We start from the raw sequence: 61,215 nt of genomic DNA on the forward strand, positions 1-61,215 counted from the left end.
ATGCAAAAGCAGGCTGAATAATTAAAATTTTGCTAGGACTGTGTCACAAAGGGGATGTTGGGGGATGGCTGTCATAATTGCATGCCTTTGCATCTGCTAGGCTTGCCTATTCCTGAGCTGAGCTAGAAGTTTAAAGGTATAATTCTCTATTTCCAGAGGTAACCAGGCTGCTTGAGAATGTTTATAGCAATTAGTTTCTCTGTTCAGAATAGGCCAAAAAGACTCGTGTGCTTTGGATGAGCGTGCCTCTATTAGTATTTCATAAAATTCCTTCAACTTAATCTTTAAATTACCTTGTGCAAGCTTCTGTGAAGAGCAAAGTGTCAGGAAAGGGGCTTTTGATAGTTGTTAAATGCTCTGATGTTGTATTTGTCATCTGGCTTTGAAAAAACGTTAGCATAAGCAGCATAAAAAATGTTTACTATTTAAAACCTGATTACACTATGTGTGAAAGGTTTGAGTCCAGTTGGCCAGCTGTAGATCTGGGAGGGATTCTTTGGGTAAATAACCTTGTATATTTTCTGTTTCAGCTAAAAACAAGGCATTTCTTGACCTAGATGTGCAGTGGCTAAATTCAACAAAATTTTAAATGCTAGTTGAAGGAGGTGTTACGAGAAGTCTTGAAACACCACTATTTGCTGCCAAGAGAAAACTTTCATCAGAGCGAGAAGTTGTTCAGGATTGATTTTAAATTTTAATTGTTTTTGGTGTACAAGTAAAGAAGGGGAGAAAACTGTTCTATCCCATAGCTTACATTGATAAGTAGGGAATCCTTGCTTCATGCCCCTTGCATGAAGATGAGAAACCACAGAAATTATTCAGAACTCTCATGTTCTCTCTGATGTGTTTTTAGCAAGTGGTGATGGCTTGGTGATGGCCATTGCTTTCTTCCCTGTGGGACCTTCAGATGTTTAAAATACGGCGCCCACAGCCATCATGCTGCATCCCATTAATAGCAGCCTGGACCAGGGCCTCTAACCCCTAAGGGAGGTAAGTCATCCTGAGTAGAAAGTAGGTTTGTGGCTTCCCAGGCTGCCAGAGAGAGCATGTTGGTGGCAGCAGCTTGTCCCCATCAGCTGTAGTAGCTGCAACCCACTGCGTTGTGGGGGGGGGGGAAGCCACAGCTCTACCAAGCCCGGCAGAGGATAAGTGTCCTGCTTCCAGGGAGGGAAGGAGATGGGATGGCAGGATGTTCTGCTGCAAGGAGCAGTTGTCCAGCTGAACTGATCTCCCACAAGAAATCTAGGGCAAGTTTTAAAATCAACCTGGTTCAGTGTCTGCCAAAGGCAGACCCAGAAGCCTTGCTCTGTCCTGTGGGGCCTTGCTGAGACAGTCAAATTGATATCTAGGGGTATGCTGGAGAGGAGCTAAGCCCAACAGCACACAGCTGTTTTACCATCTTAGAAAGTCTAACTTACTTACAAAAAGGAATTTTTGCATGTTGATGCATACGATTTGCTTTGGAGAGGGACAGTCCTTTGGGTTCTCTGCTTTTTCACTCATCTGTTAAAAAGCTCCATTTTGGGACATCCCAGTTCTTCCAGCCAAGAAGAGCTGGACTCTGCTCCTGGCTTGCTCAGAAGTGGTTGCTCAAGAGCAAAATGAAGCATTCCTGTCAGGAGTTGGATGCACAGCATTCAGTGTGCTCCCAGGGTCAGAGAAAGAGGTCTTAAGCTCGAAAAGAAATCCTCCGCATGGCAGTACATTACGTCAGTACAGAATTGGACTGTCCAATTCTGCATTCCGGTATGAAACACAGCAGTCAGGTGCTATGTCCAGCAATATACAAGTTTAATAAACTTCCTGTTATACTTGCAGACAGAATTAATAGTTCCGTAGTGTCCGCTTAACAACGCCAACTTGCACACCTCTCTATATTGGAACTAGAACTGCTACAGTTAAGAGACTGTCAACATTTCCCATCTGGATGGATGATTTAGCTGCTGCGCTTCACATCAGGGCTAATCTTGCATTTGACTTACCAGTGCTGCTGCAAAATTTGTTTTTACCAAGCATAATTTGTGTCCACTTGACCATGTCATTCTTGGGCTTGAAAAAGTTTTGAGCAGCAGAAGTGGATCTTTTGCAAATACTTGGTGAATGAGAAGAAACTTAGAGGCAGATGCACACGTGGTCTGGAGGTGGCAAGCATTCCCTTTTCTTTGCTTTTAGTTTTAAATTACTCATTAGTGTCTGCACCCCCAGCTTTCTGTTCCATACCGGACGCACAGTGTTTGTGTAGAAAGCAGACTTATTGCGCTGTGTAATAAGATTTGAATGCAAACATTTAATTAACATTATCTGTTCAGAAGCATTACTTAAACAAAAGTGAACCTTTCTGTGCCAAGGCTGAATGGAACTTTGAAACTGAAGATTTTTTGTTGTTGTTGTTTCTCTGACCAGTGCTGATGTACTCAGACCAGATTGATGTACTGTTGATACAACCACTTTCTCAGATTTCATGTATGGAAGTCAATGATGGAGTAGTAACTTTATTAATTTGTCCCATACTGACTCGGTTGAATAATAATATTTTGACCTTATTCCCTAGGAAATATTCTTCCCTCTGCAAAAACTTGGAATGCATGGCCATCTCTGCAGTGTGAGCCATGTTTATGACAAGCTTTCAGAAAGATAATATTTCACATGTAAATGCATGTCTGTAAATGATGGTTCTTAACACATTTTATAGAATCAGAAAGAGGTATAGGCCGTCATTTTCCTATGTCTTCTAATATTCATTTTTTCCCTTCTTTTTTTTAGTGTACTGAGAATTATATTGCTGTGTGCACCATGAACCAAGAGCAACAGGATGTGAATCCTGTGCATGGCTGACCTCACCTGGGCTGACTCAGACTCTCAAACCTCGTTGCAGAGAACAATCATACCAACAAAGGTATTGAAACAACCAACTCCTTTGATACTTTTGTGTTCTAAAGCCTTGCAGTAGACCCACCAGCCTCCATTAAGAAGAGATATAGAAAGCTGGGCATCTGTTACATGTTGACTAACCACACATAGTCTAACTCAGTAACTGCTGAGCAGAATTCTGCCTGGTTATCTCAAGAAGGTGAAAGAAACTGGGCTAGGAGTTATGTTTTGCGAGAACACAATGCAAATTCCTGAACCAGTTTTCAGTCTGGAGAGCATGTTATTGTTGTACAGTTGATAGCACTTCATGGAAGCTTATTTTCTGTGCCTTAGGGGAAATACAATTAAGTGAATTTCTATTTTAAAACACAACTCTTTCCTGTCACTGATGAAGCAATAACAATTACAGAACATGGGATTTTTTGGGAGCACTGAGTGCTTGTTCTTATTGGTCTTAATTTTACTGCCTCTATTTGAGTCATATCTATAATATTCTCTGAGGTAGCCCACTAGAAACCTTATTGATTTTACTGGTGACTCCTGGCTGGTTTATACTTGCTGCTTATTAGGGCTGGACGACGGTCATATCCCTTAGCTGCAGGTGTCGGTATTGGAGGTGCTGTGGTCTTTCTGGACAGGGTTGTACATGATAGTAGCTAAAATTTAGAATCACAGAATCATTAAGGTTGGAAAAGACCAATAAGATCATCTAGTCCAAACATCAACCCACCACCAACATGCCTACTAACCCATGCCCCTAAACATCGCATCTACGTGTTTTTGGTATTTGTGTCATGTTCTAGCCATGGACTGCTGCTGGCATCCAGATGAGCTTGTTTCTCCGCACTGAGAACTGCTTCTGTCACTAACCAGCCCAGAGACCAAAAATGTTCACAAGTGGTGCAAGTCCATTGTCTAGTCCTTGCCTTTCCACACTCATCATGGCTCAGCAAATGCAGAGATTTGAATCTAGCATGATAAGAAGTGTCAGAATTGGGGGTTAATTCTGTGAAATAATTTCATTGATGGGATACTACCAGGAAGCTTGACTTTGTGTTCTTTGGACACCCCAGATTCCCATAAACTGCACAGAGAGGGTTGTGTGGGCAAGGAATGCAATACAAGCTTGTAATCGTTTCAGTTAGATAGAGATATCTTAGCACATAAGTGGGATGCTCTCAAAAGCCTGCTTGTGCCAAAAAGATGACCCTTCTAGGACTGGGACCATTTATAGAATGCTGATTTTTAGTGCAGAGCACGTTTTTATAGCTGACTTTTATAAATGTGAAATACCAGGCGAATTAAGCTTGACAGTGCTGACAGAGCCTTAATTAAATCAGTGTGAACAGTATCAGTCTTGCATAACTCTGTTTCCATCAAGAGCATCAGAAATTGAGATATTTTTTCTTTGTCTGTTGTAAGAGATGAAGTTCTGACAGCTTGTTCCCATTTCCAGTACTGCTGGTTCATTAATTCGCATCCATAACTCTAAGCCTTCTACTTCACTCCCCATCTCTCTTGGTTCTCTGTTTTGCTTCCTTAGCATTGACATCTTGGCTCGTTCCCTACAGTGCTATATACTGGCTACAGAGAGTTCAAATATGCCTTTCCTGTAACCCTTCTGTCCGTCAGTTTAACCACAGAGGGTACAAATCTGCAGTCCCTCACACGATCTTGCAAAATGCTAATTGCGCTTGTAGTTGGTGTTCAGTTTTTGGGGTTTTTTTTGGGGACCAGGTCTCTAGACAAAACTCTTTTGAGCACACTGAAAACTCAGCAAGCAGGTAGAGTGTTGGGACAGGGCTGCTCAAAAATGATAGCAATCCACATGACTTCCATGAAATGGGAGCAGGTTAATTGCTGGGTATGTTAAAGTTGAAGGTGATGAAATGTCTAGTCTTGCTGTCAGGAACTTGTCTTTTACCTGTCTGCCCACGCACAAGGGGGACTTCTGCATGCCAGCCTTTGAGTCATGCAGCAAGATGAGGGCAACCACGTGTGCAGTAACGCACAAGCTGGGGCACAGTCCTCTGGTTACTGAATGAGGGGCAAAAATTCTGGCAGCCCCCCTTGTAGTGGGTCACCTCTTTCTCTGGTTTTGAACTCCACCAAAGCAGCTGGAAACAAGGAGGCAAGAGCTATCTCTGTCATGGCCTTTATGTGAAGTTAGGGCTTGCTCACGCTCATGTGATTTGTGCAAATCCAGCCAGCCTGGCTTTTCCCCAGGGGACTGGATGTCAGTTGTCCTTGTGGCTTGACAGCCAGAGAGCACCCACTGTTGATGGAGAGCAGGCAGCATGAGTCTAGCTCTGTCTGGCCTGATGCCACTTGCAGGTCCCCCAGGGAAAGGAAATTCTCAGCTGCTACTAAAGACAGCTTGAAGTCCTCTTTTCTTCTGGAATGGTGCAAGGGGAACTTAACCTGGATGTGATATCTGGGATCTGGCCTGAAATCTCTTCTTCAGCTCAAGAAATAGGTTGCCTGTCTCTCTCTAAACATTTTTGGCTGACTCTCCTTAAAAGCTTTATATAGTTTCACAAAATGACTCACACATCCAGCACTGCAAAACAGATAAACAGGGGGAAGCTGAGAGTGCAGAAATGTGTAAGGCTTGTGACTGACTTGGTAGCACACAGGTGGTCACATGGGTTGACTTTACTTCTGCTCTCCCTTTCTCTCTTTTGCGTGCTTATCCCACTTATGTCCCTGATCTGAGTTAATTGTTCTATGATGAGTTAGGCTGGATCAGTGCTGTGAATTTTGCTACTGTTATCTGGGAACATACGAACCAAGCTTTAAGGTGTTCAAAGTGCCACAAGGTTCTAAAATCCCAGTGTCTCTTTGGCTGCTGTTAATCTCCTTGTCTTTTCTCCATTTAGTCCCCTTTTGATTTGTGTTCAGAATCAGACTGCATCATTTAGAATGCAAAGAAAGAGATTTTGTGGAAGACTATCAGAAGATTGTAATCTGCTCTTATCTCTCATCCTAGATATATCCTGAAATGACTTGTTCTTTCTTCTCTCTTTATTTTCACAGTGTAAGCATTTCACAGAGGAGGTGACATCTTCCAGTGCTGTAACATTTCATCTCCCAATGTCTTCACATTTTTTTCCACTTTCTCATCTGTGTGTTACAAACTTAATTGAACTGCACAATGACTTTAAAAATACAAATTCTAACAAAGACTAATGAGGATGTTTCTTGGCAGTTGGTCATTGTTTTGCCTTGGGCCCATAACTTTGCTTGCTGCACTCCACTGGGTGCTTAGTCCATGGTTATGTATAAAGATAACTACTTTGAGATGATTGTATCACAGTCGCTTTGTATGTTTTCAGAAGGATTTAACCTTGTATTATCTGCTCATTATAACCACATTTTCCAACAATAGCAGGCTGCAGAATACAGTACAACAGTGTCAGCATTCCTGATTCTGTTCATTCTTCTGTCATTGTATTTAGGTTCCAATGAGCCAGTTTGAGAGCACGCAGAAAAGAAACACAAGCTCAAAGCAACGGCTGTCAGTCCACAAGCAAAGATGGCAAAGGCAGTAAATGAGGTGTGTGATTTTTTTTTTTTTAATTTTTTTTCTGTCTGAAGCTGGCTGTGCGAATAGCATAAGCTTAGGTGAGACCCTTTTTATCTAATCATCCACATCAAGTAATTTTCTGATTTGGTTGGACCAGCCTTACGTGAAGGCATTGGAGAATCCTTGCAGCACCTATCATTTTTCTTTATGGGATTGCTGGCAGCTTTCCACAGCACCGTGCATCTTGCAAGTGTGAGCATGCAGAGTCTGTCTTTTGAAAGCAGAGGAAACTTCCCATTCTTCTAGTTGTCTTACGACCTGTTTTCCATGAGCAGTGCCACAATGCTTTTGTAGCAAAGCAATTTGTCATGATCTGCTTATTCCTTCTGCAAGTACAGTTAGCAGCTGAAGGAGTCACGTTCCACTCAAGATTAGAGTAGATGTAACTCAGCCTTAGTTTCCTGTCTGATTAATACTGTAAGCGATTTTTGTTGAGCAGTCGTGTTCCCTTGAAAGACTTTTTCCTTTGAGTTATTGTGGATGAACACCTTTATTCTCTGAGTGCCATGTGTCAGGGAAATCCTGAACGCATTGTGATACTGTGTTATTGCCACATAGGTGCATGGGTCAGATCTGTCTTCTGCAAGGGTAGAAAAGATCTCAATTTGCCTCAGAGTGAACTTCTGGTTCCTAGAAATACTCTTGTTAAAAGATAAGCAAAACAATGTAATCGTGGATGTCCGATGGGTATTCTGGATGGAGTTAAGTCCTCCTTGCCTACCATGGGAATGGTCATAGAAGAAAAATTCCAGATGGGCTGATCATAAGCAGTTGCTCAATGAGGTTTCAAGCTGGGGCATCTGGGAGAAGAACTATGGAGCAGAATGCTAAAAGGAAAGGCTGTGTTTATCCTGACTGGGGGAAGCTCATGCCTTGGAATTAGAAAAGTGTCCAGGGCCTCTTATGGAGGGGAAATGGCTTCTTCTTTTGGCCACTGTTAATTAATGAAAGAATTTCCCAGCCCGTCTACCTTTGGACTTGATGGCAAGTTTATGCAGTTTGTACTGTGTGAGAGAAGACCTATAGGGAAGCTGCATCCCTGGGGAAAGGCACTGTGGAAATCCCTTGTTGCCTGTGTGAGGCTTTGGTAATACTGAAATATATATAAATACTACTGTGCAGAGAATAGAGCCAATCTTGAGTTTGTTCCGTGTGCCATCTATAGAGACTTCTACCTCTGCTGAAGCTATCTTCCTGCTCTGCAGTTAATACAAACAAGTGTGCTTAGAAATGCATTGTCTGTGGCAGATCTGACATCACAACCAAATTCTTTAACATAACATATTTAGGAGGAATCATGTGTCAGCTGCCTAGCACTGAAATGTATGGAATGGAATTAAGCAAACCTTTTCTTAATTAAAAAATGAAAATGGATTCTGAACTTTATCTAAGGGTCACTTTGGGATGATTTCTAGACAGAAAAAATCTTGGCTTTCTGGCAGGACAGCTGTGAGGGAGTGTTCTATTCATTAGAACACAATTTGTCCAAGAAAATATGTTCCAAGTCCTAATCAATTTAGATGAAAACTTGCTGGACAGGGTTCAAGCAGGCCAGTTATGGAGTCTTATAAAGCCAAACCCACATGTCTCAGTGGGCAAGAGGCAAGATAATCTTAGCTTACAATGGAATGTTTAAATTTATACTCCTAAGACACTGACACAGGCTCGAGGGTTGTTGGGTTGGGGGGGGGGGGGAGGATTGTGTGTTTCTGTTGTTGTTATTGTGGATTTTTTGGTGGTTGTTGTTTTGTCTTTTTTAAACAAGAAACATGTGAAGAAGTAGAAGTTTTAAAGTAAGAGAGGGAGTGTCCCTTTAAGACATAATCCCTCATAGAGAATGGATTGCAGCCAGGTTTGTCCTCACTTTAGCATCTAAAGAAAGTATTTTGAAAAAGGTTAGCTTCCAAAGCACTTGAAATGTAGGTGTGCCTCCAAATGAAGGTCGTTGGCATCACAGGCTTTTGCAGAGTTTTATAATTCCTAGCTGTATAAGGATTTTTTGTTTATTTATTTATTTTAATGAACTGCACCAGTGGTGAAATACAGCAGTTTGGAGAAACCACTGTACAGTTGGCCCTTGGGAAAGTGATGCCATGCACAGCATTGTTCTTCCATTCTACGCTTTCTATGACAACACAAAACCACAGGGTAACACCTTCCCCTCTCCCTCCTCGAAACCTTCCTGATGTTAATGACAACTGTTTCAGGGTTTGTTCTTCTGTCACCCAGTTTCCCCACTATTGCAGCTAACATTTCAGGCTGCAAGAGGGTACTTAAGTTACTCTGAAGCCATGCATTTTCAGAGCTATGCTAAAAATTCCCATAGGGATGAGCTATAACCGGAGCAATCTTTAACTTGGGGAATATTTAATTTCTTCACTTGAAGTGGTTTTTCTAAGTTATAGAGTCTTTGCCAAGGTTGATCTCCTCTACAACCATGAATCAAATGTGTTTTTAGCAGTAACTAATGTTGCTTAGTAAAAAAGCCATGCAAGTTGGTCTCTGTCCTGCCAGCTTACATCCATCTCTGTTCTGGTGGATCCTCTGCTCTCCTGGATCCATCACTGGGAAGTGACACATTCACCATGTCTCCCATCTCATCATTCTCTTCTGGCATTAAAGGCCTTCAAGATTTTTTTCTTGTTAGATGTGACTATCCCTGTGTATGCTGCAGAGCAATCCCTCAGTCCTTAACTTGTTACTCACCAGTTAAGGGCCTGACTTTAGAGCTGTCTTTTCTCATTGTGACCCCTGTAACTTAAAGAGGCTGTGAAATACACCCTCTGCAGCTCCTCCTCTTACCACCAGCACCATCCCAAACAAACATTACCCATGCACCTGCAGCCACCCTTTTCTCAAGAGGGATTTACCCCCGTGATGGGCTGGAGGGAAATAAAGGGAATGTACAGTATTGTTAAGCAATTTGTGGTTAAAGTCACAAATTCTGCACAATCCTTGACTACTGTAAACGCCAGTGGTTCGTTGTCCCACAGCCTCTTCCTTCCTTCACGCCCTGCTCTGCCAAGTCAGCCACCTGAGACCATGCTCACTGCTCTTGTTTTCCCTGGCTCTTCTCACTTGTTTACTTAAATTCTCTTTTCCTCTTCTGCCCTTCATTTGAATTTCTTCTGGGAGGGTCTTATGAGGACATCTACTTTTCGCAAGAAAGCTTTAATCAAAATTTCCTGTGAGATAATAGACAGCTTTTTTTTGTTGTCGTTGTTAATATTTTGAAATAGAAATGTGGTCATTGTTTAAATGTCTCTTCCATGAGGTCTGCTTTAGAATAAACCCTTCTGTTGCAGAAAGGAATGGTTTTAAACCAGTTTAAAAGATGAACTGTACAGAGGAGAATGGGTGCTTTGGACGCAGCAGGACAGCCAGTCACCCAAGGGAAAATAACCAGTGTTTTGCTGAATCTGACCGCATATTTTCATTTCCAAAATGCAGTCAAGACTAAAACCACCTGTGAGAGAGTTTAGCCTCTTGGGCTGGTTGAGGAGGGCCTAGTGTGTGGAGCATCCTGTCAGACGGCACACTTATTTTCACTAAGCAAATCAATCAGTTTTTGTGGCAGGGCTACAGCTCATTGAGATGAACTCATTAAAACTTTGTACTACAAACCACAAGTGAGAGGTGCAATATTTCATTGTTCAAACACAGAGAATAGACAGACGTCCTATGGAAAAGTGAGTCATATTCTCTGTAGTACATTCTGTTCATTCTGCTATAATAAACATGAGTGTTTGTTTTCTGAGAACATTAGCATCCAACTATAAACTTGATTAGGGGGACGAGTTCCTCGGCCTGCTTCTGAGTTAGCTTGTGCTCTGCCATTGGGTTGCTCAGTTGTGTAACGGCACCAGTCGTGTCAGACTGCTATTCCAAAAGGAAATAACAACACTTTGCTCATTTCTTTCAAATCTATCCCAAATTTCTATTAAAGACATCAAAGCGATCACTCTAATACTTTCCATTCTTTCTGAACGACTCATCTTTTAGAGAAGTTGCTGGGAGGCAAGGAACCAGCAAGGTTCCTTAATTTCAGGGCTTTAGACTTTTAAGAAATCTCCTGGAAAGAAAGTCAAAACAAGCCACAAATTCATTTTGTCATGAAATTATTCTCCATGTTTTGTGTGTTTGCATTAATTTCAGTGCTACTAGTTTGAGCTGGGTTTACACGCTGCAAGAAATACCAGGGAAGGAAACAGGCCCTTATTCTAGTTGTTGTCTTCAGGATCTTATTTTTGTGATTGCAGAAGCTAAGTTATCAGCACAAATACATTTATTGTTGTTTTTGTTGGAAGATGGTGGCCAAGAGAATGGCTTTTAAATAGGATGATGGCTGGCTGCATCTAGAACTAGTACTGAAATACAGGATTGTCTGTTGGAAACAAAGGAAATTCTGGGAAGGAAGTTTCTGTGCAGCATAAATAGTGTTTTGGAAATCTGACTCTTGCCCAATTGTAAGAATGGGAAAGGTCTCCAGATTTTTAAATGCTTGCTGCATTTCTAGGGACTCTAGATGTGATGGGAGGTATTTCTGCTGACTTCAGTGGAAAGAGAATTGGAGATTAGCCGTGGATTAGACACTCTGGCTATAGCTGCAGTCAGTTCTGTTCAAGCGTTTCATCTCTTTCCATAGAATCACTTTCTCATTATAATTATTTGTCTAACTCAGAGCTCCTGGAAGTGGGGTCACTGTCCTGCAGCATCTGAAAGGAATAGCTGAGAATGATCAATATCTGTTATCTGGCTCTGAAATGCAGGTGTTCCCCAGCTCTTGAGGTGCTTGATGGTATACTAAGGCTTCTCATTTTTAACTGTCTTTTTTTTTCTTCCACCTTCTGTCCAGGTATCAGAGGGGCAGTGGCAGGTGGCTTCAGACTCTGCATGGTGTGAGACGGAGCATTCACTGGAAAGCTGTGAAGTGACAGCATGAGACTGCAGGTGAAATGGCAACTTCACTCCTCGAGCTAAACATACATTGGGACATTCAGATAGGAAGTAAGTAGCCTTTCCTTTTTTATGTAATATTTGAAAGCATTGGAGTGTTTCAAGTTCTACTGATCATACCATAGGAAATATTTGGTGAGCATTATTTCGCTACATAGTGAGAAAATGATATATATCTTTAAACCTTGAATGGAGCCAGGGTGTCTCAGAGCTTTCCCTGGAAAGAACACATGGTTGGTGTAGCTATTTTCTAGGTAAAATTTAGGAAGTTTATCTATTAACAGAGCCTGTGAAATCCAGAGCAGCCTCAAGTCTCATAACACTCCCTGCACAAACATGCCTGTGTTACAGGTGAAAACACTGCTGTTAGAAAATGGAGAATGACACAACTTCTTCTATTTTCCTTCTCCTTTCCCCAGTGGCACGCTGTCTTCTCATCATAGCAACTGCCACCCCGTGGCCACCTGACTAAAGAGTTCTTATGTTTTTTTAATCTGCTTTCTCTGGTGAGAGGGATGCTCTACATGCAGCAGCTGTCAGGAGCTGCAGAAGTCTTTGCTGTGATGGCTCCTGGTGAGGCTCGGGCCTGCAAGGCTGTTTGGTACTTGCTGCTGCAGGCAATGTGTGTGCAAGCATCACATGGTATCTGTAGGGCAGGAGCATCTCTGCCAGTATTCTATTGTTTGATTGGCTGATTCTCACACTTTTGTGAAGAAATGTGTAGTTGTTTCCTGCGTCAGTTTATCTGTAGAACAGAAATTGGGAGATTCCCAGGTTACCCAGAGCTAAATGTTCAATGACTCATAGCTCTTATGCACCCTGGAGCAGAACATGAGCTTTGAAGCTGCATTCCATTGTTTCTGTGATTTAAATATCAGAGGAGCCCCTGTTCTGACGATAGTGTTGTGTTCTCCTGGTTATGTTTGGTGGCACTGCTGAGGTCAGCCCTTGGCATGAAGAGTTGCAGCATGTAGACCCCATGCTGTTCCATGTGAAGATTCAGGTTTTGCTTTCTCTAAGCTGTGTGCTGCTGGGGACCTGAGGAGCTGGAAAGGTGCTTGTTGTGTGTGCTGTGCTTTGGAGGTGCAGAAAGCAGCATTTACCAGACCCATACTCTGCAGTCAGTAGGTGCAGCCTCTGTGTGCACAAAGTGGAGGCCTGCTCCCAGCATCAGCACTGCCCCAACCTGACCCACAGCTGTGCTCTGTCGGGTGTGGGGCTGCAGGCGCACACAGCATCTCCCAGCTGGGCTGGAGGTCAGCTCACCCTTCCCTTGGGAGCAGGCCCTGATGCTTTACCAGCAGCTCCTAGGAGGCTGCAACAGTTGAGCTTATGCTGGCTGCCCCAGCACACAGAGGTCAAACAAATTGAATTGCTCTTCAAATTAGCTGGATTCCGCTTTGATCACTGTCCATTTGAGACGTGTGTTTGAACTGGAAAAATGCATGCCACGTTCCAGCCACCTCCTGCAGCCAGGAGAGCAGTGATGCCACTGGCAAATGTGTATTCTCACTGAGCCTAACTTAGCTTGGAAAGCAGTCACTGAAGCGTGTCCTCTATCTAGAATGATCTCAGCTTTGCTAGGCCTATCTCTTACAGATGTTAATTCCTAACTATTATCTTTACAAATTTCAATAGAATAGTAAGCTGCAGTAAGGAGGGGATATGTTCAATTTAAACACTGAGATTACCGTGCTCCAAATGAAGCCTCTTTTATTAATAATTACCTCTCTGCCGTGACTCTAAATTCCAACAGCTGGACAGACTCTGCTCTTTATTAATTTCCTTGGATCCTTTGGCACAGAGCCCTCAATTCCTGTGATGTAATGGTATAAAAAGTTGGCTCCTGCATGAGCTTCCACCCACAAGTTCTAAATTTGGAGCATGGCAAATTTCTGCAGATTCCAGAGACAGGCTATGCTCAAGACGTGCTGATGCCTTCAGTCCCATCCCATTGCACCAAACAACAAGACTGTGTGCTTTTTATAACTAGGATAATAAATATGACTCAGATGCACATGTTGTCTATGTAAGCACTTGGGGTTGGCTATCACTTTATGGCACTGGGAAGAAGCCAAGCCAAATAAAAATTGTTTTGAGTAAATATTACATTTCTAGAGCATGAATAACTTTTCTCTCCAGCCAACATGTCACTGATGGGAATAAGGAAGAAGACGGGGTGGGAGGAAAGCAGTAACTAAATCATCCCACTGAACACAGACAGTCTGCAGCAAGACCTGTTGTTTCGACCCATCTGGGGCGTAATGTCCCAGATAACTCATAGCGGGTTTCAGCAAGGCCACAGGTGATGGAAATAAAAGCAGCTAGATCGCTCAGCACCATGCTGCTGCACGGCTCTCTCCTGGGTGGGATCTCTGCCCGTGGTATGAAAAGCAGGCAGCCGAAGAACCCGGTGTCCTGCTCTCCCTTGCTCCCACATCGAGCCTGTGGATTGCTCCGTGGAGATCAGCGTTGCTACTCACGTGGTCAGCGCTAAGCATGTGCATATGTCCGTTCAGCATCTGGGCCAGGAGGAAGGATGAGTTTTTTTTATCCTGCAACTTTGGGACATTTGGGGGATGTCTGCATTGTGCAGCTCGGGGAAACAGAAAACAAGCCTGAGTGCAGCTTGGTGCTACTGCACCAGAAAGGGAGGTGCTGTCCTGCCACCAGCATGCACCACTGCAGGGATGGTCAGCAGAGCTGCTGGCTCTGTTCCGAGGCTTCCAGCAAGTTGTTATGTCTGTTTCTCTCCCCTCCCTACCCACGAAAAGAAACCACTATCAAACACAGTTACCCCTTGAGTGCCCTTGAGCACTGCTCAGCGAACAGCTTACGAAGTACTTAATGTACCTGAACTATAAAGGGATAAGAGCAATGCTTTGTGTTCCTATGGCATAGGGGAGAAAAGTTTATGTTAATGTGTGCTGTGGGGTGGGGGAAAAAATTATCTGGAAACATTCCCTCATAACAGGAATCTTCCTGGCTCCCAGGACACGATAGCCAGATAGAAATGATGGGAGAGAGTCTAGCTTTGAAAATCATTGGTGGCTTTCCTATTTTCCTAATGACCATGTAACCCTGAGCACTGCACGTTCCGTCCTGTTGCACCTATGAGCTTTTTCACATCAAATAAGTGAACTTTGCTGTCTTTTTGGTTTTGTTTTTTTTTTTTTTTTACAGACTATTTTGGCACGGGAGGAAGAAAACCTGGCTTTAGAAGAGGAGTTCAGAGAGGAAGCAGCAATATTCCAGGAAAATTTCTGAGCTGAACAGGAGAGGAAGTGGCTTCTCTAAGAGCGTATTGCAGAGGTTCCCTAAAACATGCAGCTGCACAGCTGGAGCAGGTGAGTGGGAATGCGTAAAGGGCACGCGATGTTCTTGTGTCCCAGCTGTCCCTTTCAGAAGCACTAGAGAGGAGCTATTCTATGCTGCAGGCTGGACCACAGCTCACAAGTAACGCATTTCAAGGGTTGTGAGCCCTGCAATAATGACAGCCTTGACGTCAGCAGACCTGCACCTCTAGAGACCGGGCTGAGAAGTCAGTGCCTGTTTGCCTAGCTAAGGCAGCTTTGACTGTGCTTCCAGTATCTGGGCAATAAGTCTTTTTCCATGCCTTGCAAAGCTGCCAGTGGTCATTTTCTGCCAGCAGATCTGCCCTAGCAATGTATGAGGAAGCTAACCCCATCCCCTTTGTAATGCATTTTGCACTTCAGATGGACTTCTGTAACACAAGAAAGTATTTTTACATAGTAGAGCTTCTAAATTGTTAGAACAGTTGGAAAATCCTAAATTGCTTTTAGCAGACAAGAAAAAAAAACAACCCACGAAGACGTTGCGGGTTGCAGCATTTACTGAAGTGAGAGCTGATGTCAGTTTCCAAGACTGAAAACATACTTAGGGACGGCTGTTGCACTTGCAAGTTGAACACAAGTACTTCAGCCTTCAGCAAGGTATTTGTACCCACCTGCAAAACTTGTTGCTCTGGTTTGCATAGCTTAAGCTCTGGAAGCTGCCCAGAGAGTCAAGGTCAGTCCCGGTTGGGCTTACCAGGATGTTCCTGGACTCCAAGTGCCCAAGGGAGGGGGAGATCTTACCTGGGATTGAGTCAGCAGCCTGAATTAGGGATGATGAAAGAGGGCTTGGCTTAAATGCAGTGACTTTATGACCGTTGCCATGCTTTTTTCTGACACTTGAGGGCTGGCTACGTGGCAGTTTAGCTCTAGGTCATTAGAAATCTAAAGGCTGCTTCGATTTGTGGTTGTAACCCAAGAGCTTAGGGGAGATTTTCAGGCCACAAGGAATTAGGCATGAAGGACGGAGGGGCTAAAAGTTTCCTGGTGGCTGGAAGGTGGGGTGCCAGGAGGCTCTGCCCATGCCGAGTTGCTCTGATCTGAATGGCCTTCCCTTGACGGCTCACACAGGTACCTGCAATTTGCGCCTTGTGGGCACGATTTCAGCTTACCATGGCATTGCTGTGTCTCTTTGCAGGAACAGCAGTGTTTTGCAGGCACTTTGATAAACTATTACCTATTAGAGCTTGCATGTTTTAACAGATAAATATCCATCACATTTCATCAGCAAGCAGCTGAGGCATAAGGAGGTTAAGGGACCTGACAAAGGTGATAGCAAGTCAGATGGCTTGGAATTTTGTAGCTCTGAAAGATCATCTTTCTAAAACAGGAAACCCTCTCAAGAGTAGTAGGTTTTCATTAAAACAACAGTTCAAACCTGTCGATCTTGATATATCAGGAAAACAAGGAATGTAGAAAATGTGAATGTTAGCCTGGTCCCTCTTAAACTAAACCACCAGGTCTGCGTTCCTACAGAGAAACAAATACCCTGCAGGCATCGTGGTGTCTTTGATTTATTTTTGGAAGCTGAACCTCCCCCTCTTTTGGTGTCTGAACGAAGAAAAAACAAGGATTTGGGGCCAAGAGAAGGTTTCTGGAGAAAAAAAACCCTCCAGTCTCCCTGCTGGATAGTTTGTGACATGAGCAGTTAAAGCCGTGTGATCCAACTTAGCCTCCTCTAGGTTTCAAAATTAGATTAAAGTTCGTAAGTCGTTGAGGGAAAACGTTACCCAACAGAGCGGCTGTCTGACTCTCAAAGTAAACAATGGGCCTTTGCAGGGGAGGGCACAGACCTGCTCACAGTCACCTGAGTAACTCAGGGTAGTGGCTGTGCACAGGGGTGAGGCTCGGTGCTGCTGGGCGGATGGCTGGCAGAACCAGCTACCTTGTTGGTCAGCCCTGCTGGTTCTTGCTTGTGTTGCCATTGTGCGGTAAGGGAAGGTAGGTCACATGAACACTGAGGAGAGCTTTGGGTTCACTGTTCTGCGTGCTTTCCTCGCAATGGAAGACTGGTTTTTCCTCGTGCCCTAGCAGTGTTTAGCTGCACGTACACAAGTGACACAGCTCAAAGTAAGCTACCAGCTCAGCTGTAAATAACTCGTGTAGCACCGCGTCTGTGCGAATCTGCCTTTCAAAACAGGATCTGCAGATGTGATTAATTAGGAGTGTGAGAGGAGCCGCTTTGCTCCCGGAGCTGTTTCCAGCATGCCTGTGCGGCGGTGTCCGGCTGCCATCTGGCGTTGAGTGCCCGATGGGGGACACAGCAGGGCAGGGCCCCCAAAGTGTCCCCCCGCCAGCCCAGCCTGCCAACAGGGCTGCTCGAGTGGCAACTTCTGGGCGACAGCCAAGCCATGAGCAAATCCTGCCCAGACTCACCAGGGCCCCCCGCCACGGTATCTCCTGCATTCCTGCGGCACATTTGGTATTTCTTATTGTTTTCTCCGTCTCTGGGGGAGCTGCTGCAACTGCCTGGCCGGCCTGCCAGGGCAGGAGCTGGAAGAGCCCCGTGCGCGGGTCCCACAACTAGCTGGGGGCTTTGGAAAATCTGTGTCAGACTTCTCACCCTGCATCGGCACGCAGGGAGCTGGGGCTGAGCAGGAGGGGTGAGATAAAAGTGAGGAAAGAATGGAAAGCTTGAAGAGTCCAGAAGGGCTGCGCTGCACCAGCAGCATGGGAACAGCATGTGCTTGGTGTGCACTGCCCAGCACCACTCCAGAAGCTCTGCTGAAATCCCTGCACTGGTTTGCAGCAGCAGAGCTGCTCACATGTGCCAGCAGTGAGTGCCCCTGAGTGGCGTACAGTCAGCTGGATGGTAACTGGGAGTCGGGACAGCAGCAGGAGTGAGTGCTCTTAGTTGGGTGAGGAGAGGAAATGGAGACAGAGCTGTCTTTGGACTCTGCAGCATGGCGTCGTTGGTCTCTGCAGAAATACCAGGTAGCAGCCCAGCGCAGTGAGGGCAGGGCTGTTTTATAAGCAGGGCCACATACAGCTGGTATTACAAGATCAGCAGCCATGCATTGTGATCTGTGCCTCGCTGCCTCTGCGTTGCACATATAGAGACAGAGGAAGTGTGGTGAGGCTTTTGCTGAGTCATGGTGGGACCGGGAGAACTGCACAGATCAGCACGAGGGAGCAGCAGCTCCCAGCTGGGTACCACGACTGTAGGAAGCAGCCCTGTTCATTTCCTAAGTGTACAAAGCAGGTACTAGGGTGCTCATAGGTATCATTGCATTTCCCTTTCATTTTTCAGGAGGTTTTTAACTTTTGTTTTATATCATATTGTTCCAGGTTTAATATCTTCTGGAAGTGAGAAGCTGCTGCTGTGTTCCAGGTCTTCTCATTTCAAGCGTTAAAATGACCCCTGGCACTGCCCTTCTTTGAAGGAGTACCGACTTTTGGCACACATCATGCTCTTCTGCATTTTTGGTTCTCTGGCATTGCCAAATATGCCCACAATGAGATTCCTTATTTACAGGCAGGTAACCCATACACGTTTCTCATTGACCCAGCCCTGCTCTCTTTAGAAAAGCTCAATTTATCTTAAGCTAATGGTAACACTCTTACTTTACAGACCTTTTTTCCTAGGCTCTCAGTTGCCTCTGGGATCACGTAGACTGAGCTGAGATGACTGGAGAACCATGAAATTGAGGATGGTGGCCTGCACTGACGATGGCAGCAAGGTAATTGTGATACAGGTTGTGTTATGCTTATGCTTGTTCATCCTTCGTACGTCGTTGTTTTGTGTTCTTGTATATGTCTACGGAGTTGTTGAAGGGAAGAGAGGCAGAAGGGTGCTTTTCGTTGTCTCCAGACACTCAGCATGGGTAAAACTCCCGTTAATCAATCAGGGTTCCCTGGAGAAGTTGAGCTGCTTAAGGACCAAACCACCACCAGATGGCAGCTGAAGTCCAAGGATGAGATGGGCCCAGCAGGGGACTGCCAGAGGGGAACTCTGCAGTGCCCGAATTGGGAAGCTTTAAAAAAAAGACAGTTATGGTTACTGAGTAATTGGCATAGTGCAGGCAGTGCTGGAAAGTCCCTAACGGATGGGTGAGTGGGGGAACTAACTTAGTCTTAGTGCTGCACGACTTCCTTCATTCTATCAGGCAACTTTTTAGCACGCTTTTCTTTCCTTCACATGACAAGCAGCAGATTACTGCTTTGTCCCAAGTGGCTGAAATACTCTGTGTGTGCCTCTTATCCTGGCCACGCACCAATGCTCACAAATGTTAACTTAAAATGCCTTATTTAATTGAGATAAAATCCAGAGCAGACATTTTCAGTTCACTTTTACTGAAATAGATGCTGTGGTGATGATGTTTTCTCCAGAAGAAACTGCAAGACTGAATACTTGCGTGCCTTTTTGGTTTTGCTTTGTTTTTATATCTATCTCCCCACCCCAGTCCCACCTCCGCAGCTCCCCTGGATACAAAGATTGCCGTAGCACAGCATTGCTTCCTCAGGTAGGCTTTGCCTTTATGGCTGGGAAGTTCAACTCAAGTAACCCAAGTTGCTGGAAACCTGCCTGTTACAGCTGGAGAATGAATGCATAAGGCTGCTAAAGTCTCATAAGTCAGCTCTATAAAGTGGTTACAGGAAAAAATCTTGTCTTAAGTGAAACCAAGAATGATACTGTGCTATTGGTTTGCAGGATTGTTCTCCCAGCAGCAGAAGGAAAGCCTGAACAGGGTAGAGAGAGGATAAAGCCCGTCCATCTGAGGCACCACAAGCAGCTTCCAACTGCCCTGGCACATATAAGATGGTGTGTACACTCAGCACTAGCTTTTGAAAGGTATGTGCCACAGATGGAACTGACTTGCATCGTGTCACATCTCACTGAGGATGAGTTTGGTCCATCTCCTCCTGTGGCTGTGACTAAGAAGCACATGGGTGACGTGTTGAACAAGGGCTGTTTTGGCTGCAGCGCATGCGCACCAACTCCGCATCTCCATGAGAACGGTAGGTCATCCCTGGGCCAGTAAATGCGGTGGGGCATCCGAAGCAATCCTGTATCAATTCATTTGACATCTGGAACACTCTGTGGTTCAGAGACCACGGTTGCACTCTCAAAGTACTGTTACTCAGCACTGCTTTCTGTTAACACCTGAGTATCACTGCACTCCATTAATGCACCGAATATGGACATGTAAAAGTGTCGCTGCTAAAGACAGATTTTATTATCTATATGACTACTGCCTTAATTATTATTTCTACTCATAAGAGCCAGATGGGAAATGAACTTGAGAGTAACACTTCCACAGTGCAGTTATTGGCTTTCACCATCTTCTGCAGTCCCACAACTCAAGAGTAACCCATAGGAAAAGCCAGCTCTATGTTCTGATTTGTGATTTCCTGATCTTTTGATAGTTTGCTTTGCATCCCAAAAAATCATTCTGTGTATCTGTTATAGGAAAAGGTCTTTTCTCATGCTGGAAGACTAAGGCTCGTGAATCCTATTGTATGAGATGACAGAAGTATTTCATGTTGAAGTATGTGAAAGCAATGCCCTACCATAGTTTAATGTATGCAATGCAATGTTTGGAGCCAATTTATAGTTAGGAAGATGAACAGTTATGAGATATGTTGTGTACCGTTGGCATCATGGAATATAGAATACAAATTACAGAATTGTTAGGGGTGGAAGGTGCCTCTAGAGGCTGCCTGGTCCAAACTCCCTGCTCAAGCATGAACACCCAGAATAAGCTGCCTGGGAACTGTGTCCAAGTGGATTTTTAACATCTCCCTGGGCAGTCTGTGCTAGTGCTCTGTCACCTGCACAGTAAATAAATGCTTCTTGGCAGAATAGTTTTTTTCTAGTTCGTGCCCATTAATTCTGGTCCCAGCACTGGACATCACTAGAAAGAAACAAAACCCGTCTCAATATTTGGGTTAAACAATGATGTTTGAGCTCCTAACAAAATCTTCAAATGAATCCTCTTAACCACTTCATTTTGGTTAAATTTAAAAACCAACCAAACAAAAAACCGTGCTGCCACCAGAAACAAAACAAACAAACAAAAAATCTTTCAATGTTAGGTACTACTAGTATTGTTTTTAATAGTTATGTCAATACATTCATTTGAAGTCTTGAAAGGGAGAGACACTCTGATCTCACTTAGAATCATAAGATTAATTTCAGGGCTGAAAGCTTTATGGTTTTCCTGCTGAATACAGAACATTTCTAGTAAACCTACAATATATTTTCTAAAACAAATAATATGGCTTATCAGTGAAGTGGGTCTCTCTTTTGAAATGTTTATGTATTACTTAAACAACATTACAACACTTATTTCTTGAATGCAGGTTACAGTTCTCCTCATAGTTCCAAGAAAATGTCAGTTCTCCTTCCCTGAATAATGACATCAGGGATTTTTTTTCTGTGCTATTTGTGTGGAGATTTCTTGTGTCTGAAAACAAGTAGTGTTTTAAATCTGCAGAGCAGAGTACAGGCAGACTTCTTGAAAATATTCTAACTCTGTGGTTTTCAAATGTTTATGCATTACAAACACTTGTAGGCTGTCAGGTAGGTGCTGTCGCCTTTTTCTCTTCTATTTTTGCTTGCATTCAGTTGAACTACTGCTGTTTTCTTTCTGATGTAGGTCTTGTTATGTCTATGTTATATTTTTTTCTCTGTGGAATATGGTTCTAATGCACTACTTAGAAACAGTGTGATAAAGTACCAAAGAGGAGAAAGCCCTTGCAAGACTTTTTCAAGAAGGACATACTAGAGAAACCACTCCTCTGAATTTTTTTTAAAGAAGTCCTGTGCAAAAGTCTAAACAAGTATTTGTGTATCATTTACAAAAATAGGCTGTAGTGCTTTAACAGCACAAAGACTAAATGTAGACAAAGTATTGGACCTCTCATTAGATCATCAGTGTGTGTATTAGGTTGGCTACTTGGAAAAGAATTTGTTGGAGACAGTACTTCATGCATATTGTATTATTGTCTCTTCAAATGCACTTGAAAATGCTCCTCTCCATACAGGAGTTTCTAATTGCTTAATGAGAGAGAAAGTGGATTTTAATGCACCCTGTTAGACAATTTGTTGGTGAGTTTCTCCCAGTGGAAGTCATATTTGAATGTATAGGCTGTTTCAAATTACCAGTTTGCAGAACACATTTAAAAACAAAACCAAAAAAAAAAACAACCCCAAAATCAAAACAAAATCAAAACCCCTAAACTGAAATGCTATTTTCTTTCACTTCATGCAGGGAAACTGTCAGCACTGTTTGCGAAGCTCCCTGAGTACCTGTGGGAGTGAGGTGAGCAGCGCTGGCCCTAAGTTACCACGTTGCCAGTGCAGAATGGTTATTAGCAGAAATGTGATGTTAGTTACTCCTAGTAGCAGCTGTAAAGACAAAGAAACAACCACCTGGCTGCCCTCTGAATAGAGCTATTGGCTGTTGCTCTTGCAGTTTCTAAGAGACGTGGAGTTACTGGTTTTCTAAGGTGCTACAAGATGACAGTTAGAATGCAGCAATAAAAAGAATCTACGGTATAATTAGGAATATATATTCTTTTTACTAGTCAAACTATTTTAGATGCACATTTCTGAGCTTTTGCCTTTGGAACTTAAAATGAAATAATAAATATCCAGAAGGCTGGGTTAGCTCATTTTCTCAGGGACCAGAGATTAAACATTCTATTTTTCCAAGTCCTTGCAAAAATCTGTCAGTTGCCTTAAAATGGACTTCATCTCCCATGCACTTTGTGAATCTGGCACTTCACTTCCTCCATACTGTGTGTGTGGTAAGGCCTTTGTTAAAAACAAGACAAGGCCGAATGATCTGAGAATCCTTTCTGCCATTTGAGAAAGTTTAATCTATTATAAATCATTCCATGTTTTCCTGTAAGATGTAAGATCCAGAGAGCAACAGTTTCTTACCTGTGTGTGTGCCACAGACACTTCTCCACCAAAGCTGCTTCTCATCTCTCCCTGATCTGAAGTAGGAGGAATATGCGTCTACAGCCATTACTGTGCATTATTTTTCTTTCTGATCTGTAGCAAATCATTCTGGCCAGAGCAGCTACTGCAGGAGCATTCCCTTGTTTGTGTTAGAGTCACTGGGAGCAATGAATCTCTGAGAAGCCTTACATGACAACATGAATAAAACTTCAGACCCTGCTCATTTTTATTATCTCATAGCTAAAGAAATAAGGAACATATTTTGACCTCAGTGCCAGTAGTGCCAAAGTGGGCTATTACTGATCACTGAAACCTGCGTAGAAGATGAAAATGAATTCAAACCATCTGTGAAGTGTAAGAAGTGAGTTACCAATAAGCTGATGGATGTTATCTCTGCTTCTGCAGAACCAAATCTCATTTTCTGAAAAGCTCTTCATATTATACGTATATATAGAAAGAGATTAATTAGAGTTGTTATCATACTGAACAATGAGAAGCACTCTGCTTTTATTCTTGCAAATCTAAAATATGTGCTCAAGGGTAATGGCTTTAAAAGAACTCAGCCCTTGAGAAACATCCACTTACCAATAATAAATATACTGTTTCTCTTTGAATGAAGGAAAAAAATGTATTCTTGAAAACAAATGCAGTTAAAAGCAGTTGTTATGGTAACTATAGCAGTATCTTTACCTGTATTTCTGCTGTACTGTTTGGCAGGGATAAAAATCTCTTGCTCTGCTGCATGTGACAGTGGGAATGTAAAACTGGGACCGCCCCATTGCCCAGTAAATTGATGTGGAATCTGGTAATGTGTTTTAAGTTAATGTTAATACCCCTTCCCCAGGGAATAGAGTGAATTTTGTGACTCAAGATGCCGAGAACTGGTGGATATTGGTTCAGTTCCATTTCAGATATACGTAAGGGCAGTCCGTGAGTAGTTTGTATTTTAGAGAGATCTAATAGAGTGGTTTGTTCTGTTTTGTGAGCAGGTGTTCCACCTGGGCTCTGTATCGTGCACTGGCCGTGGAGATGTGGAGTACAAGTGGAAAAAACCTTACAGTCTCTAGCAAGAATAAAAACAGGAGAGAATCTGTGACGGGTGAGAAGGGCAAAATGCACTTTGAAGCAGGGACGCCCTGCTGGCACTGCCTATCACTGCTGCTGTGTTCTTTATCTCTCCTCTTGGTGGTTTGCCATCTCATAGTTGTCAATAAGTAATAATACATTAGCTTATAAATGTCAATTTACAGAATTGTATAAAATAAATGCTTGAATGAGTGTGTATATATCGACTCAAAAAATTATGGCCTTACATGTAACCTTATGTTTAGTGTGTTATCAGTTGAGGTTTTGATTGAGTTTTGACGATTGTGCTACTAATATAATTAGTGCTCTTATTTTATAGTGTGGTGATTGTTTGCTAATAAACAAAAAAGGGGGGAAAGTTGTAAGGAAGGATGGAAAGCTAAAAAAGGAAACTTGTGAATGTATGTTAGTTTTTATGAAATGATTTGGATCCAAACAAGAACCCAGCTCTGGACTAAGAGTGCAGGAAGGAAGTTCATACTGCATAGAAACTGAACTGAAGATCATGCTAGAAGAAGTGCTACGCTGCAAAAAGCAACCCTGTGTGCAGACATGCCTTTCTATGGAGGAAGGAACGGGCCCAAGATGGGTGGAATATATTTGGAGGTCTTTTTAGAGGTTTTGTGGGATGGATATAAAATCTGCTAAAATTAGGGTTAGTTTGTCTTATTACTTTGTGTTTTGGTTTGTATTCCATGTTTGTTGCTGTGTACAGAAAAAAAGATACAGGATGCTATGAACTGTGCTTTTTCTATTAATAAAGAAGGGGGAGATGTGGGGGTAGATGTAACGGTGAGCAAGTCACCAAAGAGCTTATCAGACTCTTTGATAGATCCTATCACTGTGAAACCCTGGAAGACCAGAGTGTGAGACAAGAGACAAGCAGTGTCTGTTTGCATCTAAGGGTAGACAGGAGCTTCCATTGATGTGCATTGTTAATCCTGTTACTCTTAAGAAACTTTTCATCGTTTATCACTGTGGTTTGGGAGAAGCTGGACCAATTAACTGATTAGAAGAACTGTTAGAGGAACAGTTCAAGATCAATAACCAGGAAGAATCTAGAACAGACATCAGACGCTGTGAAATCCGGCCACTTCACTGGGTAAGTATTTGTTGGTTGTCAATAAAACTGCAGAAGGCATTAGAGGCTTGACCGATCTCTTGCATGTCTGTAGTGGACATTGCTGAGACCTTCTGCAGTTTTTGGAGAGCCTGTCTGGATGTATGAAACTAGGAAGACTGGGTTGGACTAGAACAAATAATTTCTTTGTAAATAACAGCGATGTAGAATATTAACATGCTCAATATGAAAAAGGCTCTCTGTGTTCATGAAAAAACATAGTATGTGTTAGCTTTCTTTGAAATTAATTCAGCCCAAGTATCTTTGGAGCTTAAAATGTAGTCCTCAGGAGTAAATACTGCATCATGCGATACACTGGAAAAGACTTGAAATGCAACTACTAAAAGATCCTTTTAATGTTGGCATAACAAAAACTTTGTGCTGGCAAGTTATACAGCTAATGTGTAAAGGCTACATTTTGCTGCTGGAAAATTACTAGAAAATAAAAGGCTAAACATAAAGAAAAAACAACAAAAAACTTTGCTGTTAACTGCCCTTGAGTCTCTATGTGTGTGAGTGCGTGGAAATTAATTAGTCACCAGGTGTGTGAGTGTGTGCCAGTTCGACACTATGTGTGTGAGTGCGTGGAAAATCCAACACTGTGTGTGTGAGTGCGTGGAAATTAATTAGTCATCAGCTGTGTGTGTATATTCGACACTATGTGTGTGAGTGCGTGGAAAATTCGACACTATGTGTGTGAGTGCGTGGAAATTAATTAGTCAACAGCTGTGTATGTATATTCGACACTATGTGTGTGAGTGCGTGGAAAATCCGACACTATGTGTGTGAGTGCGTGGATATTAATTAGTCAACAGCTGTGTATGTGTATTCGACACTATGTGTGTGAGTGCGTAAAAATTCGACACCATGTGTGTGAGTGCGTGGAAATTAATTAGTCATCAGCTGTGTATGTATATTCGACACTATGTGTGTGAGTGCGTGAAGTCCGACACTATGTGTGTGAGTGCGTGGAAATTAATTAGTCACCAGCTGTGTATGTATATTCGACACTATATGTGTGAGTGCGTAAATATCCGACACTATGTCTGTGAGTGCATTGAAATTAATTACTCACCTTGTGTGTGCATGAAAATTAATAATCCAGCTCTATGTTCTGAGCTGTCACTGATGTTTATTACTTTATTAAATAGCTCATTCTAAAGAACAGTAAAAAATCTGAAAACGTGCATCTTTTGGTGTTCTTAAAAAAAAAAAAAAAAAAAAAAACAGAGAAAAAAAACCAAAAACACCACATTTATCCAAAACAAAGACTGCTATGAAAATTACCAAGTTTGGCCCCAGAAGATGACTCCTATCTTCTGCTCCCCACGAGAGGCACAGAGCAGTTTATAGATCATGTTCCTTTTTATCTCGCAAATTTTAACATTAGTATTTCCATTACAGCTTTTTTTCACATTTTTTCTATAAACAAGATCAATATAAAACTGCCTTGTTAGCAAACTTAAGAAACTACTGCTTTTCTGTACAGTAAATACAAATAGGACAATCCTGGATTTGCCTTCCATTTTACCATTTACCATAGCATCCCATTTACCAAAACATTGAAAGATTTCAATTAGTACAAAAAAATATAATCAAAGAGTAAATGTCTGCAAAGATTTCAGTATTTGAGTGAGTCCTAGTTAACAGACAATGAAAATGCTGTCGAGTTCTTAATCTGAAGCTCCGCCTGTACAGCGTCTGAGAGCTGAGCAGCGCCGTGCTGTGTCCAAAGGCACTGGTTACTCACCTAATACGTTCACATCTTATTTCCTAAAGGTAATTTAACATCGAGCTGAATGAAAAACTGTTATGTTTGGTGTGTGTGCAAAAGTCAAAGCTGATTAACAAACCACAGCAGTGGGCACCTGCTCTTCACAAGGCAGGACTTCTCAGAATGCCAGTCAAACTTCAGCTAGACCTCAGTCTGGTGAGCGAGCTACGGGGCAACATCACACACTTGTTCCTTCCCCGCAGAAACAGAAATCGCTCTCTGGTTCTCTACAGAGAAGTTTAAGACTCCATGGAAAATCCTGGTTACCGGTAATGCTGGAATGGATGGACAGGAATTACTTTGTTGTGTAACAGTACTGCTACTGACTCATCATTCTCATATCAAATACAAATGCCAACTTTAGTTTTCATCTCCCATTTTTCTAATCAGGCCCTTAATGAAGAATAAGACAAAACAGAGTGCTACAACTATAGGACTGGTCATTGCATCAACAAACATCTTACATAAACATAGGTTTGATGTAGATATTTCATCTCTGTGCCGTCACGTTCCATTTATGCACTCCAGAACAATCTGAGAGACAAAAGTGAGCATCTGTTAAACCACAAACAGTGTGTTGTGGTTTTCTGAGTTCTTAAACGTTTTTGAAGCCAGCCTCAGGTATGAAGCAGTGACAAGATCAATCTTGCATGACTGCTTTGCCTAAATTTTCTGCAACAGCATTTTGCACATGCCTCTTTCCAATGCTTTTATGTGCATTCCTGCAGAGGACACACAGATCACAGGAGCCAGGAAACAGAGACTGTGGGTACCCAGGGATGAAGCCAGCGACATGAAGAGCAACAGGCAGACAGAGGAAAAAGCAAAAGGAGCCTAAAAGGAAAGAAAGGTAATGCTCTGGACAGAGGCCACAAGACTGACTTCTCCCAGGTTTACATTATACTAAGTATAGCAATTGCTTCCCTTGCTTTTTGAAATGAGAAGGATGGTGCCTGATGGGTTAGATGCTACCTGTTTGTTACAGGCTAATATAGAAACCACTGTGTCACAGGCTACACTTAAATAAAAATCTTCAGTAGAAAAGTCTTGCATAAAGGAACAGGATATCTGTTAAGGTGAAGGAAAACAGCAAGTACTGCCAGACAGCACACAGTGGTATAGTTACTGAGCTCTTAGTAGACACTTCTGCATGGTAAACAGCATTTCCTTTGTAGAAAGGCCATCCTGCTGAGTAAACTAGCATCTTCAAAAGAGCAACAAGCTGTTCTGTGCAAAGCAGAGTGAACAAGGGTAGACTTCTGTTCACAGTGTGTCAGCTATCATCATTACTCAGAAGAGGCTTTTTTCCCTTTCCAGCTCTTCTGTCTTTGCTCCAGTTCAGCTTCAGTGAAGGCTGCCGGACCCCAGTTTGTGATGAGGTGTGGATTCTTGGAGCCTGGAAGACAGAGAGCATTGAAACAAACGTTTCTGACAGTCCCACCACTCCCACAGCAGCAGGACAGACTTGGGATGGTTTGGTCAGCATTCATGAATGCTGACCACCCAGAGCTGGGAGCTGTCTCAAAAGGCAGCGCAAGGAACCACCTCACTGCAGCAGGAGGGACACCGGGGACACAGCAAAGGTGCTTCAAGGGAGAGGTTCCCAGCTAAACATCTAGTAAGTGGTGAAGGGATCTTTCCTTTGTGCTTTTGGCAGACCACATTTAGGCTGACTAACACTCATACGTGCCACCTTCCAGTTGATCCTTGCTTTGTTTAAATATATATAGTAACACAATGCAATACTATAATAATGTAAATACTAGAGACAGAATGATATACTGCAGAATGTTGTATCTTGATATCAGTACAATATTATGATGCAAAGTAGCAATATAATGTAACAGTAATTGCATCATGTCATAACATATGCTATATTATGAAATAACACTAAAAAGAAATAGTTTTAGCAAAGCCACTAGAGGGGGTAAAGATGTGAAAAGGTTCTGATGTTTAATTTTGCACAGGTTTAACACTCCAGGTAGGTGGATTTCATAATGCCCCTTTTGAGAGCAAGAGCCTTTATCTACTGCTAAGTTAATAATACTCATTTATTTCAAGTAAAACCAAATCCTCAGGGAGCAGCAGGTCTCATCAGTCGAGATCCTTCAGTACTTACACTGCACACAGGCAACAAGTTTTAAGTCCTGTATTGACAGTATTTTTTGTAATACACTGTATGTAGTGCAGAGTTGCAACTTCTCTTTCTTCTGAACCATGTAGGTTCTGAATGCAGAACAATCCTACCACTCAGAGGGAAGATCCTACTTTGAGCAGCAGTTCTGACAGTGTAGTGTTTATTGGCTGTAGAGAAACCAGTAAGTTACAAGGAAAGGTGGCCTTAAATACACAGCTGGCTGATGCACATACATGAGCACTCTGCCTTTGTGATTTTCATGTTAATTACTTACTTACCTGGCTCTATTAGTCGAATCAATCCCTCATGGTGAGCTACTTTGTCTTTCCAGCTCCTGGTGTTATTAGCTGCCGTTTCCAACTTCTTTTTAACCTCCTGAAATAAAATACAGCCCCATTTAGACTGGAAGATAACTGTATTGTATTTATACACAAATAAAACACTTTAAAATCCAACAACAACAAAGTGCTGCTGCTAAGCCACAAGCAAGAAAGAGATTCTTCTGCATAAACAGGGCTTTCAATCAGTTCTAAATTGAATGATCAATTATTTGTAGAATAATGTCAACTCCTCCACTCCACCACTTCAGTTTCACACTCTGTTTTTTAATTCTCATATAGTCAGCCATTGGTGCAGAGCAGTAAATGATGCTGCATACACAAAAAAGCTGAGTATTATCTGAAAGCAACGCTCACAATCAGTTACATGCAGCTCCCACCCGGTAAGTCATAAAATGGCCAGAAATATTCCATCTTGGAATCACTGCAGTATGTCCTGTGCCAGTCCAGGCTGCTCCGTAGCACCTGTGAAGCACAGGCTAACTCCAGGGACACGGTGACAGCATCAATACACTCCCGATTAAACAGAAATCTCACTGTTTTGTTTTCCTGACCTAAACAGTCGGGGTCAACACCTCTCCAGCCCTACAGAGTACACACGAATCCAATATCTGTACTCAAGTGATTCTGAGAAATACTTCACATTTCTTCCACAAGTTCAAGCTGCTGGCCTGCACACTCAGAGGAGCAGAGAACATGCCTGGCATTTGGGAGACCAGGCACTGCTCCACATTAAGGGACCTAGACTCATTCCTTGCCATCAATTCCAGTGCTTAAGTACTTCTAAAGGAACAAGGGCTTACAGGTGCACGTCAGGATTTCATCTGTAGAAGACACTGCCCCAAATCATCAAGACACTGCAAGAGTAACTAATTTAGAAGCATCCCATTAAGATAGCAATGGGACTGCATATAGTCTACAGCAGCAGACAGGTACATGAAGTATTTTAGGCTATTGCTGAGCTGGCTTGAGTAGGAATTAGGATAAAAGAATAAAGGAGCGGTATATTTGAAACCTGTCCTCTTCTTCAAATGTAGCGGTCTGTGGCAAAAATAAAAATAAAGTCACTTAACTACCCTCCCTGTCCTTATAATTCTTATGCTTTGCTAATCCTTTTACCAGGTGTGACACTGGTGAACTTCAGTTCAAATACTGCATACCTGGCTAACAGGAGAGGCTGATAAACAGAACAACTCACCTCATATTGTTCAAGGGCCTCTTTCCTTTCCAGTTCAAGCTGTTCCAATTGCTGCATAGCAACCTGAAGGGCCTGTTCCTTTATCATCCTCTGGTTTTCTAGCTCCTGCTTCTCAGCTTCTGTCATCTGAATGGTCTGTTGCTGCTGCAAGTGCCATTTTTCCAGTTCAGCTCTCTTTGCTGACTCCTCTTCCAGTAACCTGCAATGGGGATTATGGTGTCAGCTGCACTTCACAGTAAGCTGTAGCCATTACATAGCATACAGAGGAGAGCCAAGTTAATTATTTTCTTTCTTGGAAATTTTAATTAAAAATAAAGTCAAATATTGGGAAGCAGAGAAAAAGTCACTGCTGCTTGGCTTGTCTTCAGTGTGGCATTGAAAGTCAGGCCAGCAGCAGCAGGCTCACTGCTACAGGGGCTGCTCAGAAAATTCAGTCAGTGATGCAAACGCAAAACATTAAAAACCAGAGAAGAAACAAACATGATTTGTCTTAACTGTCTGGAGAGGAGTAACTCCATGAGGAAACAAAGCACAGAAAGCAAAGCCCATACCTGCAGCAGATTTAACCCTTTGTCATCAGTTAAAATACAACAACAAGCTGCATTCACAGCTGCTGCTTTACAAAACACACAACTGAAAGTTTATACAGAGCAATGACTGTTTTTAGTGTGGACAGGCACAGTGCATGGTGAAAACTAAGTGAGCCTGCACTCCTGAAACGGCTGAGCACTGTCTCTGGTAGGGCTAATAAAAACAAAAAACCAAGAATGCCAACTGAGGCCTCCATAACTTAACAAAAGAAAATCTCCCATCTTTGCACTTGAAGTTATTCCCCCTTCCCATCGCAGCGTGCCAGATGCAAACAGTCGATAAAAGTACAGCACAGTTGGTTATTAGTGCAGGGGAGGGGGAACAGACATCACCGCTGGGTAACATACATACCTGGCTTGAAGTTTCCTTACAGTCTCTTCATCCTGACGTGCTTGTTTCTCAACCTCCAAAGCTTCCTGCAGCTGCTTGTACATCTCTTCCAGTTCACGTACTCTCTGTAAATACTGTTCCAGTTCAGACGATTTCTGAGCGACTTGCTCTTCCATTTTTTGTCTCACCTAGCAGCACAAATTGAGGGTGTGTGTGAGTTACCATTCAGTTCAGGTTTCCAAGGATAAAGGAAGGTTTCTCTCAGATGGCATTTTCAGAGACATTTTCCTGCAGCCTGCAGAGCAACACCAATCAAAGAGGGCCTAGAATTGTCCCTATGGAATGGTCAGTTACATCTTCTCACTGCACAGGACTTTTACAGTGCTTTAAGCCTATCTTCAGTCAGTTTGATCATGAGGCTTAGTGTACAGATACACACTAAACAGAAGGAAGGAAAAGCTTGCAGACTGCCTGGACACAAAGGTATGTGTACCTTAATTACGCTGTTTCAGTTCCTTTACTGTGGCAAGCCCTCCTCTAGCAGCAGCAGATTTCACACGCAACTAGATGACGGCGCTGCAGTGTGTGTAACAGCAAAGTGTGGATAAAGGGCTGGAAATCAGCCGGGGAGGTTGGCTGAGCTAAGAGCGACTACTGTAACCAAAAATTGAAGGTAAGGACTAGAGAAAAGAGAAGGAGAAGATGCGTATCCACAGACATCCTGCCTCATCCACCTTCCCCATCACTGACCTGAGCAGAAAATGAGGGCTACTGCAGGACTTGAACCATCCTGCTCAGCTCACACTGGGGACAACAGCAACCAGCTACCATTAAACTGAGAGGAGAAAGCAGCCAAACCGCAGCAATTAGTAATGCATAACAACGCTTCACAGAAGGTAAAGTGTCAGCAAGAAAAGCTTGCTTTCTACTGTGACAGGACAGCGTGTCCTGCTCCACTGCTGCTCTCCCTGGGCTGACCTCAATCCCACTGACCCAGAAAGCCACAGTGTCCAGCCATGCACACTCAGCCCATAACACAGCACTACACACACGTTGCCCTGAGGCGTTGTGCATAATTGCACTGACACAACTATTTCTTTTCCTGCAGCTGACAGAAGAGCCTGTTAATGCCTCACTAATTCCCTGAAGACAGAAAGATTAGTTGTGGAAATCCTTGTCCTGGATCATAAGAACAGCATTTTAACGCTGCAGGTTTCCCTTTAATTGTGCTTGTGTGTGGCTAATACAGAAGAACCAGCAGTATGGAAAAGGAACCGCTAGGGGAATAAACTCAGAAAAATCCTAAAATGCATTTTAAACTGTGTCTTTCTTTGTTCATTATCTACACAATGTGTGCACTCCATCTGTGAAAATAAGGAAGGATACATTCAGTCTGCATTTACTTTGCCCACCATTCATTCTACTTGTGATTTCCCAGCAATACTGAAGCTCGCTGTGCAAATCATGGAGCTGTTTCAGGATTTTTAATTCCCTTGTAAAATCCTTTTATCCTTCCATCTCTACCAAACACAATTATACAGGCTGCATTCTCCAACCTCCTGCAAGTTGTGCTGGAAGCTTTCAGTGACTGTGTGTGAGGGACAGCCCTGCTGAGTGCGCTGCCCACAGCCTGGAATCGCAGCAAAAACCTGCAGGCACCACTCACCATTTTCTCTCTCTCCAGCTCCAGACTGAAACGATCCTGTAACTCAACTTGGGTCTGAAGCCTTTTCTTCTCCTCCTCAGCAGCACGGGCAGCCGCTGCTTCCAGTTGCTGGAAGGGAAAGAGAGAAGGAAAAAATAACTCATCAAATTCCAAATTGTTTGGGGAAATTGAATTCAACCTATTTATTTATTTTAAAGAAACCATTAAAAGCAGTTGAGGCTTCAGCTGTTGTCTGTTTTTGTACTTGATGTCTGAGCCCGTTCTCATTCTCTGGGTCTCACTTTCAGTGTTACTATTGCAAGACAGTTCTAAATTGATAAATAATTCTTTTTTATCTTTTAATTGACTACCAGATTTCCTCCATATTTCCCTTGAGATCTCCATGGCAAAACCAACAGGGAAGGAAATACGGCCACGTCTGTTTTGTATGGGGTAGAAAACTACTTCAGAAAACCCCATTCCAGGCAGGAGTGCACAGGAGTTCAGCAACAGTGAAAAGATGCCAGCATGCACAGAGTTCATATGGAAAGAGGGAAGCATTGAATTGCCATGGCAAAGCAGAAGCATCACAACATTTGACTATAGGAAGTGATTGTGCTATCATGAATCACATCCCTTTAACATGCCATAAATTGCCATCTAAGGTAAAAAGAATTATAGACAATAATCACCACTTGAAACTGTGAGGAAAAAATTCTCCTTATCAAAGCTAAAGAGAAACAGCTGCTGGGACCTTCACAACTCCTTACAACTTATTTAACAGGGTTGGGTTGTTTTTTCTTTTTGTATCTTAGTTCCACAAATAAAGATTGCCATTGCATTTATTCCTTTCATCTTACTTCAATAGCACCTACATTCAGAGCGCTGGGAGGGCTGGAAATGTACAAGCACCAGTCAAAACATTAACAGCACTGGAAACAAAATAACTCTTTCACAGCATTTTCTAAAGAAACTTATCTGATTCATGGGAGAGAACAGAAAACAAGCGCCCTTTTTTAACATGCTGGACTGGGGAGTTCATTGCCACAGACCTTCAGTGAGAGAGGGACGCCCATCTTTAGATGGGCAGAAGGGAAGGCTCCCAGTTTCTCTTATTAAGCTTTAGAACACAGTATAGAAATGCTCTCCTTTGAAAGGCTAAAATTACTCTACCAGTCTTAGGGGAGTATTATCCCTCCTCTGTCAGAACATCAGTAACATACAATGACGGTCAAACCCAAGCTGTTATTTAAGTGAAGTTTCCTTCCTCACGTTCTAATCAAACACTGCCAGTAGTGAACAGAGAGAGCAAACACGTGCCAGGCTTTTGCCACAGCTCAACAAGCCGCTCCTAGCAGCAGCTCCCTGCTTTCCTTGCAGAAACCTGCATGGTGCCTGGCCCGTAACATTACCTGGGTATCACAGCAACTGTGGGCTTTAGGGAGAAGCCCCACAGTGTGAGGACAGGAAGGGCAAGAAGAACACACTACTCCATGGATCCCATTCAAGACCCCAGACTGAAATAGAAAGGGTGCACAAGGCTTTTGCACATTCTCTTGGTAAGAAAACTTACGACAATCTATTCAGCATGTGCATCTCAAAACTCCATTTCACATTACGAAAAAAGGTCTGTTTTACACAAAGGCACCTCTATTCTTCTGATATTTTTTAGAGCAGAAGCTATCAAAACAAAAACCGGTCTGAGTGTGCACTTTGGCAGCTGCTGTGTAGGGCTGGCTCCCAGCCACCTGCAGCAAACCAACCTCAGAGCCTGCCAGAACAATTCCTCTCCCTGAACCACTTACAAAGACTTTTTCTTGAAGAGTTTTGGTGTTGTGTTGTTTTTTTAACTAATCAGTTTATATTCTTCCAGCATAGCAGCTCCCAGATAATTCCACTTAGTCAAAGCGCAGTAGACCAAGTTCTTTTCCTGGAGAAGTCACTTCAATCCCACCCACTTTAAAAGATGATCCTTTACCTCAGCTCCTGTTGGTTTACCCCTTGTGACTGCAGAGAGACAGCCTGGAGCCTGCCAGCATCCTGCTGCTCCCTCAAGAATGCTCTCCTATAGTCGTCCCCCACTGTCTGTCCATGAAGTCCATTGCACACAGAAATCCATCCCTGTGTTCTCTGTTAACAGGTACATTTTTAACCACTAAATCTGTAACACAGGCTACCCTGTGAAGCACATTTGGCTTTACAACTTGGTTACACGTGGTGTATAGGGGGAAACTTAGAAAAATGGTTTTCCACTGTCAGATTTTCCTTTAAAACAAAAGGAATGCATATATCCTCAATGGGAACACAGACAGTCAATTTAGGAAGAGAGTGAACAAAAGACTCTCTAGACTAAGCATGGAGTAAAGATCTCCGCTGCCCCAGCAGCAGGCACTCAGCAGCCAGGCATTGGTGAGCACTTCAATGGCTCTCTACCCTAATTCCAGGGCACATACTTCTTTAAAAGGCATCACGGCAATTAAACACATCTGTAGCTCTCCCTGCAAGTCCTTACAAGTAAAATACAGGAAGAGAATCTGAATTCCAATCAGTGTCTCTGCAGAGAACTATCACACACACTCTGGTTCCAACGATCCATCAGCACGTTCAGCCCCACTGCTGCTGTGCAGACACAGCACAGGCACTTCCAGCCACTGGATTTAGACTAGAAGCGTCTGTGAGGAAATCAGTTCACTCAGAAAAACTTCTGCTAATGCTCAGAAATTCTTAGAGCAATTCTAAGGCTTTCAAAAGACAATCCAACATTCCCAAGGAACAAGCATTTAACCTACATCTGAACAGTACATTTCTCACCTCCATAAATCTCCCTCACGCTGCTACAATATAATTAAACTTCTACATATACACAAAATCAATTTGCAACTTTGGAACCTCTGTAAATTAAATCTCTAGAAATTAAGTCTGTGTGAGGAGGAGTGTTCTGCCCCAGATAGAACAGCACTAGAAAAATTGCCTAGGAAATTCAGTGGGAAGCCCCCTGTTGGGCAGGTATTTCCAACAGGGAAAAACCCAAACCAACAACCAAAAGTAACTGAAAATGCAGGAGTGCCCAGGCACAAAGCTGGGGTTTTCCTTCACAAACTTCAATAACATTCATATGCACAGAGTACGGGGCCACAGCACACGGGTTACCCTGAGCCCACAGATCCCTGAACTGGCTGCAGGCAGTGCCCAGGCGTCCCTGTGGGCTGCAGCAATCCACTGACCGGGGCACTCCATCTGGCACAAACTCCCCTCCTCCACCAGAGTCTACTTAATGTGCCTCAACACCAGAACAGCCAAATGGTCTTCCAAAGCCCATCTAAACCATGCAGGCTGAGCCTAAAGCATGCAGTGCTGCTCAGCAGCTCGCACTCCCACCTTTCTCACAGTCTCCAGCTCTTTCTGTTTGTTCTCGTTGGCCGTCTGCAGTTCCTTCATCTGCCGCTCCAGCTCCTCCTGCTCAGCCAGCAGCTTCTGGCGCAGCTCTTTCCGTTTCTGACGTGCCTCTTTGTGTGGCGGAGGGCTCCCCGCTCGCAGCAGGCTCACGGTGGTCTGTATGGCTGGGAAGGAGCGTGCAAAACACAGGGAGAGAGAGAGTAGGAGAACATCACCGAAGGGAAACACCCAACTTTCCAGACAGCCCAGGGAAATGAATAGCTCTGCTGGGGATTTTTCTTGTTTTAATGCATGTTTAAATCACAAACACAACCCTCTAGTAAAAGGAACTTGGCTTTGAATAGGCTGTGCGCCACAGGAAGGTCCGGCCATTCCAAGGCATTCTGTCAGTTCTGATACTGATGTCCAACACGCAGTGGACAAACCAATTATTTGTATATTCATATCACTACACAAACAACTCCCACACTTCTCACTGCCTGGGTTCAGCAAATCTGATCAACAGGTCTGAAATGTTACCTGACATACATGTTCACCAACGGTCCCAGAACTGAGCTTACACCATTTTTAGACTCACTGGAAAAGCAGCCTCCCAGTAAGCAAGCAGTTCTCGTTTATATTCAGATAAGGAAATAACAGGCATTAAAGCTAAGGAGAAGTAGATGCTTTTGATATATATCAATACATGCTTTTTATTGGTCACAACCATGAAAACAGATCTCATTTAGGAACCAAGTAATTCTTTGTACATTAGACTTTGGTGCAAAGTACGTGTTTCAGGTAGAAAGGAGGTGTGAAAGAGCTCCAAATAGAAGCAGTGTAAATATTAAAATGCTGCACATGCTTAAATATTGCTGGCAACTGTGGATTTGCAACAGCCTCAGCCTTGTCCTGCTAAAGATGCACATGATGTCACACTGTGCATTACCTGGGAAGGCCTCAGAAGGTGTTAACTTCTTTGTGGTAATAGAAAAGGAAGTCTCAATTCACAGCCTTACCCTCAGCTCAGCAAGCCAAGCTACCTCAAGCAAAACCATGAAAACAGAGCCCATTTATGATGCTGAAAGAAACAAGCTTCCCCATTCTCCTCAAATACAACAATTTCTTGTGCATTTCCTGCCCTTCTCACCTGTAGAAGAGCAGCCATATAGAAAAAGCAAATAGTAACAATTTAATTTGGGCTGCTTGAACTGAACGAAAGAAGTCAATTCCCTCCCTATGGACCCTTAAAAGGTCACAAAATGGAACCCCCGAAAACTGCAAGATCAAGCCATTTCATAAGGCTTCAGCTTACTTTAAAGCCCTGGATGCTGGGCATCCTGATCTAGCAGATGGAAGCCCTGCCCAGGGCAGGGGCTTGAAACCTGGCCATCTTTAAGGTGTCTCCTTACACTTAAGCCATTCTGTCATTCCATAAGAATAAGTTCAACATTTTTGAAGCCTTACCTTGAATCCACTCTTGTTTCTTCTTTTTATCAGAGGCACTGATCTCAAAGCTTTTATCAAGGCACTTTATGAGAAAAAGGCATTTCTTTCCATCTTTGTCAGGCAAGGCCTAGAATGGATAACAAAGGGTTGTTCTGCAGACATCATTAAGCTATGTTGTCAAGCCCCATTTCTACCCTTTTACATATCTACAAATAATAATATGAGTAATGTTTATACAAAGAACACATACAGACTGCTTCATAGAAAGTAAAAAAATATTCTATGAATAAAAGCTGTCAGAAGTCCCATCCTCCCTCCCCCCCCCCCCCAAAAAAAAGATAAATTCTTCTTCAGACATAGTCACTATTGGTTTTCTGTTAATCTCTTCCTTTTACCTCTACACAACAGTTGCCATCCAGTATGATGTCTCCCTTCTTGTCCTTTAGATCTTCACTTACATAGTAGGAAATAATATTGGGTTTTAGTACAAACCATCGTTCTGTCCAGTTTTTCCTTTTGTGACCTTTTTTCAGCATATAACCCTGCAAAAAAACAGCAGCACAGCTGAAAGGCCTGGCCTGTGCTTAACATCTCAGCCTTCTGCTTATGTGGCTTAAGAATCTTTAGCAGAGTACACAGAAAAATTAGCCCAAGACCCTACAGACAGCCCCTATACATTCCCATCCCTAAAACCAGCATGCTTTTAATTGTCTGCCCCATGGGAAACAGCTCCCTGATCCTCCGTCCTACTTTCAGTACAAAGCAAGAGAAGTCCTACCCTGGGATCAGCTCCACACAGACACACACTCATTTTCATTTCATTGAGCCCTGTTAAAGCAGCAATCCACATACACTGCTTCTGTGAGTGTGCTGCGGGAACTGATAGCAGAACCATCCTCCTGGCACCTGTCTGATAGGATACAGCAACACTCGCTGGTGAAACCTGCATTTTGCCTTCACAGAACAGAGCTGTGTCTGGATTTAAATAACACCAAGATCTCTCTGCCAGTATTTTATTTCCTGAAGATGATTGACTCCACTTTCTTATCAAGAAAAACGTTTGTAAGCTTGTCCTGAACGCTGCTACTGAAGAGTATTTCAAAAGGAAGAGAAGCCCACACATTGTTTCTGATGTCCATAGAAATAAAATAATAAAAATCACAGCAACCTAATGATAATAACTGGGTATCATGAGCAAATCCCCCAAGTTTCTCCCTACTGAGTATTAACGTATCTGAACCAACAGCAGCAATGTATGCGCAGGCATGCTAGTGATCCTGCTCTACTTGCTCCACTATGGGGATGGCAATTCAAAACCCATCTCATGGATAGAAACCAATCACTCTTCCAGGCATTTGATTTTTTGTGTCCTTATGCAGGGGCACTGCTGGGAGCTGGTTACGCTACAGTCCGTTATTGCTCTACAGTTTCAAAGTCAGCTGGTAGTTCAGCTGCCATTTCTGGAATGATATTTCAGGTTGAGATAATGGTAAAGTTAAGAGACAAACGTTCATGGTTTCCTTTCTATGTCTTTCAGCCACAGCACACTGGAAATAAGCAAACAAACACGCTCTGACAAAACCAAAGCCGTCTCTCTCTACAGGTCTGGGGCAAAGAAATCAGGACATTCACAGGAGCCTGCTTGTTTCTAGAAAACAAAACCACACACACAGAGCTTGGCTGCACTCAGCTCCTCCAGCCGGAGCCCAGCCGTGCCTATTCCCTCGCCATCCCACCCCTTGGCCAGGACAGGAACATGCAGGAATGCTCTGCCTCCCCCGCACACAGCTGGAGGTCCAAGTGGTTGCAAGGGCATGTGAAGGACTCCTGCAGCTTTGCTATTCCTTCCTCACAAGATCCTGTCCATAACCAGGTGTCTTTCTCTCCCTTATACACTGACAGAATTGGCTTTCAAAGCCAGGCCAGAATGATATTTTCCCCACAAAACTGCTGCAAAATCTGCATCTATTATTTTCTTGCTCCTGGAGTTATTTCACACCAACTATCACAGAAGCAAAGGACGCTTCTTTCAGAAAGCTAAAATACAATAAAATTTAGTTGTCATTGCAACCCTGCTCAGTCTTAAAGAGCCAGAATAAGTGTGCAACAACAGCAACACGGGTGCTAAATGATGTGTCATTCATAGCTTGAAGCAATAAACCAGACCACTCTGCCAGCCAAGAGCTACCAGGGAGCACGCTGTGCCTGAAGCAGACAGGGTCAGCCACAGAGGAGCTCCATTCTCCCTTAGGCCAGTGACTGTCAGTGGTGGTGGGCCACACCTCACTACAAACTATTTTTAAGCATTGAGGAACCACTCACAGGCACTCAGACATCCTCGAGAATGAGGCTGAGCCTCTCAGAGAGGAAAGAAAGGAGACAGTCAAGGGGAATTAAAAAAATAAAAGAAGAGGAAGAGACAACGCCATATAGAAACCGAAAGAAATCAGATTTCCTCACGGGTTACAAGTGGAAGGCCTGATAGGACACCAGCTATTTTATCTTCATGTTATTAAAGTGCAGAATGGTTTTGCACTCATCTGACTCAGAATGTGCATCTGCCCCATCCCTCACCTCCAATAAGCAACCAGGAGTTAACAAAAATAGACCTCGACATTTTCATGTGGCTGTTCTAGAAGCAGCTCCTGTGCCAAAACACTCTGATGATTTCTGCAGGATGGTTTTGCACAGCCTGCCAAGAAAGCCTCTGCTTTCATCCTCACCAAGAAATCAAATAAAAAAAAAAATCCCTATCAGGTAAAAGTCAGTGTAACACAGCTCTGCGGGTAAGCTCAGCTGGGAGCCCGCACACCCCAAAATAGTTCTCAGTTTGTAAAGCCGCTCCTGAACAGATCATCTGGAAATGTGCAGAACCTAAAGGCTGACAGGAGCTTGCTGTGGGGTCAGTGTGATGTGTCTGAATACAAGCGAGCCCTGAGCTGCATTGACTGCTAAGCACAAGAAAGGAGAAAGCTCTGGAGATCCCCTACATATTCCCTAATGAAGTAGGGCAACTTAGAAGCAAATGCTTCAGCCCAGCACTCCTTTGTCCAGACCCTGATGAATACACAAGTTGTGACAACACAATTTCTATTGCTACAGTGTTTATTTGCATCTGGAATAAACATTTCCAGAGACTGAAGAATTGTCATAAATTAAGAACTGACAGCTGTAGCTACTCTGTCAGCTAGAAGGAACTGATAATACCATGAAAAGCTGTATTTCAGTCAGAACACACTTCCTTTTTAAATGGAAATCCTCCCAGCAAGCAGCTCATTCGCCTTACTGCAATAATTATATCAATCTGAACACTTCCAGTTTCTCTCTGACAAAAATTAGGTCATATTGAAGAACCCTGATAAGTAATTCATCTAATTCTCCCCCTTCTCTTTATCCATCAGCCAAAGAAATTCCATCACAAGTTTAACATTTTCTACTGATACGGTCACTGGCTCTGTTGTGAAACATCAGTTCTCTGTGGTCCTTACCTGTTTGAGTACATCTAATATGAGCTCATTAAAGACTTCATTAACTGCCATGGACACAGTCTGCCGGTCCATGCCTTTACTGAACTGCCCGCTCCCAATGAGTTCGATCAGCTCCCACGCAGACAGACCCTCCCGGCTGGTGTTGAGGGCAATCTTGTAGAGGTCAAACTGCTCCTGCTGCCAACCCGCTCCCATTGCTTCCGTCAGCTTTTTAAGTAAGTATTCAATCTGTAAGGAAATATAAGCAGAAATTAATCCCTTTCAGCAGATGTAGAAATCAAGAGTCTCCAGAGAAGCACAGTTTAATAGTGCTGAAACTCCTTACAGCTGTGTTCCCATTTAGGCACCAACATGAGCACAGCTCAATTTGCAAAGACTGCAGGAGCCAGCAGCCTTCTGCCTCAGCTGAACTCCTGGCAGCCAGCCCCACCTGCAGTTTCCCTCTTCATCACAAAGAAACACATCATTGACCTGCCAGCCTCTTCTACATTCAATTTCCTACAGGACACGGACCTTCCCTACTGCACCCTCCAACCCAGCACCACTGAGGTGTGAGAAAGCAGGAAGTTTCAGAAAGCGCTTGTGGAAGAGGAAAAGCAAACAAATTACAGGCAATAAGAAGAGTAAGCGAAATGCAGAACCGCTGGTGTATGGCCACGTCTCAGCCTTCACCTGCCCCTCCACCACTGCACACCAGCTTGGCAGAGGCAGCAAAAATATAGATACTTATATAGAAAAATATAGATATTTTTCACCTCAGCTTTTATTGTTCCCAGAATGAACTCTCCTTTTCCTTTAATCTTTCATCATCCTGTACACATCCTGTAGAAGCGTAATGCTTCTAATAGCTGCTCCAAATAAACACGGGAATATAAAGAGGGAAAGAAAGTCGGCTGTGTTTTGTTTATTTCGCAGTGCATTACTGTTCATTCACTCTTTAAACGCGGCAAGCTCTGAAACTAAGCCTGCCTACAGCTTTAGCACAGTAAAAACGGCTCATAAAGAAAACTATTAGCGAGAGTCTTTATGCAAGGACCTCAGCGCAACAAAGCAAAAACCGCACTTCTGCGTTTCCTTCGGCGATGCAGACAACACGGAGCAGAGCTCAGCCTGGCTGCAGCTGCTGCCGCGATGCTCCGCTCCATCACTGCCTGCACCGGGTGTACGGTGTGAAGGTGCCTCACCGAGAGCAACGCAGACCAAATGCTTTCCAGGACTTCCCGTTTTGTTTGGGGTTTTTCCCCACCGATGTTGGTCTGCACAGCTGGGGAGCAGAACACGATTCCTCATAGGGCTGAGGAAGCCCGGCGTGGAGCCCCACGGGGTTCCTCCGCAGAGCAGAGCTCGGGAACTGCCAGACCCGGCACAAGAGGTTTGGCAGCACCAAGAAACATGGACACGTCTCTCGTCCGATTCCTTTACACATCTTTTCCCCCATGTGGAAGCACAGATCAGCCCCAGCAGGAGCTCTGCACAGCAATCTGGGCTTCAAAAGTAAAGCACGAGAAGGCGAGACCTGCCAAGGTGCTGGGCAGTCTGGCAAAGTAAGGTAGAACATATATAATGTGTCATCGTGTGATGCACTAAAAAGAAGGCAAAATATCCTTTAATGTTATTTGTACATTCTTTTACTTTATTTTGCTTCCTGGAGCAGATGCAAACATTTAAGGCTGCTCACCTCCCCTCTACAAGTCAGTACCATCACCACAAATATCCCAAACCCCACTGAAGTACAGAGAGCATATTGTAACTCTTTGTATATTACATGTTGCAATTTGAACAGTCTCAGAACTTATACTTCATTCTGAAACATGGAATGACCCACATCCCACACGGCTTTTGTCAGACATCAGTGCGGGGTGCTGGGGTGGGGCATGACTAGGGAGCAGTGTGAGGGAAATAGTGAGAAGGGAGTTGGATCTGGCCAATATGGCAGCAAACAAGAGGCCATTCATTATGAGCTCAAATGAGGAATGTCTGAGAGCCAACGACATTTCCCCTCCTCCCCAAGGAGACGTGTGAGCTCAGCAAATAACTGACAAATTAAGGCTGCTGGCTCACACACAATCTGCCCTTGTGGTTAAAGAGTAGCGTTGAAAAGCAAATGTGAAGCAATGTTTGCTGCTGTCCTGACAGGGCTTTGCTCACTCTTTGATGCTGATGCAGTTTTGCTTTAGGACTAACGCTGCACCCAACGCTGTATTCCATGCCCTGGAGCATGGAAAACCAGTCCCATTCCACACCAACACTTTTCAACCAGAACTCTGTCAGCAGAAAACAAAACAACATAAAGCTCAGGGGTTCCTTAACATGAGCTATGCAGCCTGCCCAGCATCTGCTCTCAGGGTAGCTGTTCTTTACCCACACTGTAATATCTACTTGCTTTCCACTTCCAGGTCTCTTCTCACTGGTGACAAGTGTCAGGATGAGGGGAAATGGCCTCAAGTTGCACCAAGGTAAGTTTAGGGTGGATGTTAGGAAACACTTCTTTACAGAAAGGGCAGTTAAACACTGGAATAGGCTCCCCAGGGAGGTGGTTGAGTCACTGTCCCTGGATGTGTTCAAGAGCCGTATGTATGTGGTGCTCAGAGATATGACTTAGCAGAGGGTTGTTACTTAGGGTACTATGGTTAGGCTGTGGTTGGACTTGATGATCTTTGAGGTCTTTTCTATCCTCGGCACGGTTCTCTGCAGGGAAATAAGTTTCACAAGAGTTTCACCTATTTTTCTGATACATAAAGTGGGTATCCTAGAGTAGGAAAAAGAAAAAATGATGTCAAGGTGGCTTTCACACCCAACAGAGCGTGGCAGACGAGGCTATTCTGGTGCATGCTATTCAAATAGGGTTTGTGGCATTAATAGTGCAGACAAAAAAAACCATCCAAGCTGTACCCAATCCTGTACAAGTAACATGGCAGCAATCACGGCCCATTTCACAGCCCTCATCTGTTCCTTTCCCCACCGCATCAGAACAACACACACACTCTCAAATCAAATGTTCCTCCTTTCCACTGTCACCAAAAATCCCCATGTTTGAATTCATTGAACTTCAGATAAGAGCTCCTCCAGATCAATAGTTGGTGAAAACAGAACCCTACGCACAGAGCTTTTATTCTACTTACATCAGTTTAGATTTTAGTTCCGAATTGCTAAGGGTCAATTCCTAATACATCATTCACAGTATCAGATGCCAGCATACAGAACATGGAAACAAAAGAGGTCACAAAGTATTTCTGCAGGAAATACCTTCAGAAGAATCACTGCTGGCAACTTGAGACTTTCACCTCCCTTCGCCTCATTTTCAAACGCACAGCAAAACCACACAAGATTCAGACCCTCTTTGTGCCGGGTAGAAGGATTAGAGATGTCATACATTAATGCAGTGAAGACCAGAGGACAAAGAGAAGGCGACTATACAAACCATGGTTCCTTAAGAAACCAGACCTAAAAAGCACAGACAGGAAGTACACAAGGCTTGCTTAAAAGCCATTACGTGAGCACTGCTTTACAACAAGAGCTCACTGCCCGCAGTGCACCTATCTGCCAGCTTCAGCACTGGGGCGGCCCAGGAACACACTGACCACACACCGCAGCTCTCAGGCGATAAAGCATTCCTAAGGCTGCAGTCACATGTCCAGAAATGAGAAAGGGGAAGTGTTAGGAAACCTCCTCATACAACAGAAAACATCTGGTTAAACAGCACACAATCAAGTCTGACAACTAAAACGGGAGGTGTAAGGAAATCTCATGACGGACCAGAAATAGTTTTCCTTTTATGGCTGCAGCACTCCTCACCTCTCTTCCTTTTTGTTTTCAGCTCGTGGAGGAGGTCAGCCTGTGAGGGCTGAAGGAAGCACACATTTCAGTGCCTGCACCACAGACGCTGAGTGGGAGCACTCAGTGGGGAACAGGAGCAGCTCTCCCCATGCTCTGCTCCCTGAGACCAGCAGCCGCACAGCTGCTCGCTAAAGCTCTGCCCACTGCTGCCCTTAGACAAGAACTGTGTCAATTCTGGAGACCATCTGCAAGCAACAACTTTAACTTGAGCAAACAATATACAGTGCTGTTTTTCTCCAGGCTGCCTTCACTCAGCTTACAGAAATGCTGTACCTCGCACGTACCACAGCTTCTCCCTTGAAACAGGAGGGAGATTTGATAGCTTTTCACATTTCCTAGGGACTCAAATACTTCAGCACAACAGACATTTATGGACCCTTGTTCCTTCCCAGCTCTCCTCTCTACAGCCCAAGGCCACCACCAGCTGAGTCTTCCATATCAATGGGGAGGCACAACTCTTGTGCCCATGCCCCGGCTGCTCACCATCAGCACAAAGCTGCAGCCCACCCCAGGCCCTTCCCCACACCGGATTTCACTGACCTCACTCACCCTGATGCCAGGCTGCCACCTCTCCTTACACAGCAGGGGAAGAGCCCAGGCCAAGCACTGCTTCTGGCTTCCAGTCTGATCTGTGCTAACCAAGCAACAGGACGGCTTCTGGCCTGTGTTACCCCTCCACTGCTTCTAAATTTCCTCTTTGTAACTGTTTTCCTTGCCTTATGTTTCCAATGCTTTCCTCAGCCTCTGCCTCCGAAAGCTTTCCAGACTGTCCTCCCTTTTCTGTTTGAGCAACAGCTATAACACTTCCAATCTGCAATCTGCCCAACACCTGGGCAGGGAATCAAGCCTGAATGCTTTGCAGCTGGGGCAAGAGCCCGTCCCTGGTGTGCTAAGAGGAAAGGCCCAACACAGCAGCACCTGTGTGCAGGTACACAGCACTGGCAGGAAGGAAAGACAGCAGCCTCAACTTTCAGTCCAAGTGGTGCAAAGAAGTGAAACTGCACACAAGCCAGAGAGTTTTCCAGATAAGAGATGGTTCAAACAAATGCAGAAACAGTTCAGGTCATTAAAATCAGAATCTCAGAAAGGCCCCAAGGAGCAGGTCCTGAGAGGAGGAGGAGGTAGAGAACTTCACAGTTGTACCAACACCTTCAATGGATACCTAAGATATTTCTCTATATCACAATCTTGCCATCCACAAGGTGGAAAGTAAAAATGTTCATTTGATCACTGTTCCTACTTGGAAGTACCACCCAAGTTTCTTAATTCCTTATAAAGGGAAAATAAAGTTCAAAAGCCAAAAAGCCTTGGAGGTGGGAGGGAGGAGGGGAAGCAGCTGGATCCTGCACTAATCACCCTAAGCCAGAAGCAGCAGTAAGTGGCATGTTGCAATATTCACAGCCAAGGATAAGAGAAACAAACAGGGAGGGAGAAGTGCTTGCTCCCTGGCTGCGAAGTTATAGTGATTCATGGGAGGTTTACATTTGTCTTACCCAAACATAAACACTACAGAGCATTGCCCTCCCATCTGCTCCACACTCTGCAAAAATCCCTGCTCACATTTCATTCATAGATGAGGTGCAGGACAATTTCAGCTCACAGACAGGCAACACTATCATTTAGTAAAAACTGAATACATAAACCAGTTTTCATATGAACTTGGGAGGCATAGAAAGGAAAGAAAAATACCTTGACTAGGTACCAATATCACTTTGAATGCTATTGAAAAAAGCTGTTTTCAGCAGAACTTCTCAGTATCAAGACAAAGAAATTGCAAGTTTGTACCAAAAACTGCCCAGGAAATCTGGAGTTTAGATTTAATGTTAAAAGCAGTATGAAATCAACAACAAAAAACCCCATAAGAACTTAAAAGGCAGATATGAAAGGTCAACGCAGAGAAGGAGCAAAGCTGATCTATATTAGAAGTTTCCATCTTTACTTCTGGAATTTTGAGTAAAAGGGCAAGGGAACAAAGGTGGAAATATCCAGAAGCACAGACAGCACCAGAAGGACCAACACAAACCAGAAAGGAGGGCATTCACAGCAGCTCCTCCACCAATTGATTACATCACCTGTGCGGTCTAAGGCAAAAGGTTAAAGAGTGTATGTGGGTATTGCACATGATAAGAACAGAGCAGCCTTTCTTTGCCAGGCTCTCCAAGCTTTCCTTAAAGAGTACTGCAAGATGTAAATGTTGCTGCAATCAAGGAGATGCAAACACACATCCACACTAATGAGTTTTAAAAATAATCCAAGTGAAAGAGCAATACAGGTAAACCCTGGAGACCAAGGATGGGAAGGAAACCTGATGGTCCTACCTGATGGGTAGGAAACCTATTAAGACAGGAGCTATCCTGGCTTTTAGAAACATAATCTCTGTCCTCCAGAATCAACAGGAAAGACAAAAAACAAATGAAGGCAAGAAGGCTGTCCCACTCTCTGGGGAATCAGCACGCCTGGTAGCAACCTGTCCTCATCAGTCTGCCACAAACAGAAACACTGCGCAGAGTGAAAGTGCCCTGCAAAAAACAAAGTGACAAGGCAAAACTGAGTGGTTCATTTCAATAGGAAAAGGGCACGATCTGTATGTAGTGGTTTGGCTCAGCAGCTGGGAGCTGTGGCATGTAAATCAGACTCTTTTCATCTTTGACTTTTCAACAGTTTGTAAAATAAATACACATTGCAGCGCTGAGCTGTAGCCCTGTAGGATTTCTGCAGCAGGTTTTGCAAAAGATGGTTAATGCTTAGAGTTCCACCCAGAGTCCTTCTTCCCTCACTCCTCCCCAGGGGAAAAAGCTTTAAATCGTGAAGATTCCAAAACCTTGCTTTAGGGTTACCTACACAAGCACTGCCCGTACTTGTCCATCCACTTGAAGCATAAAGAGACTTCTCTGTTTTTTGCTCACTGCTGTTTATTCCTACAAGCATTTCAAGCAAGAGCATTCAGGTGGTGGCTGGTTTTGATCAGTAACAGACATCATCTGAAAAGTCTCCACTTCTCCATTTCAACAGGAGGGTGACATGAGACTGAAGACTCATTTTGCAAGCCATGCTAACAGAGCAGAGAGAATTCTTTTTTTTAGAATCACACTGTGCAAAGTGTGAATCACACATAAGAGAGTTCAGGTATTAAAGATCCCAACACGCACTACTCGTGAGTGAGATGAGAAGCTCACCAGCCCCAGGCAGGTGCATGTACTGGAGCTTGTCTCCCCAGCACCAGTCAGGCCTCACAGTCTGCAAAATAAGGCGTTTACAGGCAGCACTCCCACTTAGCCCCAGCTGTTTAAATGGCAGACAAGAATAGCAGTCAATATCTAAAATACCCTGCAGGATCCCCACATGTGTAACGTGCAAGAAAAGCACTCAAAGCCTTATAAAACACAAAAGTAGTTTCTATTAAAAAGAATCATTTTCTGTGAAAATTCCAGAGTAGCAACCATTAACATGCACAACTGAGAAACTAAACTAAGCAAAGCAGTGCTCAACAGCACAAGTCGCTGTTTCTTACCTCCTCAGGTACAATGATTAAAGGGTACTTGTCCTCTGATAAGAAGTTAAAAATAACCCACACTTTAAATGCATCTTCATCACTGATCAGCAAAGGACTTTTCGAGAGGTTCTTTTTAGCACACAGAGTCCAACACATTCTGTTGAATTCAACTTTATCAAAGTTCCCTTGAACCTAAAATGAAGAAATTGAACAACAACAATCAATGCATAGTAATGGCACAGGATAACAAGTGCATGAAATTTAACACACCAAGTCATACCAAAGCACCAAGAGACTCTAGTTTGTAAGAAACATCAAGGCCTAAAATGAGCACAAACACAGCCTGCTCTGACTTCCTGCATGGGGTGAACTAAAGGACTTCTTTCAGCAAAATCTGCATCCAACCTCCAACTTCTGCTGAGTTAATAACACCCTGATCTCATGGGAAGGAGGCCACTGTGATTTTGTCTTTCCTCTCGCACACAAGCTTCAGCTCCCAAACTTTGTGCCCTTCCAACTGCCCTTCTGTTGTACTGCCACTAAAACTCAACACAGTAAATGTGGAAACCACAAGAACAAAAACTACATGTGGACACACTAGTACCCAGACTGGAACAGTTGGGAAAGACCTTTAATAAGCTTTTCTGCTTAATGTTGCTCAAGTGTAACTCGTGTAAGAGAATATTCACAAATGTAATCTTGCTTTCTTTAACATTAATCCACCTAAAATCTTTTCTTTTTCTCAGACTCTGAAATCCTCCCCTTATCCTTTATCACACCTAGCACCCTCACGTACCCATCTGTGAATCATTTACATATGTGAAAGCTTTCATTTCCCCTATTTTGTTTTTTAAACCCTGTTTATGCTATGGATAAAGTATATTTATCTCCACGCAGCTTTGCCATGCTGTTTCTTTGCACAAAACCAATAAAGCCACATTCTGCACTGTTTCAGAAGTCTCTTGAGATGTTGGAAATCATGGGTAAGAAATAGGTTCTTGCACCTTGCCTGGGGGCACCACAGGTAACATTCTGTGCCATTTTCTTGCAATGGGCCAAACCACACAGCACTTGCACCCCAGAAAAGTGCTGCTAGTTACCCTGCTCCTGGGGTGATGTGATGGAGCAGGAAACCTGCTTTCCTACAGGCAGCAGCACTTTAGCAATGCATCTGGCTCTACAAGCAGCCCATCTCAGTGGCAGCAGCCACAGGGAGATGGGTGGAGTGACAACTCGTGCACAGGCTTTGGCTGGGGTAAGAGCTGGTGGTTCCAGCTTGTGATACCTGAAAGAGGCACCAAACCCAAAGCAGCCCCAGCACCTGCCAGGATTTGGCAGCAGCCAGCAGGTCTAAGGGCTCCTCTGCCTTAGGACGGGGCTGCACTGCACCAGTACTCCCATGTTAGCCATCCTTCCTTCAGACCCACTCTCAGTTATAGAAAGAGACTTCATCAAGTGTCTGAGTGGCATCCAGAGCACAGACGCTGCATAGAAATTACTCAGGAAAGATGCTCAGATGAGCATGCAGACTCCAGCTCTCCAAAATAACTCTAATTCACCTTCATGGGTTGTTTTGTTTCATTGTTTTTTTCTCCACATCATCACAGGCTGGCTTTTAAAGAAAGGATATAATTATTCTGGGGATGCTGGGAGTTGTGGGTAGAACTAAGTAAACTAAATACGTCTCTTTAATGAGAGATACTATTTTTTCTGAACAATTTCATGTGGCAAAGCTATTTCTGGTATGTACATTCCTGAAGTACATTTGTGCATGGCTGTGGGGGAAGCAAAGGGAAAAGCCACAACCAAAACCAAATCAGCTCTAGAGTTGTCCCTACTGCAGAACCCTGGACTGTGCTACTTTGGCTTCCTTCATTGCCAGCGTTCAAGTCCAGATTACTACACAACAATTACTGTAAAGTAATAATTAGTCTGAATGACTGCGTCTCTGACTGGGATGTAAGAGAGATCAATTCTAAGCACTGCTTCATAAACTGAAAATATTTGAACAGTTTCTAAAATTACGTTTCAGCTCATTCACAAAAGCACCTCTAGCTCAATTGACAGCATGCAAACATAGAAACATTCCAAACAGGAGGAACTGATGGCTAAAAAAAACAAGTCATAAACACATACACATTGCTTTTTAAAGACACAAACAAAACAAAACTCTTGAGATCAAGAACTTTTCTTGTCTGATCTCACTCAAAACAATTAATTTGCCAGAAAATACAACCAGAAATTGAGAGAGCTTTCTCTGTGTCTAGGGGTATAAAGTACTGGTCCCACTTTAGCAGCTTTGCTTAGTATGAATTCATAGCATCTGTACCGTGATCATCTCATCAAGAACAGACTATGCCTTCAAAGAAGGAAAAAAAGAGTTTCTTGTTTGCTTTTTTTGGTTTGTTTTAAACAAAAGAGACGTGCCGTGAATCGGTGACATCATCCCACTGCACGCTGCCTTTTGGCACTGATGTGGGCATCTCCAAAAGATGAGATGTCACAATCAGTGCACAAAGGTGGCCTTTTGTCCAAAGACTTCCACTGGTTTTCAATACTAGATGTCTAAACTCTAAAGAGACATTTAGTCAGGATAAGTAATGTGAACTCAGAGACTACTCAACCCTGCTCCTTAACATTTTCTGTTAACTGTTAAGAAAAACCAATGGTATGGGTACATCCTGCAATTATCAGAAGCCAGAGCAGCATATGAATGAAAGCAATGCAGGACTCTACACAAAGTTATGCTCCTTCTTTCCACAAGAAAGCAAGGTAGCTTGTTCTTTGCTTTTGCCAAGGGGTAAGAAGATGCCCCAGAGTAGCAACATGCTGTAACTTCACACCAACAGGTTTAGGGAGCCAGGTCTTTCATTTACAAATTGAAGTGTTACTTAAGAAATGCAATTGCTGCTCAATTCCACAACTCTTCTCCCTATACACCTTTTAATAATAAAGCATGTATTATTACATTTGAAAAAGCCTTCTGCCTCTCTTCATTCTTTGACTCAGTGGCTTGCTAACGCCTACAAATGCTACTAACAACAAACCTGTACTTCAGACTCTACAGACATAATCCTTCACTCAGAATAAGGGCTCTTATTTCAATCTATGTACAAGCTGCTCAGTCTCTGTTGAACCTTACAAGAGCTCAGACAGCCAACACTAAGTAGAAATGAGATAATAGGGATGAAGGGGGACTCTCCCACAGCAAGCAGCCAAGACAGCACGTGGGTACTACTAGAATTTATCTGTGGCCAGCAGCTCCCACACATGGAACAGGGCTGTGTCACTGGGCAGGAGACAGACAGCCTAGAGAGGCAGAGGAGCTTAGCCAGATAGCTGAAGCCTTCCTTATTTCCAACTTGACGGACTGCATCTCAGACACGTATCATATTTTCCACCAGTATTTAACGTAGATTAAAGCAACAGCAAAAGTCATCAAAACGTTGCTAAGGAGCTTGCGTAATCTGCAACTGTCACATGAGTGACTTTCCAGCAGAAGGTCACTTTGGGACTTGATGTTTTAAAAGAAAGCAACCATCGTGTATCTCTGCAGCCACAAATCAAAGTTGGAAGGTTTGGGGTCAGCCTCCAAGAGAAATCAGTGGTATTGAAGCAAGTATGTGTGTTCTGCCTAGACCAGCCTCCCAACCAAAGCCGTTAGAAAGGAAGTATGATAGTTCTTTACTTTCACAGATTTCAACTAGAGCTGACACACACAGCCCCCAGCACCCAGCTCTGGCCCAGTGCCTGCCTCTACTTAGAATAAAATGGATTGTGGCAAAGGGGAAACCCTGCTGGCTTTCCAGAGCTTCCCCAGAAACAACAAACATGCAACCACAAAACTCTCAAGAGCTCTCCAACACCAAGGGAAAGAACTCATAAGGCAAAACATAGCAGCACTCCCTGACATTCCCCACCATAAATATTGTTGGGATCTATTTATTAAAATCGTTCAAGAATGGACAGTAAAGATATTTTCCCTGTCCTGTTTGCAGATGAGTTTGTGGCAACAATCTTTTGTGACTGCAGTATGGAGTGGGACAACCTTTAGCTCCAAACACTCACAAATAATTTTACACTGTGCTGTTTTATTAATATTAACGCATTTCTACACAGGCACAGCATAGAGAACAACAAGATCGAATGGGAAATGGAAACTAAGGAGAGATAGATGAAGTCAAGCAGAGCATACCCTTCCATTTTAAGGCACAGACACCCCAGAGCACTGCCCCAAAACCACCCTGCAGAGACACTCACAGCACAATGCCTTCAGACCAGCACGTTTCCTGCAAGCAAAGGCCCGCTCTGTAAGGATGGCGTGCTAAGGAAAGACACTAAAAAGAACGATAAAGGGAAAAATGGAACCCAAGAACCTAAAACTTACCTTTTCCAAGATGAATTTGTTTAAATAAGGCATGTAACCCTGATTGGAAACTGGTCCTTCGTCGTCATCCCTAAAGTGTTCTTCCAAGGCCACTGGGTCATGGGGAACATTTAACACCGTGCACAAGTTGTGTGAAAGGACCTGGGGACAGAACAAACATGAGTGACACCACTGTCAGGCTGCGCTTCCTCCAGAGCAGAGCTGTGATGCATGAGACTGCGAGCAGAAAATGGCACCTTCAGTTCTGCCTTGAAGATCTTTCTCAAAAAATGGAAAACACCAACATTTAACTAAAAGGAATTGACCACAAGGATCTGAATGCTTCCCACAATTACAGTGGTGGTTACAAACAGATCCGTTGCTATAGAAGCTGCCCTTTATATGCATGCTCTTGTGCATTTGAAAGCCAGGAGAGGCATGGAGAAACAAACACCAAAGTAGCATGGACACTGTGAAATCAGACAGCGAGGGAAAGTGACCACCAAGAGCTAGCCTGGGAAATTAGAAATAATGATTACCCACTTAAAACCAGCATCGAGGAAAAGGATCCAATATGCCACCTTAGGCTCACAAAGAAATGACTATTCCAATTAAAGTATTAACTATGGGTTTCTGTCATCTGCTTGCTTTTGAGATACTTTTCAACATTCAACCCAAGTTTTGGATGGTAAAAGAAAAGAGAGGGAATGGAAAGGGTGAGAGCTTAGACGTGCATCTACAGTTTTTATTTTAAAAAGGTATTTGCATGCATAGTGTCAAGAGCTCAACGCCCACCAACTCTCACGTCTGTTCTTGAGAAATGGCCTTCAAGAGGCGACACGCTCCATTAGTTTTAAGGAAGTATAGAATTACTAAAAACTGACTGGCAGCCTATGCATCTTAACTGCTCCAGCACAGGCTGAGCTTTGCACGCCCGAATGGTGCCCACAACAGGAAAGCAGGGCCTGAGTACCAGCTGCTCCCGTGCCACCAGTGCTCTTCTCACACCGACATCCCTTTTGCTTTTGCTCCTCCTCCTCCTGAGCCAGGTCACCCCCTGCACGCTGCCACCCACAGCCCTCACCCTGGGGATGAGGCAGGGTTAAGCTTCTGGGGTTGCGTATCAGCAGCAGGAGCTGGGTTAAGGATGCAGCTCTACGTGCCCAAGAATGGACTGCGCTGAAAAATGTGAAGAGCCAAAGGCAGAAACACAGGTAAAACAACATTAGGCGGAGGCTGCAAAATAAGACATGGAAGCTTGAAGGCTCCAAAGTCTGGGCAATCAAACACCCGCCACACACCTGCAATGTCTTTTACTTTGTCCCTGGATAAATTAACATGCATTTACTTTTCATATATATGCTAAGGAGACGTACGGAGTCTAAGCACTGATTGGCACAGAGTCCTACAAAGTCAGCCCAAAATACAAGTTCACTTCAGCAGAGAATTCCTGTTTACACACTCTGAAAGTTTCCATTTCTTTCAGAAAGGCACACGTCTCCATAAGAACCACATTCTAATACTTGCATACCAGCACAGAGCTACTAGATACAACAGCTGCAGTTACACAACAGGAGAATAAGAGCATCAGCCTTACCACAACAAAAGCTGTTATTTCCCAGAGTAGCAAAACAGTATTTACAGGTTGCCACGTTTCAGGCTGCTCTCCATCAGCAATCTATTCTCTCCAATCTATCCTCATTTTAACAAACAAACTGTACCGAGTGAGTCCTCATGATTCACATGTGGGGGGAAAAATGTGCCATCATGAGTGTTTCCCTTTCTATTTAAGGCTTGAGGGATTCCTGACTTTCCATGGGGGGATCTCACTCTTGCACCTAGGCTACAGTTGCTAATACAGCGGCTGTAAAGGCAGCTAACAAACAGATCTACAAATGTAACCGATTGAGCACGTTAGCAACATAAGTTACATGTTCAGTAAAGCGCTTTCTCATCATATCCCCTCCACGTTACTCCTCCCCCTGACCTTCTCGCCGTGCTCAGGCTGTCAGAAAGTTAGGTGCTTTCTGCATCCAACAACCAATTACCAGGAAAGAATTCCACTTTCAATCATTTCTAAGGGCTGCCTTATCTGCCATCTCCTCTGTGCCCAGTGCTCTTTTCATAGCTCAGGAAATTCCTCCCCGCCTGCCAAAGCCGCCATTCTTCAACACGGCCCAGCGCCAGCTGAATTCTTCCCTCACAGGGCAACACTGAAAAATGCTGCTCTGAGGTCTCCTTCTGTCTCGCTTTGTTCTTTCAGATCGCATTATCCGCACCATCATAGACTCAGCTTTAACGACCCATTCTCTTTTGTAGAAGCTAAGAAGAAATGAAACGGAGCGAAGCAAACAAAAAAGCTCCGAACAACTAATAGCCGAGGAGCGGATTAATTAGGACAGGAAAATCACCCTGCCATGCAGAAGATCCATCAACCACGAGGTGGTTTTGCACCAGCAAGAGTTACTCCCCAGTGCCGTGTGGTTGCAGGGCAGCTTTCTCCTCTCCCAGCACCTGTGGGTCTCTGAATGCTCACCTAACCACCTACAGCTGCAGCAGGTGGATCCAGTGGGGGTCCCCAGGCTGCAGCCCACGATGGGTCATGAGCATTCTGCAAAGTGTCCACAAAGACACTGCTCTCCTTCTTTTTTCAATCAGAAGTTTATAAGAGAGGTGCCCAGGGGCACCAAAGAAATACTGGAAGTGTTTTGCTATGCATACTGATAACCCAGAGCCAAAGGTCTCTGGTAGCTACTGCTACAGACTTTGGATGTTGCTTTACCTGGAGGGCTGAACCCCAGCCCAGCTCTATGCACTGCAGCTGCTGCCCATTGGGCCCTAATGAAACCACATGCAAGTGGAATTGTCACCACCTGAGCGGCTCCACTTTAACCTTGTCCATAGAAGCCACCTGCATTTCTAAGAGGGATGAGAGCTCTGCTACCTCTTGCCCAGTAACACAAATTTGGCCCAGAAAACATCAGGACCATTAAGATGACAGATTATTTCTACAGTGGCTATTAACAGGTTCTTCTGTATTTTTCCTTTCCTTTCTTCTCCATTTTTTGGGGGGTCTCCTCCCTCCCCCGTCTCTCTTCAATGCCTGAAAGCATTGGCAGCACAGACCCTGACAGCTCCATTCACTGGCCTCGTGTGAATTCCTTCCAGGACATTCTTGGCTCATCTCTCCCTGACATCCATGTCAGCAGCCAGCCCTCCAAAGCAGGCCCTCACAGCGCTTTCTCTTTTCCTCTCCTAATCAGCATGAAATCAGCACCCAGCAGCCCTCAGCACAGCCATGAGATGTTCTGGCCAGACCACGGCACAGAACCTCTGCAGCACAGCCTTCTTACCCACCAGACCTGGGTTCATCAATGTCAGCTTGGCCGCACCGTGGCACTTACACCAAGCCCGGTTCCCAGTTCATCATGGCCCTGGGGCCGGCTGCCATGAGCCCCGAGTGCAGCCCTGCAGCACAAGTGCAGCCCTGAGTCACCGTGACTAATTTCCTACTGCCCCTCAGTGCTGGACAAAACCAATTGTCCTGCAGGGTCCAGCCCACTCCTCGTAGACTCTCAGCCTTTCCAGTGCCTTGCTGCATTGTTTGAAGCCTTCCTCTCCGTCTGACCGGCCCTCTCACCCCAATTACACCATCCTTCCTCTTCCACCAGCCTCTGACTTCCCATTTAGCAGGAGAGCAAAGCGAAGGTAAGAGGCACAATAACCCCATAACATCCCAGCTACAACTAAAGGCCAGTTTAAGTTTTCTAGGTTTCACCAGCAGCTTTGGCTGCCCTCACCTTGCCAGCGTGCCTGAGGCCACATCCTGCACCAGCACTGCAGGACTTGGCAAAGTCCATCCCAATGGCAGCACACGGAGCAAAACAGCCAAATAACCCCACTACCAAAGCAGAGAACTCACAGCAACGCAAGGAAGAGCTTCCAAAGACACAGTAAGAACAAACTGGTAGAAAATATTAGTTCCAATATTACACGTGTTCCACAAGGAGCGTTGCTGGCTAAGTGTAACTCCATTTAAAGCCGCACTCAAGTTCCACGCAGAAAACAGGCTGAACGTTGACACATTCGAGAAACTTTTAAAATAAATCAATTTTTAAATGGCAGAATGAAAGAGAGACTGGGTTTAAATGTAGGAAAGCAAGTATTTGCATGAAGCTCATCTGAACCTCGACACAGCTATAATTTCATCCACCACAATGATACCTCAGCGCTGCTATAGCAGTGTTTGAAAGTTCCGTAACAAAACGATGATTATGTCCATATTTAAACATGTAATTTATGAAAAAAAAAAAATCTAAAATAAAACTAAAAACAGCTCTGCTGGTGTAGAAAGCTGGTAACATCTATAGCTGTAACAGTAAAACTTCTGGAGATTACTTAGAACCTTCTGTACATCCATGCCAGTACCTTACACGGGATTACACAACTCAGAGATCCATGGTCAATAAGCTTTCCTACTGTGAAGGGAAGCTCTGTGTGTTAAAATACAGCATGCTGCTCTCTGAAAACAAATGGATTTTCACCAAACTTCTTCATAATGAAAGATTCATTAAGTTATTATACACGTTTTGTATTGCTGCTGATCTCTGCTAACCTGCTTACTCCAAGTCTCTTCTCTCCGCTTTATAGGGGTGGTACTCCTTATTTGTTGTAAACTTGGACAAGAAACACAGCACCACAAAATAACTCCTTAGTACAACACAGCCCCAAGTCAACGAGGCAGAGCTCCTGCCCTACCACCCCAATAGCTACAGCTGTGCAAACACATTTTCTCCATAGTAGGACCATTGGTTCAGCATCCACACTCATCCCCTGCCACAAAAAGGCTGCAGAAGAACACTGCCTCCTGCCAGGTTCCCTGAACACAAACTCCTGCTGGCTATGGAAAAGCAACAGCCTCATTTCAGCTCCCCAGGTGCCACTCCCCCACAAGCCTTTGCACCAGAGGCAACTGCACGGAACCACCAAAGCCCATTGCTTTTCTATGCTTGTTTAGTTTCCTCTCCCATTTCTCTTTTATCTTTTTTTATACACGGGCATTTGCAGGCATGGGATGCTAACAAGATCAATAACCACGCTTTGGTTTGGAAGCACAACTGTTCTTCTAGCACCCAGCACGTCAACCAATGATCCGAGCACAAACACAGACACCACAGGTGGAGCACGGGCCCCTTCTCCACCCACACCCTCACCCAGTGCTCACAAACTGCTGCTCCCCACCTGGTGCCACCTCCCGGTGATTGCAGCACAGCAATCACAGCCCTGCACATGAGGGAGCACGGTAAGAGCAGCTCTGTTCTAAAATGAAAGAAGGAAAAGCCCTACACACGAGCCAGGCCAGCCCCACGGCCCTACACAAAATGGAGAAGAGGAAGGGGCTGCCCACAGCCAGCCACACGCTGCGGGCGCTGCATCACACTGCCCGTGGCAAGGCCGATCCACAGAGCATCCAAACCCAGCAGACATGGAAACTCCACAGTAACAACAAGGAGCCACAGTTCCAGATGGCAACAGGTGTTGTGCTCTTATTCAAGATATTTGTTTATCCAGATCACTGCTATTATTGCCGGGCCAAGGCAGCCCCATAAAGCAGGGCCAAGACGGGCAAGACTCGGCAAGCTGCCTGGGAGCTCTCTTTAGAGCACAACCATCACTTCAGAGCTCGAGCGACGAAAGAAAGGCACAGTTGGAGCCTCCTGGCTAATTCTACCGTGCGAACCCGAATAACAGAGCGCTGTGCAGCCCCGCTCTCCCTTTGACAGGACACATCCCACTTGCGCGAAGCCACACGGGCCGTGGCCAGGCGCTACGGGGGCTCCACGCGGGGGGCAGCACCACAGAGCGCGGTCCCGGCCCCGCCGCACGGACGGCGGCCTCGAGGCAGGAAAAGCCGTTGACGGCCCCAGCGGCCGCGTGCCCCCGGTCGGTCCGGCCGCCCCGCCCCAGCCCCGCCTCACCTTGAGCTGCGACTTCGAGACCTTCCCGCTGCGGTCGAGGTCGAGCGCGGTGAAGGCGTGCCAGATGGCCTTCAGCAGCTCCTCCTTGAGGCCCACCATGGCCGGCCGCCTGCCGACACCTCACTCCTGCCTGCGCTCCGGATCGGGCTCTCCCTTCCCGTTGCCCGCCGCCGCCGGGCCCGCCCCGCTCCGCCCCGGGGGCGGGAACCCAGCCCGGCCCGGCCGCCACAGGCGCCTCCCCGAGCAGCGCTGAGGGAGCCGGGCACGCGGCAGAGCTCGGGGCGGGCTGCACGAGAGTGGGGATTGGTGCCTGCCCGCATGTGCAGCTGAGCAGCCAGCAGCACAAAGCGGAGCGCAACTAAGTTCATGAAACGTCAGAGGGAAAGCTAATAATTAGCTTTGAGCATCGACCTTATGCTTTATATGCAAACTCCTAGTTTTTGTTTTGCAGTAGATGTGAAAGGAGGAAATCTGCAAGCTTCTCTTCAGTTACTGTGCATTTACGTGACATGATTAAATCCTCTGCTTGCTTCCTGCCCAGCTGATAGGCAGCAGCCCACGCTCCAGTATTTCATTAACACCGGTTCCTGTAAGCCTCACCTGATCCATCTTGTGGTGAGCTGATCAAAAAGAAGCATACAAGTTAGGTATAAAACGAATACACTGTTTTGTGTACATACACACACACAAAATTCACTTTGTTTTACATTTACGTGATAGAACCAATAGAGTGAAGCCATTGAAGCTGAAGTTGATACACAGACAAGCTTTCAGCTCAAACAAACTCTGTGGTTTATGCAGAAACACAAGGTTCAGGACTAACTGCAGCCAGTCACAGGTGTGACTGTGGGTTATTTTAAGCATTAAAATGGAGCAGCCTGGGTCTCCCTCCAACAAACAATCTGCATTTAAAACCTTTGAAGATAACATTGGCACAGTCTGCAGAGCTCTAATTAACAGAGATCACACTTACCCACAAAGCCCTTGATAGCGCTGCCTAAACTAATTTGCTTGCATTATTCATGTGACAAAAGTAAGTTGTGATGCAACTTGACACACTTCTGCTTTTCTTGGAATTTGAGATCTCAGCAACTCTGTTTTACAAGCTGTGCTTATTCTAATCTTGTTTGCTCACCCTGGTTAAAGCATGACTGAAGTGTGCTGGGAGGTGAGGAAGGGAAAACTGGCTCAGTCTCAGAGTGACTCACTTTTAGGAAAAAGCTTTACTTAGACCCTGCTGAGGCCCAGCCCTAAGAGGTCACTTCTCTCTTCCTCCTCCCCCTCCAGAAGCTTAATTACTCATTACCTAAACATTTAAGTATTTGTCTGGGCGGTTCTAATGAGAATAAAGATTACACACTTAAAATGTCACTAATTTTGTCTTATATCACTGAGTCATTTTAAACATCATCAAGGAAAGAATTCAGACACGCTGGTAACGCTCAGGTTTTGCTCATTATTAACTCAGAGAACGTCATCCCAAACAGGGACTGGAAGAGTCATTTTCATTCTCAGCAAAGCCACACTGAAGTAAACAGAAACCAAAGGCCTTTAGTAATGCTTTTTTGCCTTCTTTGAAGAAAACTATTTCTAGAACCTGTCATTTCACAGCAAGAATTCAATAGAAAATAAATCTAAAGCAAATGTCAATGTTAAATGATCAACACGTTACAGTTTCTGAATGGAATAGCCCCACTCTTAACAAGTCTCAAACACTGAAGGTAGGGTGAGAAGAAGCAGTGAGCATATGTGGTATGATACTGCAGTCGGTCCTCAGATCTCTAGATTAATTTATTTCTTCAATTATTTTAAAACCCATTTTGGCTCTGGCCTTACAACACACAGCCCCAAATGTTCTCACTGAAACTACATAGAAACTAAGTATGAAAATCATTTTAGGTGAAATAAGCAGCAGCACTGGATACCAAGTGAAATGTTAGCTCAGTCTCACCTACAAAAAGCAGTTCATCTGATGTTTGCTTCTAAGATTGTTAGAGCAGCCCTTACAGATATTCCAGCAAAATACACTTAGATACACTTTTCAGCTATTTATACACATGCTTTTTCAATCACACTTTAATGGAGGTAAAATATGGAGCACTAAGTTATCTTTTCAGCCCATTCCTGTTCACAAGCATCTTAGTCTACATTTGTAGTTAAGAGAAGAATGCAATGGAAAACTCAGCATCTGAAGTCATCTTTGAGCTTGTATAAGTCAGGTCTTTGAACATGCTAAATAGTAATAAACTGCTTCCTGTTTAATTAGGCACAGTAATACTCTCTCCTCGAGGCCCTTCCCTTTCCCTTACCCCAGTCCTGTACATTGAAGGTGATA

General features: G+C 44.0%; 1 protein-coding gene and 1 long non-coding RNA gene across 8 annotated transcripts; one reads left to right on the forward strand and one right to left on the reverse strand.

The window, feature by feature from the left end:
- Nucleotides 1-2,758: 2,758 nt before the first annotated feature.
- On the forward strand, nucleotides 2,759-24,501 carry LOC107314625 (uncharacterized). Of its 6 annotated transcripts, XR_014947060.1 has the most exons (8): nucleotides 2,759-2,896; nucleotides 6,330-6,427; nucleotides 11,313-11,464; nucleotides 14,597-14,760; nucleotides 18,055-18,245; nucleotides 18,338-18,446; nucleotides 19,418-19,558; nucleotides 23,665-24,501. It is a non-coding gene; the product is annotated as an uncharacterized LOC107314625 (long non-coding RNA). The 6 variants fall into 6 exon arrangements; XR_014947058.1 differs by lacking the exons at nucleotides 2,759-2,896; nucleotides 6,330-6,427; nucleotides 11,313-11,464; nucleotides 23,665-24,501 and adding an exon at nucleotides 14,119-14,253 and having other exon boundaries at nucleotides 18,055-18,241; nucleotides 19,418-19,955; XR_014947062.1 differs by lacking the exons at nucleotides 2,759-2,896; nucleotides 6,330-6,427; nucleotides 11,313-11,464 and having other exon boundaries at nucleotides 14,623-14,760; nucleotides 18,055-18,241; nucleotides 23,665-23,959.
- A 1,492-nt stretch (nucleotides 24,502-25,993) lies between these two features.
- On the reverse strand, nucleotides 25,994-59,061 carry SWAP70 (switching B cell complex subunit SWAP70). Of its 2 annotated transcripts, XM_015864055.2 has the most exons (12): nucleotides 58,881-59,061; nucleotides 52,924-53,064; nucleotides 48,555-48,728; nucleotides 41,207-41,434; nucleotides 38,114-38,260; nucleotides 37,737-37,845; nucleotides 36,273-36,454; nucleotides 32,916-33,023; nucleotides 31,271-31,437; nucleotides 30,329-30,527; nucleotides 29,071-29,167; nucleotides 25,994-28,051 (listed from the first exon to the last, which is right to left on the reverse strand). In XM_015864055.2, exons 1-12 carry the CDS (start codon nucleotides 58,977-58,979, stop codon nucleotides 27,942-27,944), a joined length of 1,761 nt encoding a protein of 586 aa, XP_015719541.2. In that variant the 5' UTR covers nucleotides 58,980-59,061; the 3' UTR covers nucleotides 25,994-27,941. The 2 variants fall into 2 exon arrangements, with proteins under 2 accessions (XP_015719541.2, XP_085406252.1); XM_085550126.1 differs by lacking the exons at nucleotides 48,555-48,728; nucleotides 52,924-53,064; nucleotides 58,881-59,061 and adding an exon at nucleotides 44,453-46,038.
- Between the last annotated feature and the right edge of the window lie 2,154 nt (nucleotides 59,062-61,215).

This window comes from Coturnix japonica, chromosome 5 (assembly GCF_054131305.1).
Source record: "Coturnix japonica strain WE chromosome 5, WE-NBRP24, whole genome shotgun sequence".
NCBI lineage: Eukaryota > Metazoa > Chordata > Aves > Galliformes > Phasianidae > Coturnix > Coturnix japonica.

Bases quoted from the DNA above. Each gene is read 5' to 3' on its own strand.
- SWAP70 (XM_015864055.2), bottom strand. From the start codon at position 58,979: ATGGTGGGCCTCAAGGAGGAGCTGCTGAAGGCCATCTGGCACGCCTTC. The intron at 36,455-37,736 runs GTAAGGCTTCAA...GCTCCTTCCCAG, and splicing joins GAAACAAGAGTGGATTCAAG to CCATACAGACCACCGTGAGC. The intron at 29,168-30,328 runs GTGAGTTGTTCT...ATTTTATTTCAG, and splicing joins AGGCCCTTGAACAATATGAG to GAGGTTAAAAAGAAGTTGGA.